Source organism: Nuphar pumila, chromosome 5 (assembly GCF_984573655.1).
Source record: "Nuphar pumila chromosome 5, dmNupPumi1.hap1.1, whole genome shotgun sequence".
In the NCBI taxonomy this organism is placed as follows: Eukaryota; Viridiplantae; Streptophyta; class Magnoliopsida; order Nymphaeales; family Nymphaeaceae; genus Nuphar; species Nuphar pumila.
This window is the reverse complement of record NC_143253.1, coordinates 18,676,696-18,737,643: the sequence shown is the minus strand read 5'-3', so window position 1 is coordinate 18,737,643 and position 60,948 is coordinate 18,676,696. Positions and strand designations below refer to the sequence as shown.

General features: G+C 36.1%; 1 protein-coding gene across 1 annotated transcript; it reads left to right on the top strand.

Moving 5' to 3' along the window:
* The first annotated feature begins 847 nt into the window (after nucleotides 1-847).
* LOC149836999 (villin-3-like) lies at nucleotides 848-36,568 on the top strand. The gene is made up of 23 exons (XM_090005737.1): nucleotides 848-946; nucleotides 11,147-11,334; nucleotides 11,456-11,555; nucleotides 18,275-18,343; nucleotides 18,424-18,660; nucleotides 18,753-18,930; nucleotides 19,012-19,144; nucleotides 20,013-20,172; nucleotides 20,267-20,417; nucleotides 20,488-20,588; nucleotides 20,804-20,962; nucleotides 21,423-21,491; nucleotides 21,568-21,636; nucleotides 21,790-21,927; nucleotides 23,719-23,847; nucleotides 23,983-24,130; nucleotides 24,284-24,294; nucleotides 24,387-24,527; nucleotides 24,607-24,732; nucleotides 25,820-25,885; nucleotides 34,398-34,650; nucleotides 35,639-35,871; nucleotides 36,059-36,568. Exons 2-23 carry the CDS (start codon nucleotides 11,279-11,281, stop codon nucleotides 36,170-36,172), a joined length of 2,841 nt encoding a protein of 946 aa, XP_089861863.1. The 5' UTR covers nucleotides 848-946; nucleotides 11,147-11,278; the 3' UTR covers nucleotides 36,173-36,568.
* The last annotated feature ends 24,380 nt before the right edge of the window (nucleotides 36,569-60,948 follow it).

Below are 60,948 nucleotides of genomic sequence, written 5' to 3'. Positions count from 1 at the left end.
ATTCGATACACATCGGTCTCGTTGACAGCCCTAGCCATAACGATAACATAAACCAAACTTGGGCGATATACAATAAAATAACTATTTTTTTTGCTTTATTAAAAAATCATGGATTTTAATAAAAATCCAAGTCAGACCTACAAAATTTCATAAACCATACCCGCTCTATATGCTAACCAGACCCTGGCACATAGGGCTGTCAACGAGTCAAGTTTGTATTGGGTACCGGATCTGACCTGAACCCGATTTCTCGGGTATGGACACAAAAAACATCGACTCGAATATATTCTGGTCAACTCGAACCCGACCTGAGCAATATATTGGCCGGTTTTGGATTATATGTTTTCCGGGTACTCAGCCCGACCCAACCCATGTATTATATATGTATTTTTAGAAAAACTGAATTTATTAAATTCTGCGGGTCCGTTATTTTTGTGACCCGACAGAACCTGAACCTGAACCCGAAGCCAAAGCCAAGGATTTGTTATCGGGTTACCCTAGTGGGTCGGGTAGACAGCTCTACTGGCACAAAGGGCTAATCGGATCTCTTTCTTTATTACCAAGTCTAGATCCTATCATATCTAGTACGGATGGGGATATGGTTATACCCGAACCGTTCACACCCCTACCTTCCGGTGCATGTCTCTGACCGGATCTTTAGGAGTTCCCCACCAATTAATGGCCACCGTTAATCCCGGATTATTGCTCTCAACCCCCTTTATTAGAAGTAATTAACCCACCCCTTTCCATTCTCTTCCACCCCCATGCAATAATCTCTCTCACAGAAGTACGCGAACTGAAATTAGAAACAAGGTAAAATAGAAAAAAGTTTATTTTGAGGGAAAAATATATATAAATACTTTCCCCTCCTTTTCGTCATTAAAGCTCCTCTCTCGGTCTCTCTCTCTCTCTCTCTCGCGCGCGCGCCGGCTGCTGATCTGATCAGGTTCATCTCTCTCTCTCTCTCTCTCTCTCTCTCTACTGATTTCCTGGGATATTGATCGCTCTGAAGATCTAGATACTTTGGTTTTGGCGTTTCTCACGGGCGCTGAATCGCCTGATCGCGATGAGATTTGGTAGAATTGTAGTAATTCGTTTGGTTGATTTTGATCCTCGATCTGTTCTCGTGTTACTGATTAAGGATTTGATTGATCGATCTTGTGATTTTCCTTTTTGCGTTTTTTTATCTGTTGAGATTTTTTTGGAATTTGTGGTTTCTGCTTTTGATTGGGTGCTTGTTTTGTGCAACTGGACTTTGCCTGAGTAGCGTAGGGATTGATGTTTTTTTTTCTCTAGTTTTCTGATGGTTTGGTTTTGGAGTTTCGGGCGTGTTGGATCGAGTTGATGATTTCTTTTGAGCGGAATTCGTTGAATTCGATCATGTTTTGGCTGTTGTCTTCTGAGAATTGATTAATGGAGTTGGTCTGTGTTTGGTGTAAGCAGTTGAGTTGTAGGTGTGGCTAATCCTTCGAATGTAGAGAGATGGAGATGAATTATTGCCTTATGGATGGATTTGTACATGACGGAATTGTACGGAAATCTGTTTATCCTCGCTGCTTTGGTTGGTTTTCTGTGTTGGACACGTCTAAAAGGATGTGCAACGTGCTGTTTTTGTGTAATTTTCCACTAATAGTATATAAGAGGATGGTATGTGGCAGTAAATTGGAGTGTTTATGTGATAAAGGTGGCTTGTTGGGGACCAGCGATCGGGCCTTGCGGTCTCATAGTTGAGGAATGTGATTTCTTTTGTGTGTTTTTGACAAGGCATGGTTGAGAAATATGAATTTTCTTGTTCATGTTGACAAAAAACGGTTGACAATCAACTGTACTTGATTCAAATTATTTTTTGAGAACGCAGTTTCATGTTTTTTTATTGGTTTCCAAGTGAATGCAAGCATAATTTTACATGTTGCTAGGCCTTGAAGTGCACAATATAGAACATCAACGTCTTTCCTTGGTCATATGGTTAGATTCTTGAAAATGTTTTGAAAAATTGGATCAATTATTCCTATGTTATATTATGTCTGTACTAATTTGATGATTGTAATAAAATTCCAATTCTCTTTCTCCTTTTGGATGGAAAATGAACCTTTTTTATAAACAAAAGTAGATCCTGTAATAATACTGCCAAAAATCTTGAAAAGGTTAAGAAGATCCAATTAAAAAAAATTCTAACACTATAGGAATGAGAAACGACCATCCCTAATCTCATGAATAAGTGGATGCTTGCAAACATAATAAGAACTTCATTTGTGAATTGCATATTCCTAACTACCGTTGCCTTATGTCTATGATTCTGCCCTAGTTCCATACCTGTTTGTTACTAGATGAAGAAGCTGTAATCTATATCGTTTGGTAATGACAGAGTACTTATTAGGTAGGGCAATGAAGGAAACTATAGGGTCAGCTCTAGCGGGAAAGTTAATAAGGTGGTGAGAAGAGATTTTAGCATTGTGGCATCATTATTTTTAGATTTATTACAAAATAAATAGGAAGTAAGATGCATAGGTAGGTGGAGGAGATTGTTATACAAGTCAAGTGGGACATTTATACGGAAATTGCATGCATTGGTAGGTAAACCTGTGCATAATGGGAGCATTCCATATGAGTCCTGAGTTGATGCATTTATAATTGGGACATAGAGATGGTTGATAATAGATGGGTATTCTGTGTGTAGGGCTGTTTTGGCTTGTGGGTGTCTCAGTAAGAAAGTTATACTTAGAGCATCAACTGCTGGGTGGCACAGTGTCTTTTTCTTTTCTTTGGTGGGTTGAGGGTAGGAGTGGAAGGTGGTTGTGTTTGATGTCTAGCAGTTGATGCTAAGTGTTATGGTTAAGATTGTTACTCTCTCTCTCTCTCTCTCTCTCTCTATATATATATATATATATATATATATCACACGAACTCGGCTATAAGGTCGACGCACCCGCGTCGACACGCCCCGACACGGGTGCGGACACGGTCAACGCACCGGGGCCGAGTCCGTCCACATTTTGGACTCGATCAATTTTGACCAAGTCTATTTTTGTCCATTTTTAGGACAAAAGACGTATAAAAACTGAAAAAAAATCAATCTTTTTATATATATATATATATATATATATATATATATATATATATATATATATATATATATATAGCCATGTCCCCTAATGGGCACAACTTTGACCGAGTCTTATTATTGTTATATATATATATATATATATATATTTTAAAATATATATACATATATATAGCCGTGTCCCCATATCCAAATTTTTTGAAATTGCTCCGCACCCGTACCCGCTATGAGATGTCTTGAGAAGACTCTACCGCAGTCCAATCTGCACAAAAAACAGAAAAACAGAGAGAGAGGGAAAGAGAGAGATGCACAATGGCTGGGGTGGCTCAAGCACACACGACCTCCAAGCCCTAATCCTTATAAAATATAAACAACTTTATAATGAGACGATATTACAAAAATGCCATTAATGAAACAACATTATGCATGTTTTATTGACGTGCGTATGGATCTGGATCCAGATCCATACACATGCTCTATTTTAACACCCTCCCTCAAGTTGTACGTGATTTTGGAGCATGTACAACTTGCTCTTCAATAGCCAAAATTGACGTCCTATCAACCTTTTGGTAAACAAGTCTGACACTTGATCTTTTGTTCGAGCATGACGTAGTTCTATCTCTTTCATCTCGACTTTTTGCCGTTTAAAATGTTGATCAATCTCAATATGCTTCATTCTGCTATGTTGAATAAGGTTACATGCAATATTGATTACGCTTTGATTGTCGCACAGAAGAAATGATCGAATAATTGTCTCCCCAAGGTCACTCAATAAGTGTCTAATCCATGTAACTTCTGTTGTGCCTGCGGCCATCGACCTGTATTCTGCCTCTGTACTCGATTGTGCCACTGCCTTTTGTTTTCTACTGCTCCAAGACACTAAACTGTGTCCAATGTATACACAGTATCCAAAGACAAATCGTCTCTCATCTGGATCCCCTGCCCAATCTGCGTATGTATACGTGATGAGTTCATGTCCTGTATGTAGGTTATCGTTTTTGCGGTAAACAAGTCTGTCTCCTATAGTTTCCTTTCAAATAGTGTAGAATATGCTTCACAGCTTCCATATGACCTTCCGTTGGAGCATGCATAAACTGAGATACCTGATTGACAACATAAACTATATCAGGTCTGGTAAAAGTCAAATACTGCAGCATCCCTACGAGACTTCTATACGTTGTAGGATTGATAAAAAGGTGGCCATCTTCAGAGCTCAGCCTTTGATGTAGTACACTCGAAGTGTTGACAGGTTTGCAATTCGTCATCCCGGCTCTTTCCAGAAGATCAAGAGTGTACTTCTGTTGCATGAGTGTCAATGTGTTTTGTTGTTTGTTAACCTCCACACCAAGGAAGTACCTCAACTCCCGTAAATCTTTCATCTTGAAAGTTTTCATAAAAAACCGCTTCACTTCTTGCACATGATTATCTGAGCTGCCAGTGATCACAATATCATCAACATATATAAGAAGAAGTGTAACTATGTCTGTCTCCTGGTAAATAAAGAGCGAGTGGTCCAGAGAGCATCTTCTAAAACCGTAGCCTTGAATTTGCATGGAGAAACTTTCAAACCAAGAGCGAGACGCCTATTTCAACCCATATAGAGATTTCCTTAGCTTGCACACCCAGGCAATAGGATCCTTCTCGGCATACCCAGGAGGCTACTCCATATATACTTCCTCCTTTAGAACCCCATGCAAGAATGCATTTTTAACATCCATTTGACTAAGCTTCCATCCTCGGTCGACTGCTAAGGATATGATGACACGAATTGTGCCCATTTTGACTACCGAACTAAAAGTTTCATCATAATCTTTACCATATTGTTGCGTGAATCCCCGAGCAACAAGTCGTGCCTTATATCTGTCAATACTTCCATCAGGCTTATATTTTGTCTTATAAACCCATTTTGAGCCAACTACATTCTTTCCTTCTGGCTGAGGTACTATTTCCCAAGTCTGACACTCATGAAGAGCTTCCATTTCTTTATTCATAGCCTCAATCCAATGACGGGATTGAAGAGCTTGATTAAAACAAGTGGGTTCATTCTGCTTTGTGAGTTGAAACATAAACAACTGAAAATCAAGAGAAAAAAGTCTCATAACTCACCATCGTTGAATAGGGTGCCTGATGCGTGACGACCTTTTGAGCCGGATGACTAGAGATGATTTCCATATCTCTCGACCTTGTATTTATGTCCCTTCTAGTGTAGATCTGTCCACAAAAGCATTCAACTGGAGGTGGCTCAATAAAGGATGGCTTGACATGGATCTGTGTGTCACTCAACTCCCTATTCAAGTCGAAGGAAGGACAAGTCGCCTGACATGTCTCTCCTGTATTGGCAAAAAGGTTTACGCTCATCCATGGATCATACACCTCTACTGCTCGAGATGGCAATGGTTCAGAGTCATTGATCTGAAAATTTTGTTCATCAAAAACAATATTCTGAGAGGTCCTAATACGTTTTGTAGTAGAGTCATAACATCGATAGCCTTTGTATTCATCCGCATACCCAACAAATCTGCACTTATCGGCCTTGTTCTGAAACTTATTTCGCAAAGATGAATCAATATGTACATAACATACACAACCAAAAACACGCAGCTCATCATAAAAGGGATGTTGCCCAAATAAAGTATAATAAGGGGATTTTTGATCCAGAAGTGCCATATGAAGACGATTTATGACATGAAAAGATGTGTGAAAAACTTCTGTCCAGAGACTAATGGGCACATTGCTGTCGTGTAATATGCTCATCGCACTTTCGACAATATGCGGTGTTTTCTCTCTTCAACCCCATTTTGTTGAGGGGTATGGGGGCAAGAAACCTGTCGACTTATTCATTTATCTTGAAGAAAAGCAATAAACTCGTTCAATGAATACTCTCCTCCACCATCACATTGTAAATGCACAATATTACAGGAAAACTTTGTTTTGACCATCGAATGGAATTCCCAAAATATTTGAAAAACTTCATGCTTATGTTTCAAGAAATATATCCAAGTATAGCGAGAATAAGAATCAATAAATATAACATAGTAACGACTGCCAGAGAGAGAAGGAATAAGGGCATGTTCCCAAACATCGGAAGAAACAATCTCAAATGGCTTTGAAGCTCTTTATTAATAATATGAAAAGGAAGAACATGGCTTTTGCAGAGTGCACAAGATGAACATTTTGTATTCTCTAAAAAGGAACATAAGCTAGACTTTGGAAGAAGACCATCAAATGCAAGTTTTTCAATGAAACCCCGACTACAATGTCCCAAGCGACTGTGCCAGATATCTGGCTTATTACAATGAGATGAATCAAAAATTTCCAATGGACGGAAAGACAAAGACTCTGAAGACGAAGATATTGAAGAATGCTTGGACGACTCCAACTGGAGAACTGGAACTGAGGGAATCTCCTTGAAGACGTACATGTTTCCTCGTCGCTCCCCCTTAGCGAACGTCTCCTTTGTTCGAAGATCCTTAACATAAATAAAGGAGGGAGTAAATTCGACTGAAGAATTCATATCGTCAACAAGTTTAACCACAGAGACAATGTTCTTTTTAATATTAGAAGCAAGAAAGACATTTGACAAGTGAAGTGAGGACTTTGACAAAGGAATATGTGCATTGCCGATATGACTAATTGAGTGATAAGTTCCATCTCCCGTAACTATACTACCTTTTTCAATATAAGGCAATAAGTGAGATAACTTACCCGCATTACCTGTGACATGTGTGGCAGCACCAGAATCAACATACCATTCTCCATATTCATTTTGCTTGATCGTCATCTCAAACAATGCTGATACAAAAGTTGTTGCACATGTGCAGATGGTGCTTTCGAGTCCACAATAGTAGCTGGCTTATTCTCAATTTTGTTTATTTTTCCTTTGTTATGCAAATTAAACCAACAATCAACTTTCATATGTCCTCGTTTGTTACATAAGAAGCAAGTGGGCACTCTCCTCTGATTCCCTGCATTAAAAACACCCGAACTATTAGGTGTAGGCAAAATACCACGTCCTCCCTGCCCAAAACGTCCTCGGCCCCTGCCTCCTTGATTGCCTCCATACTCTCATCCAAATCCTACATAAGTGTCTATGGCCAAAACTGAGTGAGAACGGGCTGATTCATTTCCTTCCGCCCTTTGTTTCATAATCATCTTATGTTGAAGAAGTTTCGCCTGAAGATCATCAAAGTTGGGCAAGCGGGGAAGACATGACAAAGCTATGGTAAACATATCAAAATCAGGGCCCAATCCATTAAGAAGTTGTTGTACTTTATCTTTATCTGAAATAACACTTCCAATAACAGCCAATTGGTCAGTGATACTCTTCATGCAGCCTATGTATTCCATAACTGTCGTTGAGCCTTTCTTCAAACTCTGAAACTCGTTTTCAATTACATAACTCGAGCTTCTGATATCTGAGAGTATGTCTGAGAGAGATTACTCCATAGTTCTGCTGCAGTGCAATCATCTGAAAGAGTCGCCAACACTTCTTGAGAGAGCGTTGACGTAATATAAGCAACCAAAGACTGATCCCGCTTTCTCCAAGCTGTATACTCTGGATTTTTAATAGAATTGGTAATGGTGTCACCCTTCTCATCCTTGGTTTTCTGCAAAATAAGCCGTGATGGTACATGAACAAAACCATCAAGATGTTCATCGAGATCCTGACTCCATATAAACTGAAGTATTTGTCTCTTCCATGTCAAGAAATTAGAATGAGTAAGTTTTTCTGTAACGAGCTAATTTAAGAAATTTGCAGAGTGACCGGAAGACGAAAAAGAATCCATATCGATGAAACAACGAATAAGCAAATAAGGCGGAAGGAAAGAAACAAACTGATTTGAGACCACTTAATCAATCAATAGAGCTTCAATAAAACATGTACTTGCGCAATCAATACTTGAAAGGAAACCCCCCCTTTTTTTTGGGAATGTAAATAGTTATAGGCTGCCTATAGATGTTGCGCAGATAAGCACAAAACTGATTTTACTGCTGATTGAAAAGCACACAAATACAAGTTCGGGAATGATATAATAGTGATTGCTAGACTACTACAACAATATAAAAAAAAACAAATATGAACGTTCAGCAATATAAAAAAATATGGAATACAAAGGAAACGATTCAGACTAGTGCAAGTTGTATATTAAAAGGAAAATCACAACTTGGGTGAGGATTATCTGATATAACTTATTGACTTAGGGACAAAAGACAGATAACATTAAGTTAAAGAAAACAGAATAGAGGAACTATAATGACGTACAACAAAAGAAAAAGAATTAAGGGGGATTTACGACAGAGGTTTAAGGAAAAGAGTATCGAGGGCTGCGCGTGGTGCTTTGAATGCTGCAGGTATTGGGGTCTGCACTATACATGCTTTGAGATCATTAGGTTTAGAGAGTTATAAAGCAATGAGGGGTCTCGATAGATATAGTGATAGAGATCTGGTCAAATATGAAGATGATGAACAATATGAAGAATAAGCGAAGGAGAAGAGGGCCAGAAACTTTATCGACAGGGATTTAAAAGACAGTATGACAAGAAACAAAGATCTCGTTAAACGATTCTCTGGTAGGGTTCCGCAACCGAGCTCTGATACCATATGAGATGTCTTGAGAAGACTCTACCGCAGTCCAATCTGCACAGAAAACAGAGAGAGAGGGAGAGAGAGAGATGCACAATGGTTGGGGCGGCTCAAGCACACACGACCTCCAAGCCCTAATCCTTATAAAATATAAACAAGTTTACAATGGGACGATATTACAGAAATGCCATTAATGAAACAACATTGTGCATGTTTTATTGCCGTGCGTATGGATTTGGATCCAGATCCATACACATGCTCTATTTTAACACCCGCAGCCATGTGACATATATATATATATATATATATATATATATATATATATATATATATATATATATATTACCCCCGTGGATAAGGAACCCCTAGTGGAAACCTCTACTTTTTTTTTAATATTCCTTTTTGCACATTTGACCCTCCAAATGTGATCTACATGTTTGGTTTAGTAAAAACCTACTCTTGGATCATGTTTTTCTGATGTGTGTTGCATTTTGTGGGGGTTAAAAAAATCAATGGCCTATAATTTATGAATTGTTTAACCCTCAAAAAAGCATATTTTTACATAATGAATATGATTTGAGGGTTGATTCTTATTATTTTGACTATGCTGAACATTTCCATACAGTCATAATTGGTCAAAACAACCTCCCCCTTTGAGTTTCAACTAGGGTGTTCCTTACCCACGAGAATAGTAAATATTATCCTGGCTATATATATATATATATATATATATATATATATATATATATATATAGTGCTAAACTGCCCTTTGGTTATGTGGCTAAATAGTTATCATACACTATAAAAATGAATAGGACAAGCAGAGGTGCTTTACCTGATACATGTATAATTGATGAAACTGTCCTTTCTCTTTCCCTTGATTTCTTATTATATTTATTTTCTTTAGATCCTAGTTTTTTTATATTCTTCTGATCTTCTGTCCTTATTTACAACCCTTATGAAGTAAAAGTCTGACATTCTTTTGGTGTTAACCAAGATGCTGGCATCATTTTTCATATGTAATGTGGCATACAGAAATTGAATTAATATGTAAATGTTGATAACATTCATTCATGATGTTATACGGTTATGTTGAATCCCTTTTTTCATACGTGGCTCTGCAAGCACAAGGAGCTGGACTGTTTTTATTTGATGGCATGTCGTGCTCTTTCCCCATCCTTGTCTAGTATCAGTCTAATTGGTTGTTTTTTTAGTTTAGTACTTTTGGTAGCATTTCACTTATTGGTTTTCCACTGGTTTGATTATGTTTGCTTTTCTTAAATAAATGGCTTTGAGGTGACCATTTCCCTTGTGTAATGTTGCTTTCTTAGCTCCCTATAAGTGGTACTAGCACTATCAGTATATGGAGTGCCCAATTCTTATGGGGTAGAAACTGGGGAAACACTTTTTGTGTAATTTGTCCTTTCTTTTATTCCTTGGCTTGCTTGGTCTCTGTAGCATAGATACACATCATTTTAGCCTTTTTTCCCCCTGAACATTGCCTGCAGATTCTTCTGATTTGCATCATTGTCAAGATGTTTTCTTATGAATTTGGTATACCAAACCTGGTTAGAATTAGTTACCTTAAATTATATCACAGAGATATTGTCATCTTTGTCGAGTTATGGTGATATTCTACTAGAGAAAATGGACCATCCATGTGACATAGCCATGAATGACATCTTATCATGAGAGTCAGTTGTGTGAAGCACAAACACCTCCAACATGAAGTCATTGCTGCCATAAGGTGGAGGATAAGAATATCTATATCCAGTCTGTCCTCTCTATGAGGTGAAACAGTAGGTCCTAATTTGTCACGGAAATTGGTTTGGGCTTTCTTGATATCCTATGCTTTGAACTAAATATTAGGGTTGCTTAATTCTAACGACCGCATAAGCTATATGATTGCACTTTTGAAGTAAGAAACATCATTCTGTTAGTTGCTAAGCTCCAAACTTGTATAACTCTAAAGTTTTGGGGGATCTTCTATGTTTTCAATTGACTTGTGCAAAATAGGATGGAATTTTATTTCTACTTTTTATTTCTTGGTGACTACTTGCAATCATTGTTGTACTTTCTTCATTTACTTTATGGAGTCCAATCTTTGTTGGGTCTTTAAACAGGAATACGGAAGGCTACCTGTTATTATTAGAATTATAAGGAGCTGTCTAAACGAAAGTATGAATATATTTGCACTGGGCTTATTACAGTGAAAAACACCCAGCTGATTATCATGTTTCTTTCATGATGTTATGATGTAGTTGATTATGATTGATTTATTTAATTCTTAGTGCCCTATAGTAATTATTTCTATTTTTTTAATTTTCACATTGTTAATGTTTCTTATATTATATTGGGGAAGGGAACATAATTACTAAAATAAAATGTATCAGTGATGAGTGTTAATATATGTCATAAAATAAAAAACAAATGAGCAAAAAAAGTACAAGATAAAGCAAATTATTTTAACTTAATTTCTTCTGTGTGATCATTTTTTGCAGTAAATGTGCAAACTTTGTATTGATTGTAGCGGTTGAAATATTAGAAGGCGGTCCATCTGCATTTTGGGAGGAAAGCTAATAGATCTGTAGTAGCTTCACCATTTATTCTTATCACAAAAAAAGTGAGGTGCAATGGCTGGCTCTGTTAAGAATGTAGATCCTGCATTTCATTCTGTTGGTCACAGAATGTATCCTTAGATAATTTCTGATTACTGATTATCATTTGCATTGTCATGCTATTACTTGCTAAATCATGCATATTTTATATTGGTCGAAGCATAATCTTCGTTGTACCTTAACATCTTATAGTGGCACAGAAATATGGAGGATTGAGAATTTCCAACCAGTTCCACTGTCAAAGTCTGAATATGGTAAATTCTATACAGGAGACTCTTATATCATTTTGCAGGTAATAGGTTTTGAAATTGTCATTGCATTTTATACCTGTAGTGTGTGATCATGTAAATGAGTTATCCTTAGGTATTTTTAAAATTTTGCTCTTTGCAACTTAGCTTTATTTCATGGCCGCACTTTCTTGGCATCCTTTTGCAAATGTTAGATAATTGTTATGTTAGCCAAGATCCTTAACTCAGTAGCCTAAAACCGTAACAATGTACAACAACAAACATGTGACTGATGTATATGTTTTCTTGAAAGGGAACAATGTACCATGACTATTTCTTTATAAATGGAAAATGTGTTCTCTAGTTTCTAGCTTGCTTTTCAGCTAGCTTGGTTGGCTGTGAGTTCAACCTATTTCTTGCTTTCTTGACTGTCTTCAAAAGAATTCATTCTTAATTAAATAATTTGAATAAAGATCTGTTTTGTTGTGGATTAATTTATTTGTTCAAGGCATGTTAAATAAGTTTGAGAAATTTTTTATGGCTCCATTTAGATCTATTATGTTAATTTTTAATAAGTTGAAACAATGTTAATAAATATGTTTAAACAAAAACTAAAACAATTTAGTTATGCACTGCCGGTCCCAAGCCCGGATAAAGGAGGAGCGTTGCGGTAGGCCTGTGACAGCCAACATAAAAACTTAGTCATACCCTATGAATATGAACCAATATGAGAATTTCGTTGGGGCGTTCCCTACTATGCGACGCGTTGTACTCTATAGGCCCGGAGGCAGTGATAAATGGGCAAGGGTTGCTAGGTCGTCGCCCGGAAGCGACGCGTCACACCGGCGCCCGGGTATGGTGTCAAATAGGCAAGGGTTCCCTCACTTTGTTGGACGGGTGGGGATAAAGAAGTTAGTCTAAGACCATAAAATTAGGTTAGCCACTTGGAACATAGGGTCTTTAACTGGTTAGTTGGTAGAGTTAGTAGATGTTATGTGTAGGAGAAAGATTGATATTTTATGTCTACAAGAGACCAAATGGGTAAGTGAGAAAGCAAAAGTGATAGAAACTTGGGGATATAAGATTTGGTATACAGGAATAAATAGGAATAAGAATGGAGTAGGGATTGTTATGAGTCGTGAGTTTATAGATAATGTAGTTGAAGTCTGTAGGAAGGGTGATAGGATTTTGCTTATTAAATTAGTATTAGGTACATATATTATTAATATTATTAGTGTTTATGCACCTCAAGTAGGTTTAAATGATTCCATTAAACGTCAATTTTGGGAAGATTTAGATAAAGTAGTACAACGGATATCTTATGGAGAAAGACTTTTCATCGGCGGTGACCTTAATGGGCATGTAGGCATTAATAGGGATGGATTTGAGAGTATCCATGGAGGCTATGGTACAGGAGAAAGAAACGAAAGTAGAGAAAAAATTTTAGATTTTGGTTTGTCATATGATATGATCTTAGCAAACACTTGGCTTAGGAAGAGGGAGTCTCACCTAGTAACATTTAAAAGTAGGGTTAATACGAGTCAAATAGATTTTTTCCTACTTAGAAAGAGCGATAGGGGTTGTTGCATCGATTGTAAGGTTATACCGGGAGAAAGTGTAGCTACACAACATAGAGTCTTAATTTTAGATCTTAGAATTAGACAATGTCACAAAAGGGATAAACATAGGATAGATCCTAGAATTAAGTGGTGGGCACTGAAAGGAGCTAAACAAGGAATGTTTGTAGAGCGGGTAGTTAAGGAAGTTGATTGGTGTCTCGAGGAGGATTCAGAATCAATGTGGAATAAGATAGCGGGTGGCATGAGAAAGGTGGCTAAGGAGGTATTGGGTGAGTCTAAAGGCGGTGCACCGCTAGGGTAAGGATACATCGTGGTGGAACGAGGATGTCAAATTAGCTATTAAGGTTAAAAGAGAGTGTTATAAAAATATAAGTAAGAGTCGTGATAATGAGAATTTGGAGAACTATATGATAGCAAAGAAGGAAGCTAAAAAAGTAGTTCGAAACGCGAGGGATAAGGTATATAAGGAGGTTTATGACAAGTTGGATACCAAAGAGGGCGAGAAGGATATTTATAGGCTCTCAAAAAATGAGATATAGGAAATCGAGGGATCTGGGTATGGTTAGATGTATCAAAGATGAAACACAAAGGGTTTTAGTCAAAGATGAAGAGATTAAGGAGAGATGGAAAGATTATTTTGATAAGCTATTTAATGAAAGTCATGCTCAGGATCTGGGAGACTTCTCCATTCCTTTTCATGAGATGAATCGTGACTTCATGCGCAAGATTCAAAAGAAAGAAATTGCAGAGGCTTTGAAGAAAATGAAATCAAGAAGGGCAGTTGGCCCAGATGGTATTCCTATCGAGACTTGGAAATGCTTGGGAGAGAAAGGTTTAGAATGGTTGACAAATCTTTTAAACAAGATTTGACGGACAAATAAGATGCCTAATGAGTGGAGGAAGAGTACTTTGATGCCTTTATATAAGAATAAGGGTGATATACAAGATTGCACAAACTATCGTGGTATAAAACTCATGAGTCATACTATGAAACTTTGGGAGAGGGTGATTGAGTCTAGGTTGAGGAAGGTTATCATGATATCGGAGAATCAATTTGGTTTTATGCCTGAAAGGTCAACTATGGAAGCTATACATCTTCTTAGACAACTTATTGAGAGAAATAGAGAGAGGAACAAAGATTTGCATATGGTTTTTATTGATTTGGATAAGGTATACGATAGAGTACCTAGGGACGTTCTCTGGTGGACAATGATGAAGAAAGGTGTTTCTCTCAAGTACATTAGTATAATTAAAGATATGTATGAAGGAGTAGTAACTAATGTCTGCACTTGTGGAGGGGTGACAACCAATTTTCCTATAACGGTTGGGTTACATCAAGGATCTGCTTTAAGCCCTTTCCTATTTGCTATAGTGATGGATGAGCTTACGAGACCAATTCAAGAAAATGTGCCGTGGTGTATGTTGTTTGCTGATGATATTGTTTTGATTGATGAGTCTAGAGCTGGGGTTAATGCTAAGTTAGAATTATGGAGACAGACATTGGAAGCAAGAGGTTTTAAGTTGAGTAAGAGTAAGACAATACATGGAATGTCGATTTAGTAAGCAACGAAGTAGTGATGGGAGTGTAGTGAAGCTTGGTGAGCAAGAAATACCGGTGGATGATTGTTTCAAATATTTGGGATCTATCATTAAAAAATATGGAGAAATTGATGGAGATGTAAATCATAGGATAAAGGTTGGGTGGATGAAATTGAAGAGTGCAACTGGAGTGTTGTGCGATCGTAGAATGCCATTGCAGTTGAATGGAAAGTTTTATAGGACGACTATTAGGCCCGTTTTACTATATGGTACGAAATGTTGGGCTGCCAAGAGACATCATATTCAAAAAATGAGTGTAGCTGAGATGCGTATGCTGAGATGGATGTGTGGAAATATAATACAAGATAAGATTCAGAATGAGGAGATACGTAAGAAGCTAGGCGTTGCACCCATTGAAAATAAGATGAGAGAGAATTGTTTACGGTGGTTTGGACATATTCGGCGAAGGCCTAATGATGCACCAGTTAGAAGGATGGAGAAATGGAAAAATATATTAGTTAAAAGAGGTCGGGGTTGGCCTAGGAAGACATGGATGGAGGTGATAGGAAAGGATATGAATGCTTTGAACCTCACCGAGGACATGGCATTGGATAGAAATGATTGGAGGAGAGGGATTCATGTGGAAGACCTAGAATGATTTTCTTTTTTGGTTCATATCGCCGACCCCAATTGTTTGGGATGAAGGCGTAGTTGTTGTTGTTTGTTGTAAAAACTAAAACAATTTATTATTGTTTGAATGCCAAATCATTTAATGGCCCTTAGAAGTAATTGTTTATTTGGATGATAGATCTTAATGAGAGAGGCAAACAGATCCTCTCTCCTTCAAAACTGCATTTTTTGGTCTTGCCATGGAAACCTTTATAGTCACCACCACCACCACCACCATTATTGGTTGTCAGGAATGTCAACACCACTCTAATACCCTTTGAATGCACATGGCTCTTGTGAGGGTGATGGAAAGGCAGGTGATGATGGTAATGGCGATGAGGGTTTTGATTCCTCTGTAACCTGTCCATATTGATTATTCTCTTGGCTTTGAGATTCCGGACCTCTTAAACCACCATTAAAGAAATTGGATGTTTAGGCCTGAAAAATCCTGGTTAGTCTTAGGGTTTGAAGAAAGAGGAGATGACCATGGTAGTCTGCAATAGTGACAATGATTATGAAAGAAGAGGGTGGCTTCATAATCCATAGTTGGTGGTCTTAGAATTGTGGGTCATGGTGGTGGTGTTGGAAATTGCTGCTTGTTCGTGATAGAGATACAACCAGAAATCATGTTTTTTTGGTACGTGTTAATGGGTGGGGGACGGTAAAAGGTGGAAGAGGGAAGGAGTGCAGAGAAGGGGGAGAGCTCAATGAAAAATGACTAACATGAACAAACATAAACTAAAAACATCCTTAGGATCAGGATGTATTAAGAATGAGACTCTCTCAATTTATTTTTAATAATGAATAAACAAAAAAAGAACATCTAAACAATGTTCATGCTGTTTAAAATAAGCATAAACAAAAAAAAGTTATCTATAAATACATCCAAATGCCTCCTAAGTTTTTATTTAATCTGTCTCACTTGTTTCATATCTTACAATGTTTGAACTAGTGGAATGTGCAATAAGGAACCAGCCTTGAGCATCATCTTTGACTTTCCTTAATTAGCCATTAAAAAAACCTCTACATGTCTTTCGATCCTATCATTTTTATTAGCTTTGTTGTTTGCCTTGATGGTCTATTCCCTGTTTTTGACCTTTTCTTCCTCTACTAGATTGATATGAGGTTATTTGGTTGATTGTTATTGCTACTTTTTTTGTCAAGTTTGTCTCCTTGGTAAGGTTGTCATTGTATACTTCGTTTGGTATTTCTTTTGCCTATCTTCAAAGTGGATTGCTGTTTCTTCTTACTGCTATCAATTCATATTCCTCCTCATTTGTAGTACACTTAGGTATCCAGATCATTTTTTGTTTTTTAGTTATATGAATTAATTGATTGGTGAAAATTGAAAGGGAAAACTTGGTGTCTTAATTTAGTCCGGGGGGACAACTCCATTTATTGGGGTGTTTTTTCTGTTTGAGGGTTTGCAACATGTGTTCTGTGTGTTTGCATGCTCATGAGTGTGTGCGCGTGATGCACTCTCTGTCTTCTAACTAAAAATGTGCTGGTGCGATGCATCAAACACACACACACGAGAGAGAGAGAGAGAGAGAGAGAGAGAGAGAGAGAGAGAGAGAGAGAGCGAGCGAGAGAGAGAGAGAGAGAGAGAGAGAGAGAGAGAGAGAGAGAGAGAGAGAGAGAGAGAGAGAGAGAGAGTCATGGAAAGTGCAAAGGATAGAAAATGGGAGAAAGAAATTAAGGGAGTAGTTTTAATTTTAATTTTTTTAATTTACAATCTCAAATTTCAAATTGGTAACCTAGATAGAGAAAAGGGGCGGGGCGGGGGGAAGGTTGGAAGTGAGATTTCTTCATTTATACTGGTTCTTGTAATATAGGGCTTTGGCTAAAATGGTCGCAAGAATGCCATTCTATATAAAAAAGATTGATGAATACTTTTTTGTATTTTTTATTGTAGCTTTTCTTAACTTAGTTCTTGGTTAAAAATAAAACCTTCAACATGAGTTCGTGGGAACCACACGTACACACTCTTCTTTTCATGGCTTTCTTGTACTCAATTGTCTTTCATTTATAATTTTTTTTCTAAAACTTAAAGAGTAGAATTGTAAGCATAGCCATCACCAATGCCATGTACACAATCTACTTTTTACCTCTGGAGTTTCTTGTGAATATACAATTAGTCCTTTCAAACATTTCTCATTGTGTTAGTGCTCGTTCAATTCTTCTTGGCTTGTCCTCTGCAAGCACTAATCTTGACCTTTTTGTGTTGCCTAAAGATGACAGAATATGCTACCCATTAAGCTACTAGATGTCTAACTAAACCTTTTTGTGTTGACTAAAGATGGCAGAATATGCTACCCATTAAGCTACTAGATGTCTAAGTTTTGGCTATGCAGATTATCATAAGGGTTAGATGCTAAAATTTCCTATCACCTGGCCTGGACTTCATGTACTCTGTCATGTGACCTTTTGACTAGACTTCATGTACCCTGTTATGTGACCTTTTGACTATGTCCCTTTTCTTGGGAGTCATCTTAGTCTGTCATTGTCCTTCATAGATATCTTTTCCGATGTTTGTATTTGAGCATTTTTCTGCTTAACACTGATCTGGTCGGTCCATTTGCACCTTAGTTTTGCCCTTGCAGAATAACACATGCAATCCAATGGCATGTAGTTGGGGGACTTGACACCCAGCTTGATGTGTCACCCTCAGTATTTTGAGCTGCACTCATCACTTTAGTTTGTTAGATTGTAAGCATTAGTGAAGAAAGAAATAGAAAGCTTGAGGGATTTAGGATAAATTTTATGTTTTTATGTCAAGCTATGATTACTTCTTAGTATGTTATATCCCATGTCTTCTGCATGGCTTTTGTTATTGTTATTATGTCTTGCTCCAATTTATGCATTGCAGATGTTTCGTTGGATGTTATCTTAGCAATTATATTTATAACATATTGTTTTCAATATTTCTCCTGGAAAGGAACGGTATGGTATTCTTTTCAAGATCCTTTCTCATATTTGTTGAACAACTTTTGCAGACTACTGCTGGCAAAGGGGGCAGTTATACATATGACATCCACTTTTGGATTGGAAAGGACACAAGTCAGGTGTACATCTTCTTTCAGTTGGATTTGCATTCCAAAATTCTTGCATTTGTTTCTTATTGTAGCACTTAAAATCACACTAGGATGAAGCTGGAACTGCAGCAATCAAGACAGTTGAGCTTGATTCAGCTCTTGGAGGTCGTGCCGTGCAGCATAGGGAATTGCAAGGCCATGAATCAGACAAGTTTTTATCATACTTCAAACCTTGTCTTATTCCTTTGGAGGGTGGTGTTGCATCTGGATTCAAGAAACCTGAGGTTGAGAAGTTTGAAACAAGATTATATACTTGTAAGGGAAAGCGAGTTGTGCATCTAAAGCAGGTAAAATAAATGTGCACTCTAAAACTTTATGGAATCATATGCATATTTTTTAACTTTGCAGAATCAAATTTTTGTCCCGGATGTTCTTGCAGGTACCCTTCGCTCGTTCCTCACTAAATCATGATGATGTGTTTATCCTAGACACTGAAAATAAAATCTATCAATTTAATGGAGCAAACTCCAGTATTCAAGAAAGAGCCAAGGCTTTGGAAGTAATCCAATACTTTAAGGATAAGTACCATGAAGGAAAGTGTGATGTTGCAATTGTTGGTGAGTGAATCGGTCTTGGTGGCTTATATATTTTCTGGATAAAGTATGATCTATTAATTTCTCTATCATTGACTATGGCAGATGATGGAAAGCTACAAGCTGAGGGAGACTCTGGTGAATTTTGGGTTTTGTTTGGTGGCTTTGCGCCAATTAGTAGGAAAGTTACTAGTGAAGATGATTATATTCTAGTGACTACACCGGGAAAGCTCCATAGGTACTTCATTACTTTCATATGTCAATGCATTTCAAAATTATTATTTAAAAAACTGAAACATATGTTGATTAAATGTGTATAATCAGTTATTGCATGTGAATGCTTTTTGAGATTGTAATATGCCAGTGTGTGTGTGTGCACACGTGTACATGTTGGAGTAAGTCCAATGTGGGAATTTTGTCATGATAACAAGCCAAGATATGAGGTGCATCATCTTTAATTCATGCATATGATGTAAACATGAGAAACGTAAACTGCAGTTAGCCTAATCATGGAAGTTAAATCATACAGTCTTGCATTCTTCATTACTTTTGATTTGTGTGCATATGTATGTACACTTGCATAGTAAAGGTAGATTGGTGGAACCTTTTAGAAAATGACTCAGGCCATTGTGGAATTCGAAATGAAATGACTCGGGCTATGTATATCTTAAGATGGGTGATTGATTCTAAATGTGGGCCAAAAATTCTTGATATATATGATAGGATGAATACTATGCAACTTGTCAACATCAAGGAAAGTTCTCTCAATGACTCGTAATTCACATAAGATTTTATATGCTTGAGATATGTCTTAGCCACCTTTAGCTGTTACTTCAAATATAGTGTTGCTTTGAGGTCCTTGAGCATTGCACTTGTTAAACCTACCTTCAACTGAAGGTTGGGACCTTTTATCTAACACCAATTAAGGCATTCAATTTTTTACAAGAATTAATCAATGATCTTGAACAAAACCAAAAAATAGGAACACAAGATGATGACACTTGTCATGAATTATGTTGCATAAAAAAGGCATCTAGATGCCATCTACAGTTATTTTTTGGATCATATTTCTCTTCTGGGTAAGTTACGACCGTTGCCTTGTGTAGTATTTCTGATGGTCAGGTAAAGCTTGTTGAAGGTGCATTGTCTAAAACAATGCTTGAAAACAATCAGTGTTATCTACTGGACTGTGGAGCAGATATATATATTTGGGTAGGGCGAGTAACACAACTTGAAGAAAGAAAAGTTGCAAGCTTAGCTGCTGAGGTATTGTTATATAGTCTCATCCCATCTGCAAACTATATATTTATTTCATAGCCCACATTATTAGCTTCACTAAAAAGTTTGTTTAACTATTCAGGAATTCATCGCCAGCCAAAAACGACCGAAGACTACACATGTAATTCGGGTTAATCAAGGATTTGAGCCACATGAATTCAAATCAAATTTTGAATCATGGTCAATGGGACCAAGCACTACAAGTTCTGAGGATGGAAGAGGAAAAATAGCTGGTAGGAATGAATGATTTTTCTTGGTAAATTTTTGCATCATGGAAGTTAATTTTGGGCTGGATTCTTTTAGCATTATTGAAGCAGCAGGGAGTTGATGTTAAGGGTGTGGCAAAGGCAGCTGCTGCAAATGAGGAAGTCCCTCCGTTGCTTGAGAAGGGTGGAAAAATTGAGGTCTTAGTGTCATCATTTATTCTTTTAATTTCACTTCATCAGTCTTTGTCTTTCAAGTGCCATATTATTTTCATTATTTGATACTATCTACTCATATTTGATTGAATAGAGTTTCCAATTTTTTCATTGGTCTACTAGGTGCATGAGCTCATGATTATGCAGTTGCTTTTGAGGTTCTTTGTGAATGAGATTATGACATTGCTATTGTGTTTCAGGTTTGGAGGATAAATGACAATGCCAAAACAGTAATTCCAAAAGAGGAGATTGGCAAATTTTACGGTGGTGATTGTTACATTGTTCTTTATAGCTACCACTCTGGTGACAAAAAGGAAGAATACCTTTTGTGCTGTTGGATTGGAAAGGACAGCATTCAGGTAAATTGTTTTGCTTTATCTATTTATTGTATTGTTAATGAGGGTTTTAAATGGTGGTAAAACTTGAATGTAATCTCTATTATATAAACATTCACTTCTGCTTCCAATTTCTGTTACAGTCCCATAGCATGTGCGATATGATTTATGAAATTGACAGGTTGAAAAGTGGAGAGTTTGTAGATCCAGAAGATGAACTTTTCCTTGGCTTGTTTCTTTCCAAGAGATATGCTAGTTGAAATACCATAGGATTGCATTTGCAAATCTTTTTAATATTATGGTTATGCTTAAAATAATTTTCATGTCTTATTCAGCAGGACTTTATGCTTCTTTCTTCCTTTTTGATCATGTAAAGGCATTCCATTGTGTTTTTATTGGCCCTTTTGGACTTGATTTATGAGTTGAATCTTGTTTCACTTCTCACAAGACAATTAATGAATTGAACATTTGGCTATGTTTGCAGGAGGACCAGGTGACTGCAACTGGATTGGCAAATACAATGGCAAGCTCTTTGAAAGGAAGACCTGTTCAGGTATGATTTAGTTGAATTGTGGAATACTCAAAACATTCATGACATCCAATATATTTAACTACCCAGCTTCCTACAGGGACGCATATTTCAAGGAAAAGAACCACCACAGTTTATTGCACTCTTTCAGCCTATGGTTATCTTGAAGGTTATTTTCTTGCAGATTCTAGTTTCTAATTTCATGCACATTTTACTTCCAATGTCTATGCAGCTGTGTTCCTTTAGAACTGAAGTTTATTTGAGATATTCCAAAGAGTTTCTTGTTGTGATTGTATAACAACATCATCTTTCTTATGTGTAGGGTGGGCTCAGTTCTGGCTACAAGAAGTTCATTGCAGATAAAGGCTTGAGTGATGAAACATATGCTGCTGAAAGTGTTGCACTAATACGAATTTCTGGTGTGTTGGAGCATAACAATAAAGCAATTCAAGTTGATGCGGTATGTACCTACTTTATCATATTCTGAGAAATGCTTAGCAACTTGTAATTGAAATTTGGTTGAGATTGTTTTTGTCAATGTATTGCACCTTATGGTGCACAAGCAGTTGCACTAGAAGCAGCTGGGTGGAAGTAATCTGATGAGATAAAAACAGATGCAATGAACCTTCAATCACAGGGAAGTGACTAAAAGTCCCAAAAGAAACTGAAGGCAAGAGTGCAGCTTGCCTGATGCCTATTTTTGTTTCTTGGATTCACCACGTAATGGTCTGAAGAAACCATTGGATGAAATGCCTGATTTAACTAGTATATTATATTGTAAGTATATGATGAATGAGTAGAATAATAAGAATTTCTTTTTGAAATAAGGAAAATTCATTAAGAATGATTAAGAAGTGTTGAAAGTCGGTTCTTGTTGGGAACATGGATTCTATAAGACAAACTGTATGCATGATTGCATGCATTTGACTAATTTGGCAATAGACATTAGTATGGGTCCTTGCTTGTACAAGTCTCACATGATAATTATTATTGAGGGAGAACACAGAATTAAGCATCAGTTTGATTAGTACATCACTTGTGCAAGGGTGGTATGTGAATGAAATGATGGTGAGCTTTAGAGTTCTTGATTTTTGAAATATATCAAATTATACAAACTACAAGAGCTACAGCCTCCAGGGAATGTGTCCCTCTCATGTAACAAAGTTCAATATCTTGATCTTTACTCTTTTTTATAATGAATTGAGTGTACTTCTCAATGTTGTGGTCAACCCAATCATATTGCGATAACGTTCTTATTATCAGAATAAATACAAAAAAAAAATACAAAGCCTGACATTATTTGGTAAAAATGCAGTTAGATGATGCCGTGTACACATAACTTCTACCAATGTATGGACCTGATATGGACCTTCTTGTAGTTGGGTCCTTGCAAAGCCTGAGCCTGTGTGGGATACATTGCTAAGCAAGGATTCATGCAGCTTGAAATTCATGAGAATACACTCATCAGTGGTGGATGGCATGCATCAATGTGTTTGTGGTTTGTTGCATTCATTATGAAACAATTATTATTCACATAAAGCATGATAACAAGATATTACAATTGTAATAGTACTCTATTGAACAATGGACAATGTATAAAGGTTCCATTTCTGTCTAAATGAATGATAACGTATATGACGTGCATGCTGCAGCAATTAAGACCTCGCATGCTTGTTCCTCATGTAATTAACTCCTAAGCATTATGATATGCATCCACCAGTCTAGTTTTAGTTTTGTGTACCTGGTACACTTGAGGCCCTCATGGCATTATTGTTTGCGCCTGCATTACATATATCAGCGATATTTTCGGAAGCTGATATATATCCAGAAAAAATGTGATAATTTCAAAATGCCACTTATTTTGAAATATTTTTCTCATGATATATGTGATAAAACTTTTTAATACTTTTATACTATATATATATATGAGTAATACTTCTATGTTTTATATATGCTGACGTTTTCCTATATCTTTTTGAGAAAACACAATTTTCAATATAGCATGAGTTTTTTCTTCCCCAATATTTTCTTGAGAGCAAGATTTATTATATTGGTATCCATTGTCTGATAATACACTGTTTCATTTGTGAACATGATCTTTCAATTGTTATATGATTGGTATTTTGGGTGATGCAACATCTTATATGCATATCTTATTGCCTGTTTGCATGATGAAACTGTATATCTGGTGTGTTAACATTGAATATATTAGTAGTGAATTCTGCTCATCAATTTGCTATTCTATGATCAGGTAGCTTCATCTTTGAGCACCACGGATTGTTTTGTGCTGCAATCAGGATCTTCAATTTTTACTTGGCATGGAAATGGAAGCACTAATGAACAGCAACAGTTAGCTGTGAAAATTGCCGAGTTCCTGAAGGTGTGTTCTCGATCGATGTAATTCTTTTACACTTTAAGAGTTCTTGTCAATTTTCTGGTTTGAAAAATATTTAATATCTCACCAATTGAATCTACCCATTGTCATACAACCTTATTTTTAACCCTTTACTTTCAGCCAGGGGTGACTTTGAAGCATGCAAAAGAAGGAACTGAGACATCTGCTTTCTGGTCTCTTCTTGGAGGCAAGCAGAGCTATACAAGCAAGAAAACCACACAGGAGATTGTTAGACATCCTCGCTTGTATGAATTTTCTTTTAATAAAGGTAGTTGCTGCTTCTGAAATGTTTCCTTTTTTAATATGAAAATTTTCTTCTCTGCTTGCTAGCTTTATTTTTTTTTCTTATCTTTGTCTATTTTCATGACAAGGTTATTAAACATTTAGGACTAACTTTTTTTTTGTTTTATTTTTATTTCAGGAAAGATGGAGGTGAGACTTTTATTGTATAATTTTTTATCTAAAAATACTTTAGATCTTGTGTAGAGGATGTTCTTATCATTTATATTTTCTACTAATTGAAGGCCTCAGAGGTTTATAACTTCTCCCAAGATGATCTGTTGACGGAGGATACAATGATACTTGACACTCATGCTGAGGTCTTTGTTTGGGTTGGGCAATCTGTAGAGCCTTCAGAAAAGCAGAAGGCTTTTGAAATTGGCGAGGTGTTGTTACAAAATATCCATTGATTAAGATGTAGTGTCATTATATGATGTTTGCTAATATGTTGTGAAATCTTTTCAGAAGTATCTAGAGCTAGCAACTGCTTATGAAGGGTTACCTTTAGATGTGCCACTTTACAAAGTCACAGAAGGGAACGAGCCATCTTTCTTTACAACATACTTCTCATGGGATTATGCTAAAGCTAATGTAAATGTTTATTCTCTTTTTTTGTTTCGCTGGTCTACTGTAAAAAGATGCACATCATCTTGTTCTATTATGTTTTACAAATATATAAAAAATATTCTAAAAGTAGTTAACTAGGAGGCTTATATAAAAAAAATCCTTTTCTAATGCATTGGCTTGGTTCTTGGTGATTTAGTTTGTGGACTTCTGAGTTATCAAAATGGGGATGCGGTAATCTAAAAGGAGGGGAAAAGAACCATGTCTTGTTGAATAATACCTGTCTTTTAGTAATTATTCTTTTCTTCAAGCTACCCTATCCTTGATCTGAAATGTATAATAGAATCTTATGCCCATGGAACCTTTTTCTTTTTCTTCTTTCCTCATAAGTTCCTTCACACTTATACATAAAAGGATTATAGCCTACAAATTAAATCTACCTGCAGAAATGCACTTTCTTTTGGCTTTTATTGTATCCCTTCTCACACTTTTTTGTTTCTCATATTTATGCCCATATATTATTCCATTTAAACATTTAGTATTGTTATGAAGCATTTTCTAGCCAATATTCAGATATTGTATTTTCCTAGGTTCTCATCCATGTATCATGGTATTAAATTCTGAAGTTCCACGTGAGCAATTGGTTTTTAACCCATTGTTCATGAGATTGTTTTATTAATTTATTTTTTCATTACAAGGTGTTTCAAAATTCATGAGATGGATCCATTTGGAGTTTTTGGAAACCCCAAAACTGGATATACTTTTTAAAGGTTAAAGGGATGTCTTTTGAAATCAGGCACTATTAAGTCAGGACATTGTACAACGATTGGACAGGATAATGGTAGCTAGGCTGGTTGTTGGGTGTATTAAGTATTAGTTGCTATTTCTTCCCTTTGGAGATTCTTGAATATTTTTTTCTCTAAAAAAATAAAATAAATTCATGGATAATACCTTGTAACTCTTATCATATGGCATTATTATTTATTTAATAAAATCCATCCCTGTTCTTTCTCTCCAGAAACACATGCAAATATATGAGTTCATGTGTGCATGCGCGCTTTCATGTGTAGTTTAGTTATTCAGTCATCTGCCTAAGTTTTAGGTTATACTGCAGGTTTCGGGAAATTCGTTTCAGAAAAAGCTTCTGACACTGTTGGGAGCACCATTCCATGCCACAGAGGTAAAGCCATATTCATGTTCTTCTTCACTTTTGAGGACCTAAATTGATACACACATACAGGCACATGTATAGATGCATGTATATACCTCCTGATCTATTGTTTGTTGCTCTTTTGAAATCCATCATATTCTTATATGGTATATTCATATAATGATTCAGGTACTAACCTCATAATATCTTCATCTGCTCACAACATCATTATGCTACACCCTGAACCTGAACTATAGTTTGCATTTTCTGCTTCCATTCTGTTGATTCTTAAACCTTTTACATTTTGTTTTTTCCTCTACATTTTCTGTTAAATATATATTGTTATGCAGTGTATTATATATATATATTATTTTCTTTTTTAGAATGTATTTTAGGACAAATATATATTTTGTATTTTATATGTATATTGTGTAATATACATGTATTATATATTAGATAATATATATTATATTCTTTTTTATTTATCTGTTGAGAACTATCAAAGCAAGAAGATGAACTCTAGAAGAGAGAGGTTGAGAAGAAGCACAAAAGGAAACTTCATTTTTTCTAAAATGTGAGAATTACAACAATATATGGGTGACATCCCCTCTACCTCACTACAAGACAAAAACTGTTGACTTTACACTAATTGAAAATGTATAAGAATACAAGAATACCCTTAGAAAGAATGAAATGTACACATACAATAAAGGGGTAGCACTCAAGATAGTCATACATATGATACACAAGTCTTAAACTTGAGATGATGTAAAAGGAATCATCCCAAGTTTGGAAAGGAATGAACTAAAATGTAAGGGAGTAAGACTCTTAGTGAACACGTCTGCAATTTTATCCTTAGAGCTCACATGCTCAAGAGAGATAACTCCATCTTCCTAGGATCTCTTAGTAAAGTGACAATTTATCTCAATATGCTTAGTCCTTTGATGAAACTTTGGATTCTTTGCAATATGAATGGTTTTTATATTGTCACAATACAAGGAGGTCCTTCCACAAATAGGAACTCCTAATTCTCCTAATAGTTACCTAATCCAAACAATTTCAATTGTAACTTAAGCCATAGCCCTATATTATGCTTCAGCTATGCATAATGCAACTTTTTGTTGCTTATTGTTTTTCCAAGAGATTAAAGATCTTCCAAGAAAAATACAAAATCCAGTAGTAGAGAGACGGTCCCGGGTAGAGCCTCCAAAATCTGCATTACAAAAGACTCTTAAGATCTGCGAAGGAGGATGAAGAGACCAACATCTCATAATGTATAGTGTCTCTCACATATCTAATGATCCGAAGTACCACAACAAGATAAACTGATCTAGGAGAACTCATAAGTTGTCTGACTCCATGAACATCATAGGTGATATTTGACCTAGATATGGTCAAGTAAATCAAACTCCCAACTAACTACCTATATACTATACACAACCGGATCCTTTAGTTCTATTCCATTTGAAGCCCTTAATTTTATATTTGTTTTTATAGGAGAAATAATCTTTTTAGAATCATCTGCTAGCCTCGCCTTTACAACAAGATCAGTTGCATACTTATGCTGAGACAAATAAAGTCATCTCTTCGAGTATGCAACTTCCAGATGAAGGAAATATTTTAAATTTCCTAGGTCTTTCATTTCAAAGATGTTAGCTAACTTTTTCTTGGTATCATCCACCTTTTGTACATGATCATCCGTAATGATCATATCATAAAAGCAATATGCTGGATCATAGTAGCTCTGCTCAAAACCAAGAGACTTAACAACTGAACTGAACTTTCCAAACCAAGCCTAAGGTGCTTGTTTAAGTTCATATAAAGCTCTTCTAAATCTGGAAACTCTACTTTACGAATTTGAATACCCTTATGGTAGTCCATATATACACCTCATTCAGATCTCCATTCAAAAAGGCATTTTTCACGTCTAATTGCTACAAATTTCATTGTTTCACTGAGGCAACCACAAGCAGAGTTTTTATAGTAGTCATACAAGCCACAAGTGCAAATGTTTTAGCAAAGTCAATCTAAAATTGCTTACTATAACCCTTTGCCACCAACCTTGCTTTGTATCTTTCAATCAGTGTTGTAAAAAGCGTTGAGGCGTAGCGAGGCGCTCCACCCAAAACCGAGGCGAGCGTAAGCCTCGAGGCATAAAGCATAAGCCTCAAATATTTTTTTGAAAACTTTAAAAAATTTATAAAAAATATCTAAAAATATAAATAAATAAAGAAATGCTTTATTGATGAAATAACAACCAATAAGAAATAGAAAATCTCAAATAAGTACTAAAAAATATGAGATTAACATATAAAAGTAACTAAAAACTGATTACATAACTGGAAAATATATGAGATTAACCAAAAAAAGTTAAAATATACTAAGAAACTGATTACATAACTAAAATAACTGGAAAATATATGAGATTGACCTACAAAAGTTAAAATATATGAGATTATTCTAAAAAATATGAGATTAACATATAAAAGTAACTAAAAAACGATTACATAACTGTAAAATATATGAGATTAACCAACAAAAGATAAAATATACTAAGAAATCGATTACATAACTGGAAAATATATGAGATTAACCAACAAAAGTTAAAATATATGAGATTATTCTAAAAAATATGAGATTAACATATAAAAGTAACTAAAAAACTGATTACACAACTGAAAAATATATGAGATTAACCAACAAAAGTTAAAATATACTAAGAAACTGAGTACATAATTGAAATAACTGAAAAATATATGAGATTAACCTACAAAAGTTAAAATATATGAGATTAACATATAAAAGTAACTAAAAAAATGATTACGTAATTGGAAAATATATGAGATTAACCAACAAAAGATAAAATATACTAAGAAACTGATTATATAACTGGAAAATATATGAGATTAACCAACAAAAGTTAAAATATATGAGATTATTCTAAAAAATATGAGATTAACATATAAAAGTAACTAAAAACCTGATTACATAATTGGAAAATATATGAGATTAACCAAAAAAAGTTAAAATATACTAAGAAACTGATTACATAACTGAAATAACTGGAAAATATATGAGATTAACCTACAAAAGTTAAAATATATGAGATTATTCTAAAAAATATGAGATTAACATATAAAGGTAATAAAAACTGATTACATAACTGGAAAATATATGAGATTAACCAACAAAAGTTGAAATATGCTAAGAAATTGATTACATAACTGAAATAACTGGAAAATATATGAGATTAACCTACAAAAGTTAAAATATATGAGATTATTCTAACAAATATGAGATTAACATATAAAAGTAACTAAAAAGCTGATTACATAACTGAAAAATATATGAGTTAACCAACAAAAGTTAAAATATATTAAGAAACTAATTACATAACTAAAATAACTGAAAAATATACGAGATTAACCAAAAAAAGTTAAAATATAGTAATATACTAAGAAACTGATTACCTAACTGAAATAACTAGAAAATATATGAGATTAAACTACAAAAATCTTGTTGATCATGTCTAAGAAATATTGTTGTAAAAAAAAAAAAAAAATATATATATATATATATATATATATATATATATATATATATTTATATTTATTTTTTTGCGCCTCAGGCTTGCGCTTTAAGGCACAGAGGGCCGCGCCTTTTGTGCCTCAAGGTGTGTTTTTGATAACACTGCTTTCAATGGATCCATCTGCCTTGGACTTAATCTTGTAAATCCATTTACATATCACTATATTCTTTCCATATGGGAGTTTCAGAGGATCCCAAGCGCGGATTCTCTCCAAAGCATTCAACTCTTCAACCATATAAGCTACTTTTGCATAAGAGTTAGACTCAACATAAAAGTGAATCAAAGCCAAGAATGCATGATGTTTAAGAGAAAAGGATTCATAAGAAACAAAACGAGTAAGGGGAACAAAAATTTAAGAATTAAGCCGTACCTGAATAGGAGAGGAAGGTGTAGGATCTTGAATTGTGTGCTCAGAATCAACTAGAAGAGAATCAAAATTGGCCTCTAAAATCTCAACTTCTTCTTGCTCAATTCGATCTATAAAAGGTACACTTATGACACCCACTTGTCTTCTGTCATAGGTTTGGCCAAACCTATTATCAGGAGTTTGAGACTCAGGTTGAATGTTAGCATTCCTATCAACACTTTCTTCTACTAGACATGACGCCAAAAAATAAAATCAACCTCATTCTCCTTCTTATCCTTAAGTTGAGAAAAATATGATGTATGCTCACGAAAGACCACATGTCTAAAGACCCAAATCTTCTTTCCAACCGGATCATAACATTTATAACCTTTTTGTGTATTAGAAAAATCCAAAATGCAACATTTCATAGCCCGAGGAGAAAATGTATCTCTATAGTGCTCAGGTAACAAAACAAAACAAGTGCAACAAAATATTCTCAACAATTTGTAATTTTGGTGCAACACCATACAACTTTTGATAGGGAGAGATACCTTTAAGAACTCTAGATGACATGTAATTAATCTGATAGATTGCCATACACACAACCTCAACCCAGTAGATCTTAGGCACACAACTAGAAACAAAAGTGCCCTGGTAGTTTCCAAAATGTGTTTATTCTTTCGCTCTGCGACTCCATTCTGCTCAGGTATATATAGACATGATTTTTTTAGAACAATTCCTTTCTCTTGTAAGAAATTTTGAAATACATAACTAATATATTCTCCCTCTGAATTTGAATGAAAGATTCTGACCTTAGCAGAAAATTGGGTCTCAACCATAGCACAAAACTTCTTAAAGATCTCAAATAGCTCACTTTTGTTCTTCATAAAGCAAATCCAAGTAAATCATGTATAATCATCAATAAAAGTGACAAAATAGGCATAACCACCCTTCGATAAAACTGGTGAGGGACCCCAAACATCTGAATGAATAAGATCAAAGGCTCTATCTTCATTTGCCTTCCTAGATCTAAAGGGCAAAACATGACTCTTTGCTAGCCTACAACTCTCACACTCCTCCACATGATTTGAAACAAAGACTTTAGACCCACCAAAGTTAAGCATAAGAAACAAAATATTGGAGTTTACAACTTGAAATATAACGAAGTCGTTGATACTACAACATAAACTCATAAAATTGTTGCTCCTAAGCCATCTCGGGTCCTCTTTTGAGAACTCAATTCTAATGAATCTATGTAATACAAGTCCCCTCTTCTACGGCCAATCCCAATTCTCCTTTCTGAAAGTTGATCTTGCACAATACAACACATAAGAGAAAATATACATTACAATTATGTTTAGTAATTTGGCCAACAACAATAATATTCATAGATAAAGAAGGGACATGAAAAACTTGAGAGATATTCAAGTTGCTCCTAGGACAAGAGGTGAGAGTGATGGATCTAACTTTGGAAACTTGCATAGAGGATCCATTTGTAGTGTGAAATGAGCTACTGCAAAGATGACAATTGGTTAGAATACTCTTATGCAGTCATATGATATGATGCACCCTAGTCTATTGACCAGCTTGAGGATCTACTGGAAGAACCAAAAAAAGCAGTACAAAAAGAGGTATACAAAGTAAAAGAAGAAGCTGAAACATCAATCTGAACTAGAAGCTACTGAATCTTTTCTAAAGTGTTTGATTGGGCAGTAGATGCAGAATCTGAAAAGCTTCCTGCAGAAGGAATACAATGAACATTGGATACAAGGGGTAAAGTATCCTTGGGCTTTTTAGCTTGTCCAAAAAAAGGAGCTATGAGGGACCCATACTTCTTTTCTTCCAACATAGGACATGATTTCTTTATGTGACCAAGCTTTTTACAATTAAAACAACGAATGAGGCTCCTATCATTTCTGATTTTTTCAGAACCACCTCTTTTATGTACATCAATCCTTCCAATCGTCTGTCTCAAGGCCCTAACATCCTCGCTAGGCTCAGCCCAATAGTCCTTCATACTCACCAACCTCCAAGCTGTAATTACTACACAAAAGAAAGAGGAACAATCACAACAACCAGGCACCAAACAAGAACTACAATATGTAGTTCACATTAGTGGCTATTGTAAGTGTGTTTTGACACTTGTATTTTCCCTCTAGTGGCTTGTGTATTGCCCTTTATTGGGTTTGTACTTGTGCTCTTTGCCCTTAGCGGCCTTATTTCAAGTTTCAACTTATGCATTTTCTCCTATTGCTTGCATATCATCTTTAGACTGCATTTGTTATTGGCACAGTTCCTTTGATGAACTCATAATTGGCAAACACGGCGATCCAACTCGGGAATTGCCCGAGTCGGATCGGATCACCCACTAACTGGACTGCCGATTCAGCCCAATCTTGTTTTAGCCAGGATCAAGCTTGAATCGGCAAGTTGCCGGTTCAGGACTGAGATGCCACGAGATGGTTCAGTCCTGATTCGCCGAGTCGAATCGGGTTTTTTACTAGTTCGTTTTGATATGAACCAATTTTAATCTATAAAGAATTTTTTTTCTGAGAAGGGTCAACAATCGACCCTTCTCGTTCTCTCTTGACCCCTTCTTGAATCCTAGGCGACCACCGACTACTGCCGGCAACCACCGTCCATCATCAGCAGCTACTCTCTCTCTCTCTCTCTCTCTCTCTCTCTTTGCGAGGCAAGCAGAGGAGGCCCTCTCTCTCTCTTTCTTTGCAAGGTGAGCCGAGGAGGCTCTCTCTCTTTCTTTGCAAGGTGAGCCGAGGAGGCCCTCTCTCTCTGCGAGGCGAGCCAAGGAAGCCCTCTCTCTCTCTTTGCGAGGTGAGATAAGGCCCTTTTCTCTCTCTCTCATTAAAGTGAAGCCCTCACTCTCTCTTTGCGGCCTTGGGGTCCATAGATTTTTTTTGTCCAGACTGATGGGTTTTCATACTTTCCCTATATTGTGATGTGCACGATGCATACTATTGGGGGTTTATTTTGTTGTCCACAGTCCACACTACACACACAAACATGATACACAAAATGGTGAAAAAAACCCAACAGTGTGTGCAGTGTGGGGTTTCCTATAATTTTTAGTTTGTCCATTTTATAGTTTCTATTAGTGTCAAAATATTACAAAATGATGCTTGCAACTGGTTGAAATTTGAAAATTTAAAATTTCAGGTATGCTTCTTTATTAGTTTATTCTATTATGTTATGCATTAATTGCATTTTATGATTTAGAACTTAGAAAGGTAGTGATTACTGGAAGGAAACAAGGTCCTCTGAAGATGTTCACCAAATCAACAAAGTGGACACTCGAAGAGTTCCATCAAAGCATCAAAAGAACATACACAAGCCACAAAATAGAGCCGTTGGGCCTCTCCCAATGTCTCTTTGGTTTGAATGTTGACTACTCAACAAAGTTGACTAGTTGGCTTTTAACCAAAAAGACTAACCTAAAAACTAACCTAGTTACTAAACCTAGTTATATATATATGTACATTTATGTATGTGCATAATATATATATTTACATTTTTAACAATTACTAGTTTACTTGTTCATTTTTTACTTGTTTCATTTCATTGTTGTTCTTATGTATGTGCAACTATGAACCTTTTTTTATGCAAATATTTTGTAGTTTCTATTCTTTGATGCTTTGATTTAGTTAATTTGCTGCTTGGAGTTTGATTATTTGCATTGACATTGTAGAAAACAGTGTTATATTCAATATTTAAAAAATAAAGTATAATTAAAAAAACACTAAAAAATTTTAGGTCCTAACCCATCCGAGTTACCTGGTTGACCCGCTGACCCGTGAGTCAGCGGTCTGGCAATCTGAGTCCGAGTCACGGGTTTGCCGACTATGAATGAACTGATGAAGGGAGCTGTGAGGGGGGATTGCTTTATGACTGGAGAGTAGGCAAGGTATAACCTGGTAGAGAAGGTTAACAAGAAGGGGACGATGTCAAAAAGGTTGATTCTAGTCAGTGTGGTGGTAAAATAGTTAAGAGATCAGAGTACTGGGGTAGGGGCATCCAAAGGGAGAGTGATTTCTTTTAGCACATACACAGAATACATGAGAATGAATAGCATTACTCTAAAGGTCCCTCTTATAGCTGAATTAAGTAGCAAATTTAGCTTTGGTCCTGCTAGTTGTCCATGATTTTGGGCTTCCCCATTAAACTCTTTTGTCTTTTAATTATTTTCCATGTTGCTCCTTTTTCTCCCCAGTATTCTGAAGTATTTTCCCATTCTATTTTTTATTCCTTATGTTATATGGATCTCCTCTTGTATTTTATGACTTATAATCACTGGGAATCAACATTATCATGACCTTTTTTCCTATTCTGAATAATCTGGACTCCTTATTTCGAACAGAAATAATTCTGTTAGTTCAACATCTATTTAGATGTTAAATTGTAGTCATTGCTACTGAGAATAACTTTTTTTTCTCCATAACTACTGAGGATGACTTGGCTCAATTATCTTCTTTTGAATGGTTGATTGACTTAAAATTTCTTATCAGCTTTTAATGGGAGAAGGATGTGCTTATGCCGTTTCCTGTTGTTGTACAACCATTGTTAGACTTGATAAGTTTCTCCCTTGTTTGCAGAAAGCCGACAGTGCTAATCAAGGAGGCCCAACACAAAGGGCCTCTGCTTTGGCTGCATTATCTTCCACATTTAATCCATCTAGTGGCACCAAAGGCTCATCTGCTCAACGTGCTAGTTACTCTTCGGGACAGGGTTCTCAAAGGGCAGCTGCCGTAGCTGCACTATCATCAGTTCTTACTGCTGAACAAAAGGCATCTTCTGAAGCTACTCCACCCCGTTTCAGGACTTCTTCACATGATGTTACTCCGCCTGGTAATCAGTTGAACAATTCTTCTATTTTTTTTGTTGTTTTTCTTCAGTCAGTGAACTTAAAAGTGTCTAATTTCTAGCTTCGTCAACAATAGAAGTGTTCAAATTTATTTTGATAATCACTTGGAAGTATTGTTTGTGAATGAAGTTACATTACCATCTTTTTATCTATTGGCAATTGTGAGAAATATCTTGTCTATCTTGGTGAGTGGGCATACATTTCTCATACTGTCCTTGTTTTTTTTTTTCAATTTTTCTGGGAAATTCAGGCCAAGGTGTATTGAACATTTTCAACTTGACCAAACTAACATGTCAAGCAAAGTCCAAGCATAAACTCAGGCTATCTTGACTAGTTAGGTTGATAAGGAAAAAAGAAAAAAGATATTGGAAAAGAAACAGTAGCTTCTAATTTGCCCGGACAATTGAGAACAAATGAATGAAAGTGTGTTCTTTTCCAGGCTGCTTATTTGTGGTGTGGTGCCCCTTCTTTAGCCTAAAACAGAGTCAATGTTATCGGCAAGAGAATAAAAAAAATTATTACCTGCTGCCGTATAAAATATGTTCATCTTCTTTGTGCATATCAAATAATCCTACCCGAACAAGAGTTTTTGAAAATGTTGCTGGCCTTGTGGTGTGTATAAACTATAAAATATGTCTTTTCATCTTGAAATACCTGACCCACCTGCCAGTTAGCGATGAAGATCCTGCTTTTTGCTGCCACTTGTAATATATGAAGTTTTTTCTCCCAGATCACGTTCAGCTTTGTAGCGGTTCCAAAAATACCTTTTTCTTTGCAATTTTAGATTATAGGACTTCAATTTTGGGTTCCATTCTGGCTATCAACATTCTCTGAAGCTTGCCCTGATGATTCTCATATTCAAATGTGTTGAAATATTGCTGCTGTCTATCATTTTCCAATATGTTGAATTGCATTTTCTGGTATGCATTATTTTTTTAATATTTTCTAAGCTAAGTTGCAATAAAACTGCAGATGACAAGACTCCAAATGAAAGTCCTAAAGCTGAAGATCAAGAAGAAGTGACAAATGCCAAGGAGACTGCAGAAACAACTGCATCTCTTTCTGAAATCAACAACGAAGATGCAGCGGAGAAACAAGAAGCTCTGTTGGATGAGAACGGAAACAGCGGCAGCATTTTCAGCTACGAACGTCTTAATACAAAGTCAACCAACCCTGTTAGTGGAATTGACTATAAAAGAAGAGAGGTTAGTTAAGTTGCACTATATAATGCATGTAGGGTTCAAAATCTTTTGCTTGAAAGCAGTCTTCATTGGACCATTTAGTGTTTTAATGTTATCCAAGATTTGTTTGAACCTAGTCTCATAATGGTTTGCTCAACCTGATAATAATTGGGATCCACCTTTTTTATGTATTTTTTGCTCAAATTTGCAGTCTTATCTGTCGGACGCAGAGTTTGAGTCAGTCCTTGGCATGGCGAAGGAAGCTTTTTATCAACAGCCAAAATGGAAGCAAGACTTACAAAAGAAGAAGGTGGATCTCTTCTAATTAGTCGTACAGAGAATGAATGGATGTTATTTTTGCCAATAATTTTTGCATGTGAGAGGTTTTTGGTGGTGTTGGTGTCCTTTGGAGCGAAGATGGCAACATAGCTTCATTATTACCCTCAGCTTGATGGCTGTCAGATTATTAGCATGGTTTTAGCCTTTAGGTCATGTATGTATGTCATGGTTTGAGAAGGTAGCTGCCCATTCTTTTATTTTGAAAAAGAGCATTCTTTGATGTTGCTGCTCCTCTTTGCTTGTTGAGTCTCCTTAGTGTGTTGCATAGGTTGGGAGATGTGTCTGACCTTGTGTAAAGGGAGTAAAAATTTGTTAGCTACTTGTGTTACAGTGAGGTATGGATACTTGCTGCTGTAGTAATTCAGATTAATTTTGTTGTCTGTTGATTTGCCTATTCATTTTGTTTCCCCGGTAGATCTATGCCTTTCTCTCATATGTGTACCTTCCCTACTTTGGAATCTCTCGGTGGTTACACCTGATAAGAAAGCTGGGGGATAACCCCGTGGGATTAGAATCTGAGACCCCTCTGTTATGATAGTTTTGCCCCAACCATCCAGCTACCTCATTCGGCCCCGGAATCTCTCGGCAGCTGTGGAACATAAGATGGATATGGCCTTTGTTTGTATTATTAGTGAACAAAAGAATCGCCACAAGGGCTTTGCATGCCTGGTTAGATGGGTTGGCCTAAGGCTTTCAAGTTGGAAGAGGTTGAGTTCGATACTTGGGTGGATGTCCTTTGCTGCAAGGCCAAAGCCAAATAGAAAGTTATTCCTGGTGGGCAGAGGGGAGTACTGATAGAGTTTTACACTGCATGCACCAACTCAGGTCCACAGTCAACGTGATGCCTCAGTCTGTAACAGGATGTCCAAACCATAGCAGTGGTTTCTCCATGCTAAATAAAAAAACAAAAAAAAAAATCACGAACAAAACAATCGTTGCTTAATGAGTAACAGAAGGTTGTGTTCCAGCCATGTAGAGATGGGCTGGTAAATGAGAACGAACCAAAAAAAGGGTGTAAGCAAATTAAGCACTTGTTTGTGTTTGGCATGTCCAGCCTATTTCACGTGCTCCAACAAGATCTTTATGACCCTATGTGGAGATAATCGTCCTTACTAAAGATGAAACTTTTCCAGTAGTAATGCCAAATTATTGCTTCCAATTAAATGCCCTGATTGCAGTATTTTTACTTCAGAATGCACCAACTCTGCATTTGTTAATTCTTGTAACCAGTTTTTTTATTTTTTTAAGGGAAAAATCTTGTAAGCAGTAAAAATGGCTGAAATCTAATAAACAGTATGAACAAAAAGAAACGTAATCATATTCTCATTACATTTCCAATATATCACATGCACACTTGTTCCATATTAGGGGAATATTCCAATATCATCTCTTTCAATAGCTTATATGCGTAATCTCCATATGATATGCTCCTTTAATCATAAGCTCAACCAATCTCAAAGGGATATTTCTTACTTCTAGGGAGTGCATTGAGGATAAAGAGGAACGTGTTGTTCCAAGGGCTTTCTTTTCTTCTTTTTCTTTTTTTTTCTTTTGGCACAACAACAACCAAGATACGGTTCTAGCATTTGTAATGTTTCTTTTTCTTTCATAAGCTAAACGGGGATCGATCGAGTCTTTAGTGTTCTCTTTTTTTTCCTGAATAATTGCTAAGAATGCGGATATTCCATGTGTATACAAGGATCCACATGAACGCGAAAAAAGGATATTAAATTTTGTGTACCTTACAATAATTCTGTTTATTCCAAGTGTAAACAGGGGTCCTTAGCTTTCAGAGGTGGGCCACGTAAGGCAGGGTGGTCGTGGGGCCTCACCCGGGGTTTTCTTCGCTTTGGTGAGTGCTCCTTGTCAATAATTCTGTTTTCGTGCCACCTTTCTTTGGGTTATATATATATATTAGCTACCTCTGGTAACGTTGCGTGACACTCATCCTTCCCCCAATTTAACCATGGTGGCCTCCTTAACACTCCTCTTCTTTCTATACCTCTTTGCCTCCTCCAACATCATCACCAACCTGCAGCAGCAGAACCAGCAGGTCGTCATCGACCTCACCAACTTTCAACTTGTGAACATCACCAAGCTGAGGAGACGTCTGAAGTTGAAAAGTATGGTCTGAAGCTGGGTGTATTATTTGTTGGGTCAAGAACCTGAGGTTCTTACACCAATGAGCTTACCAGTGAGTGAGATAGTTTTTCGATTATCAAATATCAGAGCACATACTCGTAGGTTTGGTCTTTTTATTTGTGAGGCAATTCATGTGAAGAAAATCCATTGTGACTTCATACAAGTGGCTTGCTTGGCTAGACCCGGGTGAGCAGATCCAATGATCGGGGGCCAAACCCTTATAAAGTGTTCGCCCCTTTTAAGGGGGAGAGGGGCAGTACACTGGGTCCCCTATGGCCCGAACACTGACATGCTAGACAGGAGAGCTTAGTGATGGGTTTAGCATTAGAGTTAGCGCAAAAGTCCGGTTCCAGCCAGCGGTTATATGTTTGCCACGTGTCCAAGCTTTAAGGCTGGAAAAACGTTGAGAAAATAAGAGTATTTCTTTCCATTTTACACTTTCAAACCGAAAAGAACCCTCTTCCTCAGCACCTGTGACGAACGTCAGGCCGGTTTTTTGGCAGCAACCGGCCGGACTTGTATCGCAGCCGTCGCCCACCTCACCCGCCTCGACCTCAAGGACTTTACTGGGCCCATCCCGTCCTGACTCAGCGACCTCACCCGATTCATTTTCCTCGCCCTCGGTGCCAACCACCTGACCGGTTTGATCCCCTACTCAATCAGTTACCTGGGCTCCAACCAGTTGACCGACAAGATTCCACCGGCGGTCGGCGACCTTCGCAATCTTACCCAACTGAATTTCTCGAAAAAACTCCTTTCCGGCGAGATTCGGCCGTCTGGACTCCTTGACGAAGCTCGACCTCCATCGAAACAACCTCTCATCATTATTTCCGGCCTGCAGAACTCGGCGTTAGTCATAGGGGAGAAGGAACATCTCATTTTATTTTTTTCAGTTTGGAAAGGTAAAATGGGAGAGACAATGCCTCCATTTTCTCCATGTTTTCCCAGACTTAAAGCTTGCCAGTAACTATAGGCACTCCCCGGAACCTGAATCTTAATTATCGCAGAGAGTATGTGGTAGGTATATAATCGATATCATAATAGGCCAAGATTGTTTCATCCCTTTGGGTTTTGGCCAACTCGGACCCCCCCTTGGTCCAAGTCCTTAATAAACCAAAAAAGTGAATAAGGTTTGGTCGTCGTTTGTGGTGCCATCAAACAAAAACAATGTTCCACTCAATGGTGATTGATCAGTATTTCGCGTACAACAATGATTTTGGGTATGCCTCGATCACTATTTAAGGGGGAGAGGGGCAATGCTTGCTGCAAAGGTTTAACTCAGCGGGTCGCACAGTCCAGATTCGTGCAACAGTTCCAATGGCGGATGGAGGCTCAGCAGCCACACGTACAGCAGCGTGATGCTCAACAGCTCCACCGATGGGCAGTCTCACAGATTGACGCAACTAAGAAGGGGTTGAAGCTGACGTGATTTTCTCCCTTGGACACCCTTACTTATCAACACTCATAAGTTAGTTCACCACTCACAAAGGTTCAGTCGGTTCAGTTCACGTTTTTCTTCAGTTTTCTTTCATTTTCAGCCATTTTTTTTTCAAAGTTAGCAAAGACCCCTTAACGTCGTTTCTGGGTTCTTTTAAAGGAAGAAGAAGGCTGCAATGGCTGGTACGTGAGAAGCCACCTTTTTGGTAGCCAATGAAAAGCCAAATTTTTTAATTTCTTTGTCTTTCTTATTGATCACCTTAGAGGTTTTAAGTCTACCCCCATAAGACCCAATAAGATCCACCTCAAGAAGACTCACTACACCTTACCCAATGACATCTCTATTTGCACCAGTGATATGCTTTTTTTGTTGGATGGATTTGATCTCTACACTAAGATCTCAAACACATTTTGACTCGGATCTATTACTTAAACAAAATTCAAAATTCTACTCATATTACCCTTTACATCTTCTAGTGCCACAAAATAAATCTTTAAAAGTACTAGAATTATCCGAGTAGAAACTAGCACCTAAAAAAAATAAAAAATACAAAGATGATTCCAAAAATCACAAAAATAAAACCACATGACAAAACATATTTTTTTAAAATAAATGAAGCAAAAATCTCAAAAAAGTAAGTGCATAAAATATCCAAAATACCCCTTAACCCCAAATGGACCTGAAATAGATGATTTTGACATGAGGTCATGAGTCTTGCAATTCAGATTGAGTCTTTTGCTTATCGCTAATATCTGAATGTTCTGCATCAAATGACACACTCATTGATAATGCACGAAAGCCTCTTAAAGAATATGGAGGAGTCCTCACCCATAACTTCTTGCATCTTAGGCTTAATAGTTACTAAAACCTTTTGTTGTTTGATTAACTTCTAGTGGGTTGCGCATTTGTTCTTCCAATGTTTGCACTGAGAAGATTTTGTAGTTGCTAATTTGTAGTAAAAAATAAATATTAATAGGAATGACAATAACAAGTTTTTAATTCTACTAAAGAAATATTAAATTAATATTTACCTGAAGTCGTTAACGATTATAGAGTTATAGTGGCCTGTGGTGTGTGGGGGGCACCTTTTCTTCCTTTAAAGTTTCACCCACCTTAGATTTGAAGTCGATCACATCTAAGTGTTCACCTTGTCTGACGGGTGGTGAACTGATCCACGAGAAGGAAGAATGCTCACCTTCTTGTCGTGAACGATATGTCGATATCTATTAATTTCATGTAAACAATATTATATCAAATTACACTATACATAATTGAATCATACAATAATATTCATTATCATATAAGAATAACATTAAATCAAATGAATTGCAACAACAATATCATAGAGTTAAGATAGCACACAATTATGAATTATAAACAAGGATCATATACATTTTTGAACTGGTTTTCAAGAGAGAAAAAGAACATAAAGGCAGAAAACAGAACAATAGTACATGCACTTACATTGCACAAAGGTAGATGTTCAATTACACTTACATCAATTTCTGGGTCTAGCCATAAGTCCTTCAACCAATTAAGACTTTCTAGCAACATAAGGTCTTCTTTCTCCGCTTGTGATAGAAATATGTTATAAAAAAATGCTCTACAATATCAGAAAAACCTCTGGCTTGGTTATGTTTATTGTTTAATTGCATTTTTCTATTTTTTGCTTGTGATAGAGACGTGTATTAAAGATTGATCAGGATGTCTCAACATGATTAACACATTACTAAATAAACAGATAATGTATTGATGATATATAGGTATGAGTCAATAAACATGCTCATTGTAGATATGGGTTCCGAACCACTATTTTGTTTTTCCGTTTTTCATGTTCCCATGTAGTTCATTAAATTTTTACATTATAGCAGTGGGTGTTAGTTTATGTTTTACTTTTCTTCCTTTGATAAAATTTTTAGTTTTTTTGGATTGCTTAAATGTTCTTTCTCTCTTTTTTCAATGTAATTCCTTTAATTTGTAGAATATAGAGGTGAAGATGATTTTCTGCTAAGTTTTTTTTAATAAGTTGGTTACTTTATGTTTATTTGTTTTTTCAAAAGTTAGCATGTACTTTCATAGATGTATCCAAACATTTACAGATGATGCTTCAAAGTATATGGTGGTCTGACCACATAGACATGTTCTACATGGTTTGTTTATTAAGGATCAAGCCTTGGGTGGTGTTATTTCTCTCTAAAAAGCTTTATTTTCGTAGTTTTGAAATTTTAGAATATTATGGGCAGTTGATTTTTAAAGTCTTTAAATAACTTGCTCACATGTCACAATCACATTATTCAAAACTCATTTTTTTATTAAACAAACCTTGTAGATCACATTCATAAAGTTTATATATATATATATCACATTACATAAGATACAACTCCATAACAAACTTATCATGAATTCATCAGTTAGTTACTTCATGTTTATGAAGCAAAAAATAGGTTGAACTGTACAGTGGACATGTCCAATCAGTTGATTACTTCATGTTTAGCCAACACTGCAAAATCACTTTTAATACTCATATGTGACAAACACTTCTAAAACCATTTACACACACACACACACACACACACACACACACATATATATATATATATATATATATATATATATATATATATATATATATGTTAATTTTAAAAAAACCTAAAACCTTAATTAAATATTCATTCTAAAATCATTCACATATATAATATATATCCTAGACAAACACCATTCATATATATATATATGCTAATTAAAAATTGACTCTATGTCATGCTAAATATCTATGTGCATGCAATCTTTTCTCTTGGAGTTTGCATATTGTAAATTGATAACTGTTAAATTTGTGATTTGTAAGAACACCAACATGCATCGTTTTAGAATAAACAACCAAAGGAAATGAGAGTTAAGCATGAATAACATCAGCAATTGTAAGCATTATGCAGAACTACCAATATTGGTTACCATAACAAATACTATTATCAACAACATTAGTACAAAATCTATTAGCAGTATTAAAAAATTTGCCACTGGAGAAAAGATATAAGGACAATGCATAAAGAAGAAAAAATGGTTGAAATAATTGCTAAAAGCCCAACACCACTGAAAAGTCAATGTATGTGTGTGTAAGAGAGAGAGTTGTCTAATACAAGAAAATAAGTGCATGCTCAAGCATTAAAGTTTTTAACAAATACGTAATACTTTAAGTATTAAACAAATGTGAAATGATGATAGTACAAATAACTTTCATTAAGATCAAACTATCAATTTCTTATGAAACAAAAAAAAATAAAGATGGAAGAAACCCTCTGCTAAAAACAAAAAACAGGGAATAGGGACTGAGAGAGCGCTAGTCTTTCGGCATTGATCGACTCCTCAACAATGATTAAAGGAGAAAAGAGCACGATGGTAGATCACATCTGACCGTGGTGACAGGGGTAGCAAGGGGGCTTCTGGTGTCCTAGAAAGAAGGGTGGAGCAAGAGGGATTTTGCATTAATCAACTCCACAAGAATAGCGAGAGGGCATTTGGTGCATCGATCGTCTCCACCTCCACAGCAGCGAACAACGAGGATGCCTTTAATGAAGAATAAGATGGTGTCATTGACAAGGAGGACAAGAGAGTTTTAACGCCCTCAATGCAAAGAGAGATAGAGAGAGAGAGAGATTCAAGTGAATGGAGGAGATGCCCAAACCCTCGACAGTCATTGCGTCTTTGCCTAAATGCTAGAAGAGCTGAGGAGATCGAGAGTATTGTGAGAGAGAAAACCCACGAAAAACACTTTTTCTCTCTTGCAGAAAACCCTATTTCTACGTAAGGTAGTAGATGAAGAAAAGGAGGGACGAAGGGAGGGAGCCAGGCAAGGGGTCACTGGATTGAGCAGTGAGAAAGAGGGAGGGGGGGGGGGGGGAGGTTCTCATTGAAGTGAGCAGCGAAGAGTGAGAGAGTCGCCAGAGTGAGCAAGGATTGAGAGATGAGAGAGCAAGGAGAGACAAGAGAAACAAAGAAGGAGGCCCCTATCGGGGCCCCTCTTTAAAGGCGAGAGCCAGATCTCAACGTTATTGATCAATAACAGTGAGATCTTCTAACCGTTAAATATATCCATTAATGTGTTTTAACAAAATATCTAACGGCCAAAAAATCTCACCGTACATAGATCTTTAACAACAAGATGTGTGTAGTGGCAAGGCATTCGTGGAGACCACTACAAGAAAAACGTTAATTAGCGATAGAAATTTGCGACAGAAATAATCCGTCACAAATTTGCGACGGATTAGCTAGAGAAAACTAGTTGTCCCTAAAATTGGAATTAGTTGCAAAATTAGCGACAGAAAAATTCTGTCTCAAAATCCATCGATAATTAGCGACGGAAAAATTCTATTTCAAACTCTGTCGCAACTTCGCGACGGATGAGTGACAGAATTTTTCTATCGCTATTCCGTCGCTAATTGGTGATAGATTTTGAAACAAAAAATTTTCATCGCTAATTTCCACCATAAAACCCTAATGCGAGTCCCTTTCTTTCCCTTTCTGTTTCATCCCTCGCATGCAGTCGCCGCCCGAGTTCTTTCCTTTACCTCCTCCTTCCCTCACTCTATCTCTCTCATTGTCGTGTGTCGCCGTCGACCACCGACCTTGAACCCTCACTCATCTTTTGACATTGTCGAACCCTCTTCCTCGATTGACCGCCAACCACCGAGTTCTCTCCTTCGATCGGACCCTGAACCCTCTCCCTCGCTCGACTCTCATAGTTGAACCCTCACTCACCTCGCCTGTCGCCTGCACCTGACGTTGGTGGTCTCCCTCTTGCCGACCCCTTTTTAGGTAACCTCTCACCCCTCTCTCTTTCTCATGTGTCTTCTTCTTCTTCTACTACTACTTCTTCTCCATCTCTTTCTTTTTTGTCGACCGACAGGGGCCTGGCGTTCTTTCCTGCCAGCAAACCATGGCCAACCAACAAGGGCTAAAGCCCCTGCCAGTTTTTTCGACAGGTCGACAGGGGAGACACCCCCTGCCGTCTGTGACAAAGTTTTCAACAGAGGCTTTGGGCCCCTGTCTTGTTTCTTCCGACAGGCAGGGGCTTTGCCCCTACTGCCTGGGTGTTTCCGGCAAGCGGGGGCAAGGCCCTTGCCCCATCCGTTCCTTCTTTTCGCCAGGGAGGGGTTGAGTTCCCTCTCTCTCTTTTTTTTCTTGATTTTGAGGGAGGAGCTCAGCCCCCTCCAGTTTCTCCTTCTTCGTAAGGGAGGGGCCGAGACCCCCTCTCTGTTCTCCATGTCTTCATTTTCTTCGATTTTGAGGGAGGAGCTCAACCCCCTTCCATTTGTCCTTCTTCATAAGGGAGGGGCCGAGACCCCCTCCCTATTGCTTGGGTTACGAGGGAGGGGTTCGGCCCCTCCCCCATTTTTTTTTTCATTCAGTCGGTAGTGGGCGGAGCCCCCTGTCCTTGGTTCTTTCAGTCAAGAGGGGGCAGAGCCCCTCCACCCCCTGTCCACTTTGTTTCTCCGGTCGATAGGGGCTCTACCTCCCTGCTGTTGTCTTTTCTCGTCGGGCAGGGAGGGTGAAGCCCCTACCTGAGTGGTTCTTTTGCCGACAGGGAGAGGGGGCTCTACCCCTTGTCGTGTTCCCTTTTCGTCAGGCAGGGCAGGGTGAAGCCCCCTGCCTATATCTTTGTCTTTGGCCGACAGTCTTTGTCATTGCAGGTGTGTAGCAGAGTAAAATGCGCGATGCATAATGCTAAGCATCGCATGCGGCTTGAAATGTCATGCGAAAAGAAAGAAGAAAAATGCAAATGTAAAAGCATGCAAATCGGGTAAATACCCATAGTGAGTAAGTGATGCAAGCACATCACATGTTATTTATTTTCTTAGATGCAATACTTTTCTGCTAACACACTCACTTAGTTGTGGATATCTAGGACTGTTTTGCTGGAGTTTAGAGATCATGCTGAGCATGATTTGAATGTATGAAAATAGAAATGCTCTTATTTGTGTAGTTCAGATTTCATGCTAGGCATTGTAGTAGTTAGCGGGATATTGGAGTGTGTTTGCTGCAGGTACATATTTGACATTGTTGTGATATAAATGATTGAATGTATTGTAATGTTTGACATGACTATCCATGCTTGCATGAAGTTATTTTGGATTTGATTATGCATTTTATGTAAAATTGTATCATGAAAACATGCTTAAATTGAATGTATCATGTTTATGAATGTGATTTTATCTTTCTAAATATCCTTGTGATGTGTGTAAATATGATGTGATGGTGTAACACAAAAAAATATTGAATTATCAATGCATGCATAATAGTTCATGAAATTGCATTTTATGTTAAGCATGTTTGTGGTAGAGAGGAGAAGAAAATTTGTGTATTAACTGAAACAAAAAAATTGTTCACCAACAATCACCAAACAAGAATTTCTAACAAATTTGTAAACCACATAGCATTCTTATAATTCTCTTTTAACTGGTTAGGATAATATCTATAACATCATAGGACAAAATGGTTGCAAATCATGAATAGATGTACCGTAGGATAGTTTATAATGAGGTGTCGCTTGAATATATGGATGGTGTTGACAGTTTTATTGAATTTGCAATGGCAAGTGTCAGTACAGTGGATTCCACCAGTCGAATCAGGTGCCCCTGCACGATGTGTAAGAACAATCGATTTGTAGAACCTCATGGCATTATACATCACCTATACAGGAAGAGTTTTATGAGTGGTTATCAGAATTGAACGCTTTATGATGAAGAATTTTAGAACAATTTTGATGCATGAGTGGATGTGGTGCACAATAATCCATATATGGATTTGATATTTAATGTTGCAGGATCAGAACTGGGTTCTGCTATAGGTCCTAGTGATGTACCAACTGGGGTAGAGGAAGAAACAACAAACGATGCAGCTAGTAGATTTTATGACTTACTTAGATATGCTGATGAGCTATTGTGAAATGGTTGCGAGAGTCACATTATCTTGTTTGCAGTTCTTCAACTACTGAATTTAAAGTCAGAGTATAATTTGAGTCAATCATATTTTGACCGTATGTGCTCTATTATGAAGAGTATGTTGCTCAAAGATTAGAAATTGCCATAAAATTTCTATTGTGCAAAGGTTATGGTCAACTCTCTAGGTATGGGGTATCAAAGATAGATGCTTGTCCAAATCACTGCATATTGTATTTCAAAGATCAAGAAAATAAAAGATCATGCCCGTCATGTGGGCATCCTCGTTTCAAGCCAAAGACAAGAGGCAATGTTAGCACGAGGTCAAAAGAAGTGTCATACAAGTCACTCTGCTACTTCCCTCTCACCCCTAGATTGTAACGATTATATATGTCTTAGAGGATAGCTAAACACATGAGATGACATGCAAATAAAGTTTGACATGATGAAGACAAGATCACGCATCCTGTTGATGCGAAAGCTTGGAAGCACTTTGATCGTACTCATCAGACCTTCGCAATGGAAGTGAAAAATATTAGGCTTGGTTTATGTACAGATGAATTTAATCCATTTGGGGGTAGATCAACCCCATACTCGTGTTGGCCGGTATTTGTCACCCCATACAACCTCCCTTCAAGCTTGTGTATAAAGCGTTAAAATCTTTTCTTGTCTCTATTGATCCCTAGTCTGACATCTCCGGGCCAAAATATTGATGTATATTTAAGGTCATTGATTGATGAACTGAAAATAATGTGAGATGACAGTGTTCTCATGTACGATGCCCACAAAAAATAAAACTTCATTATAAAGGTTGTTGTTCTATGGACAATTAGTGATTTTCCTTCATATGGTATGTTATCTGGTTGGAGCACACATGAGAGGTTGGCATGTCCGTACTGCATGGAGGATATAAAATCTTTTAGATTGACGCATGGAAGGAAACCATATTGGTTTGATTGTCACTGTCGATTTCTACCCAGCAACCATCTGTTTTGACGATAAAGGAACGTGTTTTGAGTAGGCACAACTGAAATAGAAGGTCTACGTACACGGTTGTTTGACACAGAGATCTTAAAACGATTGTGATTCTTTTCATATGGAATGATAGATGCCCATAGTGCAATGCTCTTCCTTGGATTTGAGAAGGATTACAATTGGACAAAGAAATCTATATTTTGAAAACTACCATATTGGCCGACCTTATTGATACGACATAATTTGGATGTGATGCATGTGGAGAAAAATGTGTTTGATAATGTGTTCAATACGGTAATGAATGTCAAAAGGAAAATGAACTTATTATTTGTCAGCTAGAGAAGATATTTCCGTCAACATTTTTTGATGTTATGGAACGTGTGATGATACACTTGCTATACGAACTTAGGGTTAGTGGTCCTGTGCAATATCAGTGGATGTACCCATTTAAAAGGTATATTTGTATTTATATTTTTCTCTCTAATGCTATTGGGAATTTATTGTATTACGAGATATATATTGTTGACAGAAGCATGTTTGACCTAAAAAAAAAAAGTTTAGAATAAAGCAAGAGTGGAGGGTTCAATATGTGAGGTGTACACTTTAGAAGAGATCTCAATTTCTCATATATGTACTTTGAGCCTCATATTTCAACACGTTACACTTTCCCACCTCGTAATGATGATGGATAACAAGTTATTGTGCCTGACAAACTATCAATATTTAAACCACTTGGGAATGCCTTTGGTAGTTGCCGGTCAAGACTCTTGAAAGATCAAGAGCAAAACGCAACACAAATCTATATCATTTTTAATTGCTCAGAGATAGACCCCTACATCGATTAAGTATATATAATATGTTATACTAAGTTCTCTACGTATATAGTTCGGTAATATAATTATTTGTTAAGTGCAGACGATTTGATCTAGAGTTACGAAGAGAACTTCTACATCTCAATGATTCAAAAGTACAAAAAGAACGTGAAAATAAGTTTGTGGCATGGTTGAAAGAGTTTGTAAGGACAATGACATGCATTCTTTTCGTGTAAATAACAATATGTTACTTAATTGGTCATGTTTACAGTCATTGTTTATGTTTGTAGGTCCGCTATGGTGATGTTAATGACCAAGAAATATATGATTTACAAAATGGTCTGACCAAAGTTGTGCAATGTTATAACGGGTACATCGTAAATGATTATCGATTCCATACAAAAGACTACAATGTAAACAAGTCAACGATGAATAGTGGTGTGTGTGTCAAGGGTAGCAATTACGGTAAAAATAAACTTGACTACTATGGTGTTATAGAAGAAATAACGAAGTTGACTTACTTAGGCATAAATAACAGGGTAACTTTATTCAAGTGTCATTGGTTTGATTCAACAACAACAAGAGTAGACAAAGTCTTAGGCATTGTGGAGGTGAATCATAAATCAAGGTTTGGAACATATGAACCATTCATATTAGCATCGTAGGCTCAACAAGTTTACTATACATCATATCCAAATATAAGAAAGTCAGATAGAAATGAATGGTGGGCAGTTTGCAAGGTGAAGTCGAAACTATACCCCGAGTATGATCAGTTACAGGAAGATAAAATTGTTGAAGAGGGTGATTACTATCAATCAGATGATATGTATGACTTCTCTTATGGTCACGATGTCAGACATGGTCTGCATGTCACATCTTCATTGTTCGATGACACACGTATAAAAGAATGTGATCCAAATTATATACCAAGTAGATGAGCGCCTAATGAAGAAGAAGATAAAGACGACGAAGATGAGGAGTAAGAAGAAGAATATGAAAGTCAAACAAGTGATGAAGAAGCATACTCGAGCTAGTGAAATACATCTTGTAATAAATACCACATCACTTTCTCGTATGCTCTTATTTTTGTAGATCAAAGACCATGCTAGTCATGGTTGTAGTTAACGGGATATTGAAATGTGTTTGTTGCAGGTACATGTTTGATATTGTTGTGATATTAATGATTTGAATGTATTACCAAGTTTGATGTGACTGTATCCATGCTTGCATGAAGTTATTTTCTATTTGATTATGTATCCATGTTCGTGAAAATGCATATCATGTTACATTGCATGCATACTTAGCATGTACATGCATAGTTATAAAACTGATTTATGTAGGACCTTTAAATCTTTATATTTTATGCATATGTCATATCTATGCTAAGATCAAGTGTTATGTAACTGATCCAAATAACATGTTTATTTGTTAGAATATGGTTCGTGGAGGTCACAGTGGTCGAGGACCAAGTGGAGGCCGTGGGACATCATTAGGTAGATGTCTTTGTGTAATATTTAATTATAGGCATTTATTATATTTTTGTTTATATGTTGATATAAAAATTGTTACTTGTTAATCGTCTTTATAGAATCCTAGCTCAGTGATAGTCAGTCTCAGCCTTCATCTTCACGTAATGCTTCGATATGTATATCATTTAAATAATTATATACTTGATTAGTTTAAAAGTGCATTGTGTGAATTTCTAACTCATTATTCTGTAGGTGATATTTTTCCTGTACATGACCCACCTACACCAGCTACTTATACACATCACGAGATAATGTCTGATGCAGGGTCTTCTCAGTCTGACACACAATGACTCATTCAAATAGTATATATCGATAGTCGACCGTAAGTATTTCATTGTCACTTGTCCAATAGTTATCTTATAAATAGTATATATCGATAGTCGATTGTTAATGTGTATTAATTCATGTGCACCGTGAGGTTCGAACCACAAAAAGAAATACGAGAAATTAGGATGTCACTAGTTTAACATCTTTCAGGACCGGTCGCTCAATGAAAAGAGTACCCGAAGGAGGTGTTGGACAGATTATGGTCCTCATTCATAGTATATAATCGTTTATCATAGCTAATGTGTTTCATATTTAATTTTTTGTTATAGTCATGTGTACTACCTTTTTGAAATTATTTGTAGGTTTCAAATTGCTTCGCGACTGCGAAGGAGGAGCAGGACTCAAGGCTAGTGATGTCTTCTTTTAAATCGTTGTAATTTGGAAAAGATTTTTATATGAAAAACATGTGAAAACCAGACATCAAATAATAAAAACCGGTTCTCACTAGTGGATGAGACCGGGTCGAACTCAGGGAACAGGAATATATCGTATTCAAGTACACAAATCTAAACTAATCTTTATTGCCGAATTATTGAAATGTAAAATGTTCAGAAAAGGTAAAAACAACTAACTATTACAACAAATGAATACCCTTCGCAGAGGGCGTAAAGTGCAATATTTATAAACCCAATTAAATTCCTAATTCTAAAAATAAAAAGTAAAAAGAAGCTTTATTGTACTTCGTGTCATATAATCGCTTCCGCTCCAGTCTTGTGCTATCCTGCACAATTCAAATGACATGAGCAGTACAAGAGCTAGAACATGAAAACAGAATTAAGCAAATTATACTAATTATTTGCTAAAACAAAATATACTATGAGAGAAATCTAATGACATTCTTAACTAAAATTAACTTCTAATTAAAACTAACTACTATCTAATATTAGAGTATACTAATTTCGAAAGCAAATGAAAACTAAACAGAAAATCAATGAATGAACAAAAAAAATGAAGAATACATGCAATCAATGAATGAGAAAGATAAGAACTAAAACACTTAAACAGAATGAACACACAGGAATTGGGTATTAAGAAAAACAGGAAATCGAATCAAATAAAAACATGAAATGCAATCAAATGAAAACAGGAAATGCAATACTATAAAACAAACAAAAGAAACATTAATGAAATCAGAAAATGCAAAACTAGAAATTCAAAACAGCAAAACAGAAAATTAATGAAACGAATGCTTAACTAAAAAAAAAACAGGAAATGGAATTATGATAGAACATGAAATATAAACTAAAAAAAAAAACAGGAATTCTAAAATTCAACAAACATCAATTTGAATGGAAGAAAAGAAAAACAGGAAAATTAGAAAAAAAAAACAAGAGATTAAAACCTATTCAGCAAAACAAGAATTCAACGTTAAGAAATCAAACAAGAATTTAATGCATAATCAAAACAGAAAATACTGAGCTAAAACCAGATTTAGGAGAAAAAAAATATTTACTGAACTGAAATTTATACTTGCAACGAATTTACTAAACTAAAACAAAAACAAAAATTACAGATTTCAGAAAATAACATGTAATAAAAAAAAACAGAAAAAAAAAAAACTGAATGAACAGGAAAATCTAAACAGCAACACAGAACTATGAACGAATCGATCTAAAGAATCACTGGATAATAAAAGATTGACCGATGAACAGAAAAGATTGAGAATATAGTTTTTTTTTTCATTTTCGTTTTTCAGTTTTTATTTAATTTTCAATTTTACAGAAATAACAAGAACATAAAGAAGAAGCTGAAGAAGAAGAAGAAGATGAAGAAAATCAGAAAACGAAGAAGAAGAAGATCTGAAGATGAAAGAAGAAGAAGAAGAATTGGAGGAAGAAAAATCGGAGGAAGAGGAAGAAGAAAAAGAAGAAGAAGATCCAAACTTACCAGAGGGATTAGAAAAGAATGGCGGCCTCCACACCACGCCGTCGCCGGACTGAAGAGCCACCACCACCGCCGGCTGGATTGAACAGAGCAAGAGGGAGAAGGGGAAGAAGGAGGTAAGAAACCACCGGCGATGGTGGAAGACGGTGAGAAGAGAGAGAAGAGAGGGAAAGAGGGGAAAGGAGCAAGGTTCAGCCGTGTGAGGAGATGCCCGATTTTTGCGTTTTTTGGGGTTTTTAAAAACTTTCAAACCGGCTGGAACCGGTTTGAAACAAATACAAACCGGTTCAAGCCGGTTTGGTTATTATTATTTTTTTTAGTTTTCTTTTAGAAATACAAACCGTTTCAAACTGGTTTGTGTTATTATTATTATATATTTTTTCAATTTTTTTCAATTTTCCAAAAATTACAAACCATGTAATGATTTGTTTTTATTATTTTATATTTTTCATTTTTAAAAGTAATGAAAACCTATTAATCGGTTTATTATGAAAATTTTCAAAAACAAAACTATTTATTTATAAAGAAACTCAAAAACTAATCTAACTATATATTTTTTTTTCTTTTCTAAAAAAAAAACACTTAAAATGAATATAAAACTATTTTTCTCCATTTTTTATTTTTAATAAAAACTAAAACCAAACTACAAAAACTAAAATAGGCATAAAAATGTAAAATAAAACTATTTTTCCTGCATTTTCTATTTTTAAATCATTTTAACGCATTTACTCAAAAACTAACATAAAATTGGGTTTTTGAAACATTATTTTATAAAATCATGCATATTTAAATGTTAATTAACACTGATTTATATGCATGATCAGCTAGTGTGGCAGAAGGTGGTTGTCAATCGATTTGCCGACATGCTAAAAAATATGAAGACTGCAGCAATAAAAGCAGCAGGTGGGATAGATGATCCACTGCAATGGAAGGGTCATGACCCTTCTACTATCAGAATATATTATTGGGATGTAATGTGCGATAAGTGGGTGAGCCATGAATTTTGAAACTGCTCAGTAAAGGCTGCACAAAATCGAGCGAAGATGCCCGATGTCCATCTACATACAGGTGGATCTAGGACTTTTGGGAGCCACCAGAAGAAAATGGTAACTCATCAATATATATATATATATATATATATATATATATATATATATATTGTCAAATTTATAAATATTTCTGTAAACTTTTTAATTGATTTTTTTATCATTCAACCTTATAAGAAGCAGAAAAAGGAAGCATTGTGCCTTATACGGATGTGTTTGTTGAAACACATAAATGTAAGAGCATGAGAGAGTTCGTATCAGAGAAGGCGAGAGCAACAACGGTATATATTTATTGTATTAATAAACATTGTAATATACAAGTTACCATGAATTACATTATCATAAACAATATAATTATTAATTATTAATTCATATTATAATCATTACTGTGTAGGAGTCATACGAGCAACAAATGGTAGAGTGATATGGTGATGACTCCACTCAGCATCCGCCTTTTGATCATGCAGCATGGGTGACTGCAGCCGATGAACCCAAAAAGGGTCGTGTGTTCGGGTTTGGGAGTAACATGAACACCACACCAGTCGTTGCCTTCTGCAGCCAGGGCTCTCAGAGTTCTCCCGCCAGTATCAACTCCCACCGTCCAATTGACCCTGTTATTTCTTGGGATGGTGTTCACCAGCTTCTTCAAGACACAATGCGTGACTTTTTACATGAAGTCATTCTCAACCTTGTCCATAATGAGTTGTGTAACTTTTTTCGGGACAGGAGAACTTCGTCTGCATTCAACATGAGCTCTCGTGCCCGTCAGGTATAAAGTTTCATGTCATTTGTTTCATGTCGTTAGATTTCAAGTTAGTATATGCATGATTGAATCACTATGAATTTTTTTGACACCTTTAGAACATATATATGCATGATTGAATTACTATACAATTTTTATGACAGCCTTAGAACACATATATGCATGATTGAATCACTATGATTTTTTTTACAACCTTACAACACATATATGCATGATTAAATCACTATAAAATTTTTATGACACCCTTAGGACACATATATGCATGATTTCATCACTATGAATTTTTTTTTACAACCTTAGAACACATATAAGCATGATTTCATCACTATGAATTTTTTTTACTACCTTATAACACATATATGCATGATTGAATCACTATAAAAGTTTTTTGACAACCTTAGAACACATATATGCATGATTGAATCACTATGAAATTTTTTTGACAACCTTAGAACACAGATAAGCATGATTTTATCACTATGAAATTTTCTGATTACCTTTTAACACATATATGCATGATTGAATCACTATGAATTTTTTTTGACAACCTTAGAACACATATAAGCATGATTTTATCACTATGAATGTTTTTTGACAACCTTAGAACACATATAAGCATGATTGAATCACTATGAAAGTTTTTTGACAACCTTAGAACACATATAAGCATGATTTCATCACTATAAAGTTTTTTTACTGCCTTATAACACATATATGCATGATTAAATCACTATGAAAGTTTTTTGACAACCTTAAAACACATATAAGCATGATTTCATCGCTATGAAAGTTTTTTGACTACTTTATAACACATATATGCATGATTGAATCACTATGAAAGTTTTTTGACAACCTTAGAACACATATATGCATGATTGAATCACTATAAAAGTTTTTTGACAACCTTAGAACACATATAAGCATGATTTCATTACTATAAAATTGTTTGACTGTCTTATAACACATATATGCATGATTGAATCACTATAAAAGTTTTTGACAACCTTAAAACACATATAAGCATGATTTCATCACTATGAAAGTTTTTTGACTGCCTTATAACACATACATGCATGATTGTGATACATAACACATTTATTTGATAGCCTTATAAACCATATATGCATGCTTGAATCACTGTGACATTTTTTTGATAACCTTAGAATACATATCTGCATGATTGAATCACTATGATTTTTTTTTGTCAGCCTTAGAGCACATATCTTAATTCTCTTAATGTCCTTCACTTTATTGCTAGTCTATGTGTCATTCAACCATGTTACTTTGATTGCCTTAGATTAGGTGCATTGCATATAATTTATTTCATTATATTTTGTTTATCAATACTAACATTTTGGTTCTCTTATAGGATGCTGGAGATGAACAACGTAGAGGAGCTGATGGAGGCATGGATGAAGGGGCAGATCGAGACAATGAAGATGATGATGCTTTGAATCTTGGTGAGGATTAGATTTGTGTGTTGAATTTATTTCATGTACTTGTTGTTTCAAACGAAACTCTTTGTATATGTTCACTTGTAACTAATTAGAACTTGGCAAGGATTATAGTGGGTTGTTAAATTTGTTTCACTTATAACTTATGTTAAATTTGTTTCACCTGCTTTGTATATGTATTTTTTATGTGTACTTTGTTTTTATATACATGTTATATAAATTGTATAACAAAATTTTTTTCTTGATATTTATATTTCAAACCAATTTTTTTTTTAATTTATGACGGATATTATCTGTCGCTAATATTCGTCACGAATTTAGTGACAGATTAGGGACGAATATTTATTTGTCTAAAAAATTGAATCAATCGATGTTTTGCGACCAGAATATAATCCATCGCTAATCCGTCGCTAAATTGGTAACGGATATTAGAGACGAATACGTATTTGTCATTAAATTTTAGCGATGGATTAGTGATGGATATGTATCCATCGCAAAACCCAATCAGTCCTTATTTAGCGACGAATTAGCGATAGATCATGACATTCGCTAATCCATTGTTAATTAACGATGGAAGTAGCGACATATCAGATCTGTCGCTAATTAACGATCAGGAAATTACGACGGACGCTATCCATTGCTAAACCGTCGCCAATCCATCGCTAAACGGATTAGCGACGACTTTGTGATGAATTATTGTCAGATGGCGTTCATCGCTAATCCATAAAATTCTTGTAGTGAACATAAATATCGTCGTTATTGATGAAGCTATAGTGGCGACATTCATGGTTGTGGTAAAGTAATAACGACGATATATTTATGTCTCTACTATTACCTATCAATTAGTGGGGATAAAAATGTGATGAGGCGAAGCGAGGCGTTGAGCATGTTATGAAGCGAGGCGTTGAAGCGTAAGCTTCATGATTAGAATAATAAAATATATAATATTAATAAAATAATGAAAATTTTAAATAAGAACTATTAATTTGCTTTTAGTTATTTTAGTACAAAATCATAAGAAAATAAAATAAAGATTCATCACCGATCTCTGCGTCCGCCATTAACTGAACACACCCGATCCATATCCAAATCTGACTTTTATGTACAAGATCCCAACCCAAATCCATATCCAAAATTTGATAAAGGTAGAGTTTAATATGGATCCAAAACATATATGATAATTCTGGAACTTCTGAAATAAGACCAAAATTTATTGTTTTTTACGTGAAAGCTACAAATGGATCAGATTAGATCCAAACCTGAAAATAGATGGGATCAAATCCAAATTAAATCAGAATATACTTTTGGATGACAAAGTAATGAACTATCACATTGGATCCCTCATTTATCAGGACCTATAGGATGAGATTCTGGATCTGCCAGGTTCACGGTAAATTATATAAGATCTCCACCATACCAGAGAATCTCACACAAAATAGTTGTTAAAACGATCTCCACTCCACATATACATACTCAGTGGTATGGATCCAATATCTAACTCTCATCTTATACAAACATGATAGAGAATTAACACTCTTCATAAGGGTGTGTATGGAATATAGGATTTCATTGGAATTTGAATCCATATCCACTTAATTCCTCTTTGTGGCTGGAATGAAGGATTTAGTAGAATTGGATTACAATTCCACTAAATTCCCTAAATCCAAACTCATCCTAAGGAAGCCAATATGGTGCAAGAAGAGAAATGTAACTTACATCACCTCCAATATTTTATTGGTTTGTGCTTGAGAAAAGCAAGAGGATTTTGCATTGGTAGCCAAACTAAGTGCACACCATAGTCACAAATACCGGCCATTTTTTTAAATATCGTGATTTTATTGTGAGATTTTAAAAAACTGACACAATCTCGAGAAAATGTGATATTTCAAAATATCGCCAATTTTGAAAATATCACATCTTTTATCACAATATTTTCTTGTTATAATGTGATCTTGGCATTTTTATATTTTTTGCCTATATTTTTCTACATAGTTTATCTGATATATATTAAAATTTTAAATATACCAATATACCAATATTTTTTGAGATTTTTCTGAGGAAAATAAATTTTACAGATTATCATGACATTTTCCTTTGTCAAGAAAATCGCTAATTAGATTTATGACTATGGAATACACACGCATCCAGACGGGTGCATGCTAGCATATCGGTAATCAAGTACACTTTGTTCTTTTTATTATATCTCAGGTGACGTCACATGGATACGTATACAAACATGGATGTGATATATGAATTCGAGACATGAGTACATTATATGATTTTTATGCAAGGTCAAACACAGTGATGATATATATTTCTTAAATTTAATATATAACTTTTGATCTTTTTTATTATGAAAATCTACTAAAATATTATACATAGTGTCTTTGTAGGCCTTGTCATGTTTTCTAGACACGCGGCCATCGTGGCCTTGTAACAGAATTCTCAAAGTATTAGGAGGTCATAAAAGTCCTCTTATGAACAAATGAAATATAAAAAGGTTAAAAGAAATATCAACGCTTCAGGTACTGAGTGTGCGCCTCAGTACCTTGAGCGTGCGCCTCGCCTGTGAGGCGTACGCTTCAAGTACTGAGGCGTACGCCTCTTGTGAGCGATCATTACTTCTCCTCTGGACATCAGTTTCCGATCCCATTCATCTCTTTCTTACCGAGATACTCTCTTTCTCTCTCTCATGATTTCTTCGATTTTTTTTTCTTTTGTAATTTTTAGTTTTCGTTTGACAATCGAGATTTTTAGAATGTGGGTTTCGATTCTTGGTGATCCCCTCGTTAAAATTTAGTCTCTACGTTCGGTTGTTTTCTCGAAACCTTACTCGGTGCTTTTGTTATTGGGCGATGCCTGAAAAAATGAAAAGAGAGACGTTCGAAATCTTCTCTTCCTCCCCCCTTTTGCTGCTTTAAAAGAAAAGAACGTGAAGAGCGGAAGGGATGTTATTGTTTTTGCTGCCGTGAATCCCATTGTGAAGAGCTTGCGTGAGAGGTGATCGACCCTCTTTCCCCACCTCATTTTCGCTGGTGTGATGCTACCCTCAACAGGCAGACACCATCGAGAAGCGGCCAGGTTCCTCTATCATGTTGGACGACCTGCATGCTGAGTTCCTGTGCTGCTGAAGAGGAACCAGTCGGCCAATGTGTGGATGCCAGAGCTGATGACCCCTTTCCAAGGGCCGAACCCTCCCATAGCATAAACCGATTTCGGTTTGAGGCTCTCCCTAATCCCCTCCCTGTTTTTCCAACGTGTTTTGCTGTTTCCTGTTTTTTTTTTTTTTGAATCGATGGCTGGACCTGAGTTTGTTAAAACAAAAACTATTTAAAACCCCTAATCTAGTTCAGTGATGTTTGATTCCCCTTAAACATGTTGTACGTATGGTTGATCTTTCATGGTTCTACTAATTGAATTGATTTTCTGAATCTAGACACCAAGTGTTTGACAGAATTCCTCAACCAGAAATTTCACTTGTTTTGTTGCGATTTCACGTGTGAATGGTTGCTAGATAAAAGTTGGTTTGCTGCTATATTTTTCCTTCTTATTGGTTGTGTTAGACACAATCGCCTCGTTTCCCAGTTTACGATCATTTGCTCTTATTTGTTTAGGAGAGGATGCATCCATGTAGAAACCTTAATTGTTTAGGACATGTCAAATCACGACTATGGTGAGTATTCTTGAGTATGGCCAAAACTGTGGGATTTGTGACCTTAAGTTTTATTTATATGCATGTTTGAATATGCTCTTGGCATCTACAGCCATCACGAGCACCTCATCTCTTTCGAGTGAACAACGTACTCCGGCTCTCCGGCCCTTAGGAGTCTAGTTATATAACAATATCTCAATAAACATACATATGACACAATTTTAACGGATCGATTGCTCAGTGTATATTATCGCAACGAGCACCTGACCTAGTCAAGGAGCAATAACTACTCTGGTTTTTCAATCCTTACGAGTAAAGTGCTTTTACAGGCGAACAAATCATTCTGGTAGTATTTCGACAATAGGGCATTGTCGTGACATTCAATCAATTCAGGCAAATTCTTTTGCCAATTATTTCGTGAGCACTTCTCTTACTTTGATGGCAAAAGTGTGACGACCCTTTCTACGTTATAGAAAGTACTTGATAGAATTTGGACAACACCTTCTATGTATGACAGAGTAACATGCAATGCTCTTCCTGAGCTGGTCGAGCTTATTCAGAAATTTCAGCAGTACTTTCTCTTTTTAATAGAAAAATCGTATATTTTTTTTAAGCTCGGTAAGCATCTTTTTAGAAATTTCAGCAGTTATACTTAACTCGGGGATGGAAGCGCACTGTTGTGCGTACTTCGCATCCATCGAGGTTTGTTGAAACCTTGTGCTATAGTCAGGCTATGCGCAAGTGACTTAGGCTTTTATGAAAAAAGTGGTTTTACACAAAAGCAAAGCCTTTTCAATATAAACTTCATTCGTCAAGCAGAATCGTGATCGAGAAGCGACAATAGAATCGCATTGGCAATTTAGAGTTGATCTTCATTTGAATGCTCATTTATGCGTACTTTATATAATATATGCAAAAGCCTATACTTTATAATGTGGTGGTGTAAATGAGTGCATATTTAATGTTCGACAGAGAAAACTTGGCTAAGTAACTTGCATAAAGCAAATACATATATATTTGTAGAAAGCAGTAGCCTTGACATCGTTCGACATGACGGCAAACTTAAATGCATAATTTAAATTGTAGAAAGCAGGAGCGTTGACATCGTTTGACTCGACGACAATCTTAAAAGCATAATTTAAATTACAGAAACAGGAGCCTTGACATCGTTCGACGCGACGACAATCTTAAAAGCATAATTTAAATTACAAAAAGTAGGTGTCTTGGTATCGTTCGATGCAACGACAATCTTAAAAGTATAATTTAAATTACAGAAATCAAAAACTTTGACATCGTTCGACGAGACGACAATCTTAAATGCGTAATTTAAATTACAGAAAGTAGGAGCCTTGACATCGTTCGACGCGACACTAATCTTAAAAGCATAAGCAAATTGTAGAAAGCAGGAGTCTTGTCTTCGTTCGATGTGACAACAATCTTAAAAGCACAATTTAAATTGCAGAAAACAAGAGTCTTGGCATTGTTTAACGCGATGATAATCTTCAGTGCATAATTTAAATTGCAAAAAGCAAGAGTCTTGACATCGTTCGACGTGACGGTAATCTTAAAAGTATAAGAAAATACATCTATATGTAATACGCAGAAAGTAAGAGCCTTGACATCGTTCGACGCGATGGCAATATCAAATACATATATACTATAATATGCAGAAGCTTTTATCGTAAAATATCCAACGATAATCGCAAGGCATGTGCGTGAACACCGAAGTATCCTAGAGGGCATAAACCAAGGACTAGGGTCAGATACTACTTCAGAACATATACACTATATATCATAACATAATT

What these genes read in the sequence shown, in the direction of transcription:
- LOC149836999 (XM_090005737.1), top strand. Translation starts at nt 11,279, where the DNA reads ATGGCTGGCTCTGTTAAGAATGTAGATCCTGCATTTCATTCTGTTGGT. An exon ending in TTGGAAAGGACACAAGTCAG is followed by an intron (nt 18,344 to 18,423) that starts GTGTACATCTTC and finishes AAATCACACTAG; the next exon opens with GATGAAGCTGGAACTGCAGC. An exon ending in GTGTGATGTTGCAATTGTTG is followed by an intron (nt 18,931 to 19,011) that starts GTGAGTGAATCG and finishes TGACTATGGCAG; the next exon opens with ATGATGGAAAGCTACAAGCT.